We start from the raw sequence: 72089 nt of genomic DNA, 5'->3' as shown, positions 1-72089 counted from the left end.
CACAGGATCAAGGCTCCTTCAAAGGCTCCGTGAAACCATGACATTTCAAATTATGGTTACAAACAAGTATACATTCAATGGGATACTTATTTATAGACCACCAAATGCAAAAAAAACACTCATTGAATTACTAAGCCCCTTCCTTGAATCATGTGTAATGAACCAGGATTATACAATACTGGGAGACTTCAATTTACACTTGGAGAAAACCACAGACCCCCGAATCAACACCTTCATAGAGACAATGGGTAATTTTGATCTAGATCAAAAAGTCCATTCAGAAACACATGCAGCAGGACATACACTTGATGGTATATTTACATCCTGCCAAAAACTAACAAAGGTAGAAGTCCATCCGATCGCATGGACAGATCATAAACTAATATCATTCCAACTAGAGACTATAGAGGACCTGGGAAAACCGACTGAAACTTCCAAGGGAGTCACCTATCCGGATTGGTCAAAAATAGACACTCAAATGTTAGTAGAGGTAATGAACTCCTCATCTCCAATGCTAGAAAGGGACAGCAATATAGCATGCAAGCAATTCAATGACTGGCTAAAAACAGCCACTCAAAGTTCCGTACCACAAAAAAGAGCTACCTTTAAAAGGAAGTCACCTTCACAACCCTGGTACTCGGAAGCCTTAAGAGCACAAAAACAGACCTGCAGAAGAGCTGAGAGAAAGTGGAGATCGCAATATGACCCCAAACTAAAGATAGACTATAATAACGAACTGGCCACATATAAAAATCTGATAATCGCAGAAAAAAGCAAATTCTTTGTAAACAAAATAAATGACTCCAAGAACTCGAGCAAAGACCTATTCACAGTAGTCAAAAAACTTGCCAAAATTGAAAACAATAATCCAGTAGATATATCATCTGACTTCTGTAACAATTTAGGCCACTTCTTCGTAAATAAAGTATCATCAGTGTATGCACTATTTAAAAACAACCAGAATGACCATACAAATCAAAACCCCATAAACAATACAAAACTAGACAACCAATCCAGCGGCACTCCATACTTTAACTGGTCATTACCCACAGTGGAACAACTTACTAAGGAAGTAATGACAACCAACTCAGGCAGTCCTTTAGACCCATGTCCACCGAAAATATTTCAAATATGTCCTGAACAAATAGGACAAACACTTCAAAAATTGTTTGAAGTAATTTTAAACACCAGCATATTCCCAAACGACTGGAAAACCATTTCAATCAGGCCACTACTGAAAAAACCCCATCTAGACAACGAGGTCCCCAGCAATTACAGGCCCATAGCCAGGATTCCTTTTGCCGCAAAAGTGCTGGAGAAACTACTAAATAAACAGTTCTCACGGTACCTACTGGACAACAATTGGCTTGATCACTCTCAATTTGGATTCCGGGAAGGACACGGAACGGAATCAGCCCTCCTCACGGCCACCGAGGAACTTAGAAGTATACTGGACAGAGGAGAAAAGGCCGCCTTGGTGCTATTGGATCTCTTGGCGGCCTTTGATACGGTCAGCCACGAGATACTAATAAAACGTATTAGGGAAACCGGATCCAGTGACCACGTGTGTAACCTCATCGCATCCTACCTCCTTGAGAGAAATTTCACAGTTGAAATAGGAGAAGCAAAGTCAGACTCCTTTAAAGTACCATGCGGCGTCCCACAGGGCTCGTCATTAAGCCCAACACTTTTTAACTTATATGTGGCCCCCCTTGCCGAATTAATAAGAGAAAATGGATTTACACCAATATCCTACGCTGACGATACCCAAATCGTCATTTCTATAGGCAAAGACAGTAAAGTAACAGCCAAGAATTTTCAACTATGCATGCTAAAAGTTAGTCAATGGATGCAACAAAATTGCCTCAAACTCAACGGAGAAAAGAGTGAGGTAATGATTCTAGGAGGTAACGCCGATATCTGGTCCCCAGACTGGTGGTCCCCTGAATTGGGAACAAGACCAGAACCCTCAGAGAAAGCCAAAAACTTGGGAGTCATGATAGATACCAAACTAACATACGAAGCCCAAGTAAACAAACTGGCATCGTCTTTCTGGCTGATACTGAAAATGATTAGAAAAATACTCCCATACCTACCTCAAGACACACGCAGAACTGTAGTGACAGCCCTAGCACTATCTCGACTGGACTACGGTAACGCACTGTATGCCGGAGCCAGAGTAAAAATCATGGAAAAAATGCAGCGACTCCAGAATGCAGCGGCACGACTGATACTTGAAATCCCAAAGTTTCAGCCTATCAGTCATAAACTAGAGACACTCCACTGGCTACCTGTAGCCAAAAGAGTCAAGTTTAAATCACTGTGCTTGACCTACAAGGCACTGCAGGGCAAAGGCCCTCACTTCCTGAAAACTCACCTAAAGCACTACGAACCATCAAGGCCTCTCAGATCAGGTGAAAAAAAACTGATAACGATACCCAAGTTCAAACGATCAAACTGGGGAGGAAGAAGCTTCCTCGTGCATGCAGCACGGACATGGAACTCACTACCACTTGACATAAAAAACAGCCCAACCCTGGAGATTTTCAGAAAGAGAATCAAGACCTGGTTATTCACCGCATAAATTTTAATAACTCCAGACTTGCCCCGGAATCTGGACAATTCATAGCGCCAAGACACCTTCGGGCATTCGTGCGCTTTAGAAATGGACAAATCAAATCAAATCAAATCAAAGCGTCCACACAGGAACAAGGCTCCTTCAAAGTGTCAGCACAGGATCAAGCCTCCTTTAAAGTCTCCACACAGGATCAAGGCTCCTTCAAAGCGTCCACACAGGATCAAGGCTCCTTCAAAGCACCCACACAGGATCAAGGCTCCTTCAAAGGGTCCACACAGGATCAAGGCTCCTTCAAAGGGTCACACAGGATCAAGGCTCCTTCAAAGCGTCCGCACAGGATCAAGGCTCCTTCAAAGCCACCGCACAGGATCAAGGCTCCTTCAAAGCACCCACACAGGATCAAGGCTCCTTCAAAGCACCCACACAGGATCAAGCCTCCTTTAAAGCATCCGCACAGGAACAAGGCTCCTTCAAAGCGTCCGCACAGGATCAAGGCTCCTTCAAAGCCACCACACAGGATCAAGGCTCCTTCAAAGCACCCACACAGGATCAAGGCTCCTTCAAAGCACCCACACAGGATCAAGCCTCCTTCAAAGCGTCCACACAGGATCAAGGCTCCTTCAAAGCCACCGCACAGGATCAAGGCTCCTTCAAAGCACCCACACAGGATCAAGGCTCCTTCAAAGCACCCACACAGGATCAAGCCTCCTTTAAAGCATCCACACAGGATCAAGGCTCCTTCAAAGTGTCAGCACAGGATCAAGCCTCCTTTAAAGTGTCCACACAGGATCAAGGCTCCTTCAAAGCGTCCACACAGGATCAAGGCTCCTTCAAAGCACCCACACAGGATCAAGTCTCCTTCAAAGCGTCCACACAGGATCAAGCTCCTTTAAAGGGTCACACAGGATCAAGGCTCCTTCAAAGCGTCCACACAGGATCAAGGCTCCTTCAAAGCGTCCACACAGGATCAAGGCTCCTTCAAAGCGTCCGCACAGGATCACGGCTCCTTCAAAGCGTCCACACAGGATCAAGCTCCTTCAAAGGGTCACACAGGATCAAGGCTCCTTCAAAGCATCCGCACAGGATCAAGGCTCCGTCAAAGCATCCACACAGGATCAAGGCTCCTTATAAGCATCCACACAGGATCAAGGCTCCTTCAAAGCGTCCGCACAGGATCAAGGCTCCTTCAAAGCGTCCACACAGGATCAAGGCTCCTTCAAAGCATCCGCACAAGATCAAGGCTCCTTCAAAGCGTCCACACAGGATCAAGGCTCCTTCAAAGCGTCCGCACAGGATCAAGGCTCCTTCAAAGCGTCCACACAGGATCAAGCCTCCTTTAAAGTGTCCACACAGGATCAAGGCTCCTTCAAAGCGTCCGCACAGGATCAAGGCTCCTTCAAGCGTCCACACAGGATCAAGCCTCCTTTAAAGTGTCCACACAGGATCAAGGCTCCTTCAAAGGGTCACACAGGATCAAGGCTCCTTCAAAGACAGCAGTTTTTAAAATCCACACATCAGTTGCCCCTGTCTACCAACGAGGTGGGAGCTCCCATTTAAAAAGCTAACAACCATGGCCGTGCCAAGACATGTATTAAGAGGTTAGAATAGTCATTAGTTGCAGGGACTCACTAAATGCAGGTGGGTGATGAAACTCAGTTTCTAGTATCAGCCTCCCATGGTGGCAGTAGAAGGGCCTGAGAGTGCCAGCACTAAGCCGGTCCTTTGGGATGAGCAGCAGCGGGCAGGCTCCACACAGGCGTTCTTTAATGCAGCAGCCATATTGCAAGGACCCCCTTTCGCTTTATTAATTGCACAAGCCATGTCAAAAATAAATGCTTATTTAAGGTATGCAATAGATAAGCATTTCAATGCTCTAGCATTGCCCCAGGTCTTATTTGTCAAGGAAATAATTGTTTTCTTTTTTTACATTTACAGTTTTTTCACATTAAAAACAATCTTCAGAAATAAGATCTTATTATTATTATAGTGAATTTATATGCATAGCTAGATCATACTACCTGTAAGATGCTGGTAGAATGATCTAAGATTTTTGTTACTTTTGGAGAGCCCAGGCATGGGTCCCGGGCTCACTGTGCCAATAGATCCAAACCGGTCCTGGGTTGCTTGTGTTCCAGTTCAGAGAGGGCCTGGCCTGGCATTTCGGGGCTGGACTATTCCCATGAGGAGCAGGGTCAAGACTGATTTGCCTATGGCTGGGTCCAAAGTGAGGTTGCATGGTGGGTAAAAAAATATGTATTGTGCTGCGGCCAGAGTGTTTGCCTGCATTTCATCCACCACCTTGTTTTTCCAGTACAGTACATCAGCATGCCACCAACCAGGTAGTCACCCATAGTCTGCCTGTCTGAATACTCCCAGGATGAAAGGAGGAGCACTTTCGCTGCTCGACCTTTCATGTTTTTAAATATCTCTGTAAGAGGATAGTCAGATGATGGATGAGGTGAGCTCTCACAGCATGCACGTCTGACTTCCTGTAAAATATTCCCAATCTGCTCCACCCTCGGTGGCTAGGCTCAGCATCTCTACAATGTGTCTTCTTGTAACCCTACTCCCTCCACCCACCCTACCGCTCAGGCAGGACAGTTTACTGCAGCACTGTTCGGTTATTAATACTGAAAACATTGCATTTCAAGTTTGACCCGTGCCGGAGCGCAGCTGATGATAAAGCTGTCATCCCCTGTCTATTTAATTAGCAGGATTAGATATATTTGATAATCTAATGTGTTCTATTAGTGCCTTTATTTAATTATGTACTGCGAGGAGTCCATGAAAGTGCCAGTGAGAGAGGAGTGATGGGAACATGTCATCCGTGCCTACCCCAGGCCTGGCATCGCTCACAGCGGGTGGTACCTTTCTAGCCCAGACACATTTGGCCCAATTTTGAGTGCAGCTAGCCATGTGCAGGTAATGGATGTATGTTTTAGCTGGGCTTCAATGGGTTATGGCTGGGCTCTCAGTCTGGCTGCAGTTGTCTAGATCATTTTATTGCCCTACACGTGGGTTCAGTAGCCCCCATTACCACTGGGTTCAGCTGCCCTTCGCTGCTACCCAATAAGACACAAGGTATCTGTGGGTCCATGCGTCCCCGTTCTAGCCGGACATTCTGAGCAGTTTCGCCATGGTACCACCTTCGATGCAAAGTCAAGGCATATTCGTGTATGGTTGATCCCTGTCTATTACGGCACAGGTAGGCTAAAATGATGGAATGGAATGCACCTAGAGTAGTTAAATGCAGCTATGATTCACCCCACCGTTTCCATTGATCAGTTTACGCTGTTCCCACTGTAGATATCCTCCATGGAGCAATGGGCGCCTTTAATGATTACAGCAAGTTTCTTTTCAATAGCCACAATGGCCTTCATTTGGCCCATTCATTTTGCATGAGCTAACCTGGCAACCCTGTCCCTGGAGGAGATGGCAACGCAACCCTGTATGTTCCATGATCCTACCAGTTGCTTTGTAAGCATTTCAGTGGATTCCCTCTTCCGTGGGATTACCCCGATGAACAAGGTCCTCTCCCGGGAGATTCACAGTGCGAGAGGCAGGTATTCTTACCCTCTGCATGTCTCAGTGGTGTGCCATTGTAGCTCCTGGCAATCACCATCTGCCCACACCTCAGTTGTGGAAGCCAACCCTTTAATTCTGATTTCTTCTTTCCAATGACCTAATAAAGCAATATATATATTTATAGCTGAAACTACAAGAATATATGGGATAGAATGGAAAAAAACACAGAGGAACTCCTCAACACACTCGATGAAGGACAACAAGGTGTCCTGACTCCTGACCCTTCTTGATGCCTCTGCACTTATGACACCCTAGATCAGGGGTCTCCAAACCGGTCCTGGAGGGCCGGATCCAAGCCAGATTTTTAAAATACCTACATGTATCTCAATGGGGATATCCAAAAAATCTGGCATGGATCCGGCCCTCCAGGACCGGTTTGGAGACCCCTGCCCTAGATGGTACCATTATCTTAACAAGACTAACATATTGGTTTGGTTTAACATAAAATGCCCTTGACTGTGTCACCTCTTTCCTCAGACATCACATCCATGAAATACACATTAGATCTTCAAAATCATTCTCTAGCAGGGATCATTTCTCTATTCACTCCCTTTCACTACAAACTTAGATACCCAGGGTGTCCCTAAACCCAAGGGGGTCTGGCCATGTCAGCCAAGGTATGGAATCTCTCTACTGGCTCCCATTGGAGTCTATAAGCACATTCAAAACTCCACCCACCTGACCTGTGATGTAGAGAGTTAGGCCCTCTGTACAATCATGACCTGCCCTCTACCCATACAGAAAGCCTGCTCTGCTTCGATGCACCTTATTCCCATAGCCCAGGCTCTTGATTGGACCATGGAGGACAGCCGCTTAGAATACAAGTCCTTAAATTCTGCACCTCCTCAGAACTCACATGGCCTATCTCTGAATCAGGAACCTCCACGTAACCAAACTATCCAGAATTTCTTTCCCATGATTACTTTCTTCTTGACCTGTGAGTAAAGAACACTACTTTAGATTCTCTCCTTATCCTTCTTGACTGTAAATGACACTGCATGCTTTTATGCTTTTGATCTGTCCCCTTCTCTACATAACAATTCGAAGTTACTGCAAGATGACATTCAAGGCTTTACAAAACACTTAAAATGATTAAGTAGTATAACATGCATGACTGCAGTCGGTGTTGTTGTGAACCAGTTAAGGAGAGCAGTGATGTCAATATCAGGCAGCGGGGCGATGACCTGGCTCGTGAACGCATGGCTCTATCAGAGATCTTTATGCCAATGATGTTGTGGATGTGGAAGAATCTTCATGGCTGTTTGAGAGAGCTCTAGAGACTGGACTGCTTTAATGGGCATTATAGTGCACGACTGAGAAATGGGATAATTACCCGGATTGGGAGAGGATGTCAGTCCCCCACTGGCCAAAGTCGGCACCGGGCAATCCCCTGGTGCGCCGCACGGGTGTAGGGGCCAGTTTTGGGGCCCTTGGGGCCGTTTTTGTAACAGGGCCGTTTTTGCAGCATAGCTGCAAAATCGTCCCTGTAACAAAATCGGGTGGGGCGGGGGGGGGGGGGGGGGGAATGGGGGGGGAGGCGGCCGAGCACTTTGCCAGGGCCGGTTTTGGTTCTCAGTCCGGCCCTGGAGGATGTGGTCCCTCGGCTAGGGTGCTGACTTTGGTGCTGGAAACCAGCGTTCGAGCCTCGGGTCGTGTCCGATGTGATTCTGGGCAAATCATGTACTCTCCCGTACCTGCATGTGTAATGTAAATACGGTGCTCATGTAAAAGTGCTCCAATACCTTTGGGTCGAGTTCGTGCTATATAAATATGCAAAAAAATAAAATAACAATACCTATACTTCCCCTTACAGTACTGATAGCTGGTGCCTGACCCTAAAAGGAAGGTACAAAACGAAACCACTACACAAATATTGTAGTCACCCAACTGACGGGGGATTTAGGCACTTCTCTATTTTGTTATTGCTGGTGTTGCAGCCATAGACCCCCGGGTGTCGCATAGGCTGTCTACGTCTTGAATCACATGCACTGAGCAATTTTAGGAGCACGCCTCTGCACATGACTTTGTTTGATGGGTCTAATTCCAGGGCCCTGATTTTGGCCATCTGCCTTTGTATATTGGCCATTTAGTGATTGCTACTTATAGCCTCTTGTCTTCCTTAGCTGTGTGTAATGCATTCTTTGTTTTCCATCTCTCTGCTTCCCTAGGGCTGCCTTTATTCTGTATTTACGTCACCATTTAGCTTTCACAACAAAAGAGCTTCTGAATGCATTGCTGCCCGCTGGCCTCCTTTATCCCATCACACTTGGTATCCTCTCAAGCCATGCCTGTTGCATGTTAAAGGGCCAGCGTACCTTATACTCAGGGAAGCACAGATCGTTATCTTGTGGTGACTCTATTCTGATTCTGTATTGACTCTCACAAAGTATTTTGTGAAGTAATCTGTGAATCACTAGGGGGCATAGTATCAAGGAATGGCGTTACAATTATCGCCGCTTTAGCGGCAGAAAACTGCAGCTAAAGTGGCGATAATGGGCTTGATAATACACCCTTGAGAATTCCCTTAGAAGCCCATGTTCACAGCAGAACATGGGCTTCTATGGGAATTCTCAAGGACGTATTATCAAGCCCATTATCGCCGCTTTAGCGGCACTTTTCTGCCACTAAAGCGGCGATAATTTTAACTCAGTTCCTTGATAATATGCCCCTGAGTTTTGTTTTTAATTAAACAAAGTGCCCATCCTGTTTCTATTCCACAAGAACATGCATGCATTGGCTTAGTGGAAGGTCGGAAGATCACCCAATGTGGAAGCACAGTTCACTGAGGCAAACCACTGTGGAAGAAACAGACACCAGCAGCACGAAGTGGCCCGGTAAATGGTGTATGCAGCACTATGCAAACAAAACCTTGTAGCACTTGTCCCTGGGAGATGGAGTCTGTATATTCTGGATGCAGAAGGAACTATTTAGCCCATGTTATTTCAGCTAGTGGGGTCTATCGCAAAGTGAATTTGATCAAAACTATTTCTGATCTACTTTCCCCCATCAAGTTCAGTTATTTTTTGTCATGTCCAAATTTTACACCTGAGTTGTTACTGACTTTACTAGTAAGAGTTCAGCCATCAGTACTTAATTTAGAAAAGTTGGGAATTTTGTTTGAAGGGAGGAATTTCAACAAGAGTATGAGGTTATCAAGAAGAGTTTAATAGTATCTCAGAAGTTGTACAGCTTTCTCCCTAATATGTCCTGTTACTTAGCTCTGTGTTAAGGAACTCGGTGCCACCTTTTAAAAGAAACAAGATAAGTAGGGGTATTAATCTGGCATTTGCCTCCCAGTCAGTGTACTTACTAAAGGATTACATTGTGCGCTTTTGTTTTCCCTCTGAATATAAACCAATTCAATAAATATTTGCAAAATAGGTCTGTCTTCAGTCTCTGTTGCCTATGTAAATGGGTACTGGCCCTACAGGATTACCAACCTAGCATCAAGTACATTACTGTTGTTTACAACAAAACTGCTCATTGCTTGCCTAGGTTAAACCTGAAAGCGGAGGAGACTGGTGAGGACTCTGATGAGTGGTGTACTGATGACTCTGTTAGGGTTTGAAGTGTCACGGAAGGTCAATTTTACTGAAGAGGAGTGTGTGGAACAGATAAAAAAAGATGCTATTCTTACTGAGGTGTATAAGTTTATTAGTGAGAAGGTTCTTCGAGCTGTGGAGCTATTAAACAATTCAAGGCACTGAAACACAAATAGTAAATACAGAATGTTCTGTTGCTCAAGGGAACAAGACTGGTTCCTTCACTGAATTTGAGATTAAGGCTGACTTGGCACATAGTGGTCTTCAAGGTATGTGTTAGACAAAGTAAAGGTTAAGGAGTTGATACTGGTGACATGGATTACATCTACTGTTGGGGAGGTTTGATAAGGAGTGTGTTGATTGCAGTATATGTGACAAAGTAAGGAAGGTGAGGACACCGCACATGGTTTGCCAAAAAGTCTCAAAGGAGCCTCCGAGGTGATTGTTTTTGGAGCTTTTGTCTAAAGGTGTCATCCCTGTGTATATTTTCAGCTCCCAGAGAAGACTTTAGACATAAAATCAGTCCTAAGGCCATCCATACTGACAACAGGGTGCTGTTGACCTCTGTGGGAATGGGGTCTTTCATTAACAGGAGAGGGATTTTGCACAATAGATGTGCGCTGTACCATACCCAAACAAATGGGTGTGTGGAGAGATTCAACAGCACCCACAATGAATACAATAATTTATCCAGGAGTGTTGCAAAACATTGGACTATCGAGTTGAATAATAGAGTGGAAGTATACAGATGTACTCAATATGTTCCAAAAGATGTTACTTTTTTGTTTTGCAGGAGGAAACTGTGCACATTGGTGAATACTTCTTGGATCAGGAAATGCTTTAATGGGGACCTTGGATGTTTTCATAGGGAGTTTTGAGAAAGAAGCTGTTCCATAAAGAAAGATAAAGGAATGGCATGACAAACCTAATGCTGTGAAAGATGTCAGAGTGGAAGTGGCTGATGAGGTGGTAGTGAAGTCTCCCAAGGGGACTGCAAGGGAAATCCAAATAAAGCAAAAACCTCTCATGGTGATCACATTTCTCAAAGGCCCTCTGTATGGTGCACAAGACGCTCTATGGAGGTGGGTCGGCTGAGGTCCAGAGGCTGTTCTCCTGGTACTCTCCTTCCAGAACCCTTAGATCCTCTAACTCCGGCCTTGTTAACATTACGAAAATACGCAGAGTTAAATGGGGTGACCGGAGCCTATCACACTGCACGGCAAAACTCTGGAACCAAATACTGATCAACCTGCGACTTCAGCCTAATCGGATGCTTTTCAGGAAATCGTTGAAGACTTGGCTGTTCCCGGTAAACAATAACCCTTGAGTCTACAGCACAGTTCGCCCTGCTCACACACCCAGCGCCAAGACGCCTCGGCATTCAAGTGCTTTAGAAGCTACTATCCTATCCTATAACGGTAGTAGATGACTGCATAGGGAGTTTCACACAAATCTTTGTCTTCAAGAGATGGCTTTTCTTTACTCTGACCTGTGCTGTTTCTTATTCTGGCCATAATTCTTTCATTAGAAGACTGTTCTACATATTTGGTGTCAAGTAAATTCTCATTTGTTGATTCACATTTGTTTGGTGTGCTTATTCATGACTGCTTGTAATTTTGTAATTGATGTCATTATTGTTCATCCTCTCTTTATTCTTTTGCTCAATTATATTTTAACCTTGTGTTGAAAGTGTCTTTGCCTGTTCTTTGAGAAGGAAGGTGGTTTGGTATCTAGGGGTAGCAGTCCAGTCTTCTTCTTATCTCTCACCTAGAATTTTATTTTGTAATGCGTTTCTGTGTTCTGCTTGAATGTTCTCTAAGGAACAGATACACTGGCACTGACTTTTTTTATGTGGACTAAGAGGTGGAGTCGCTAGTTTTGAATAAGCCTCCTGTATGGAATAAGCCTAATATCAATTTATGCAGAACCGGATCTACGTGTTATCATTAGACATTACTAAAGAAGGTTATAAGCATGGCTAGTGTTGCAGCACCTGAAGGGTGAAAAGAATGACCTGCTCCCAAGCAGGATATCAAGGTTGTTCAGAAGCACTACAGACAATATTGTAGCTACTGTTTGATTAGGTGAGTGGGATCCGACTCTGGAAAAGATTGATGCTTAAGGCCATTGGGCTAGGCATTCTTACCATATTCAGGTCTTCCAGTACTATCCCTGGGAAAAGTGAATCATGGGAGACATGGCGCCAGAACAAATAAGACAAGAACTCCAAATAGTCTAAAGCGACTATGTGCTGGCTTAGACTTGGTTGCTCTTCCCACAAACCTGAGGGATTTTAAATGTTTCCTACCCAAATCTGGGGTGGGTCAATTATCACTGATCTCCTCATGGGCTAAATGACACAGGAACTGCAAAGCATGCTGCCTATCTCAGACCCGTAGAATAATTCTAACGTCTTGACATTCAAATGAAGTACATGAAAATAGTAAGAACTAGTCACAGTAGAGGTTGTATGTCAGAATATCTTGTAACGACACATCCACTGACATAAATATATTGTTCTAAATATTGTTTAGAAAAATATCTCCAGATTGGAAGTCAATTTTCTATCTCTAACCCCAGAGGGATGACACATTTGTAGATGTTAATTAGGATACACTGTCTCAGACAATATTTCCCCTGGTGGTTAAATAATTGGAAAGCCACCTAACCAGTTGTAAAGATACAACTATCTGGATGTTGCAAATAGTGACCTGGGGCTCAGTTGGGTTTTACTAGTGGCAAAGGCCCAGTCTGCTAATAATGGACTAATAATGCTTGTCAGATAATTGGGAAATCATCATCTAACCCACTTTTTAAATTATTGTAGTATTCTATAATAAAACAAGTGTGAAAGACGTTAAATGGGATACAGTGCAATGTGATCTGCAGGGTGTTTAGTCTAAGAAAGTGAAATCCACAGGCAATACTTAGACTTGAAGTAGGTAAAGTGGCAACAGGAATTCTTGCTCATAAAAGCTCTCTGCACTACTGTTCAAGAACAAAACATATCAACTCAGGACTATTGCAGCCTATTCCTGGATAATGTAGTCAGACTATTTTGCGACATAAATATTGTGTTCGAAATGTAGCTTACAAAAATGTTGTCACATTGGAGTAAAATATTAACCCATTTTTACTATATTTGTTTTAAATGATCTTTGGCATGCAATATTTAACCCGAAGATCCAGCGGGAAAAGATGAGAGTAGGTACGGGGGAAACGTTAGACCAGGGATCTACTACCTATAAAAACTGGGGGCTATGTATGATCTTGGTAGATCGTGGGAGAACAACAGGGTATCGAGAATGGGTACAAAAGCATCTGTTTCAAATGTTTCAAAAAGGTACAGGTTTGAAGCTGCTCTTGCTAACCAAAGAGACTTAAAAGCACCCCTGGGCTCAGTGGGTAACTAAAAGCTACAATGAATTGTAAAGAATTTAAGGCAGTTAGAACCACTTAACAGAGTTGGCACTAACTCATGTGCTCTGTACATGCCCACCCTGGTTGGTGGATTTAAACAGCAGCATCAATTCATCATCTTAAAACAAATACTATGGGGGGAGGTGGGGGAATTATGGGAGTATGTTGAGGAATACGCCTGTAGTACTTTCTAAGCAATGTAGTATAACTTTATGAAACAGCCCCAAAACATCTAAAATGAGAATAAGATGGGAATGTACAGGGACAATCATATACATAAGTATAAATAGAAAGGTGTGTGCCCTTTTAGAGCTTTTCCTGAGAGACATTTTTAAGGCATGGGCAAAGTGGGCATTTGCCCAGGGCCCTCACATTCAATGGGGCTCACTGGGAGAATCATCTTTATCTTTATCTAGCTCACAGTTGTCTATGTCCATATCTCAGCCTCTCTTCTCTCAGCCTACCTCTACCCCCGAGTCCCTCTCGCTTTTCCCAGTGGCATTTTAGGAATTTTTGTGGGCCAAGGAAAGACATATTTCATTTTTTTTTGTGTGATCCCAGTTTCTGAAAGTTTACTTGCCATCATTCAGGCTTCAGTTAGCAGAAAATGGACAGTGAAAGTATGAACTGGGTGCCCCAAAATATGCCTTGCTTGCGGGCACCCAAAAATGTAGCACTTACCTCTCTCCTAAATCCTCATGAATTGATCAGCATATGAACTGGTAATATGGATACATTAAAAACACTGTAAAATGGATTTGGAACATATTATTCACTCCAATTTTATTGATTTTTTAACATTGCTTTTTTTGTACAGATCCTTGTATTCCTACAAAAATCTACATTTTTATGTGTTTTAAGGTATTGCTGTGAAAGGCTCTTATCTAAAATCGATACAAAATAAGAAATAAAATGAGAAATACAAATGACTGCATGCTGCCTTGTTGAGGTTGAGCGAAGCAAGATATTTAGAAGCATATCCATTTATGGGACTTTGCAGCTGACCCACAAGACTCAGCAGTGGGCATTACGTTGTGGATATCAGAACGAGCAGCATATCCCACAACCCACCATATGTGGGCAACAACGACAGCAGAAGCGGCAACCCAACATCGCTGGTGAGCGTTTCTTACGTAGCAGAGCCGCAGTCTGTAAGAGAATGGGACAAAAAGGTTAGGGTCTGGAATGCCACCAGCCGAACAGATGAACATTTCCATTCTTATATATTTTTAATTAAACTTGCATTCGATAAATTCACTCAACATTATAAATATGTTATTTGAAAATCCATGATTAGGGAGAACTAATGAAGTAGGGGCCCGTGTGCCGGTGTTGTGTGTGATGAATGTTGACTAGGGAGGACTAATGAAGAGTGAGCCGGGTGGCCAGTGTTGTGTGGTGTCTCGAGTGTGATGAAACTTGACTGGAGAGGACTAGTGAAGAGTGGGATTGTGGGCCAGTGGGTACTTGGATAGAATATCGGAAACAAAAATATTGTTGGACAAAATATTGGGTCAAGGATGTCGAGGAAAAAAATATTGTGAAGGCAAGTTTCTATAGCTAAGCAAAGTTGTACTATATTTAAATCCAAATACATGTACCATGGTGATATATATATATATCTTCACGGTACATAGATGTGGAGTTAAGAATAGTAAATCTACACACACCTATTTGCACCTACCTTCTCAATATTTTGGTGCTTGATATTTTTCACATGATATCCTGTCCACATGATATTTTTGGTTCTGGTGTTCTGTTAGTGATCCCGGCCAGCGTTGTGCGGCACATGGACTAATGGCATGGGGTTTGAGTCAATGGAGTGCAGGGAGCCGTATCTAGAGTGTAATGATGAAGTGTAGGGCTGTGACCAATAGAGTCCGGTGTCTAGGGTGTGACGTGAAACTTAAAGGGTGGAATAATGAAGTGTTGGTCTGTGGATTAGTAGAGTATGGTGTGTAGGGTGTGATGAGAAATAACTAAGTTGTAATAATGAACTGTGAGGATTTGGGGCTGTGGGTCAGTAGAGTAGGGTGTATAGGGTGTGATGACCAGGGTGAACCTACAACAGGAGTTAGTGGCTCACTTCTTGCTGCCCCTCATGTCTAAAGTTTCAACAGTTGAACTCCTGGGGAAGGAGATATCAGCACCAGAAACGCTATTTCTGCCCAGAATATAGATTTAATAATTGTTTTATTTGTTTTCATAGAGCAACAATTCCATACCAGCCTGATTTAAGGCTTATTAAAAAACACAATCACAAACACAATGGCAATAAAAACAAAATCTGCAATCACACGAAGAAGAAACCTTAAATCAATCTGAAAACTTGATGACTTTAACATGAAACATCCAAGCAAGGTCACAATGTCCACAACAGAACCCTCCCTGGCCACTGATTCTGAGATCCAAGCAAATCATCATTTAGGAGGTAAACGTCCAGCAGATTCTTGATGCAGATGCTGGCCCTTGGGGAGTGTCCGTGGTTAGCGACTCCTCCATCGCCACCAAGAGCCTTTTTCACATCGCCATTGATCATGCCAATCATGGTCTGGGTACCAGACCTCTCCTTTGACAAGGTTCCTTCCCTGACAGCATCCTGGTCCCAACCTCTGAATATGCCAAGTAGATTCATTAAATGCCACTAAAGCTATATGTAAAACAAATGTGTTTTTCACGTAGAACAGCCATTTTATAGGTAACTGCAGAAGAGGTTCCAGTTGCCATCTGTCTAATTTCTTTAATGCAGTGTGAGAGGATATCCATCTATGATTTGAGTTTTCCTAGTTTTTTATATTTCAACTACTCTGTGTTTCACTACTGCTGTGGTCTAAGGTCTATCAAAACATGGACCAGCTGCAGTGGCTTTGAAAAAGTGGCATTGTTATTTGTTTTTTACAGTAGCCCCTCAGTAGCCCCTCAGTTATGGGTCTGCCCTGGCTCTTTCAGTCCAGCCTGCTTCTTCCCTGCCAGTTGTGAGTGTTGGAGACAGACAAAGTATGCGACTAGCTTCTCCTTCATCTTCACTGGCAGTCTTTGGGTACAGACCTAAGTCTCTTTCAGAATAGAAATGTTACTTCATAATCGATTTGGAACTCAGATTTAGAAAATGCATTCCACAGCAAATGCACGTCCAACGTTTGATTGAATGTGATAAACCAAATCTGTAACCAGATTTGAGCTATCCATTTCATCTTTTGACTTGTGAATCTTAGGATATTGGGTGCTTAATCCAGCTGTAGTGGCTTATTGGATCTATACATAGGCTAAAGTCCTTTCCCAGCTACCTCACACTTATGCATGGAGAGCTTATTTTATATCACACCTAGGCCAAAACAGTCAGAAAGAGATAAGCAAATCTCTCATTTGGGCACATTTGTGCTGACTAGTTCACAGCACACCTGGAAGAAGGAAAAAACCAGATGGTCAGATGACAGGCCTTCTCCTACAATGCACTAAAGTTATGAGCTCCACCCAACACATTCCTTCTCCAGCTTCAGTAAGGAGCTGAATCCGTCCCTTGCATGTCCAGGAGCACCTTGATCAGACACAATTACTCTTTGATTGCGTACACCAGTCACATGGATACCAACATAGACAAACCTCCAATTAATAAATAATTCCTATTTGCTCTCATTTTGCACCCCTTCTGTAATGGTACAACACTCCATTGCTTATAGCTGGGTTTGCATACATATGTAAATATGCATACAGCTCGTTCTGGCTTTCCTCACCAGGCATCCCACCTACACTTATATTTCCCAGGGAAGTTCTATTCATTTCCATTCAGATTTGAAAATTAAATCATGCGTGGTGCTTTTCATCAGGAGAAATGGCGCCTATAGAGTTTGCATCAGGTAAATATGAAACGAATTCAGAGGTGCAACAAGGTGAGGGAAAAACACCCCATACCAACCAGTATCGGTCGTTAGGGCCAAAACCAAATATTGATTCTTATCCTCTGTACAGGGTACATTTAAAAGTCAAGTGACATCAAGTAAAAACAATAAAGAATCCAAAGTTCTTGTGTTTCTCTTGTCTTTTCTTCTAATCCAAAGCACGCCCGGCCAGCACGTGTTTCGTCGAGCAGAGAAGACCCCAGACTTCTTCAGGGCTGTAAGGCTGATCCAATCTCAGTTATGAATCCTCTCTGCAGGTTCTAATTCCGACCCGGCTGTTCAATGTGTTCTCAATGAATTCCACAGCAATAATCCTGGCGTCCTTTGATATGTCCCACCTTCAATGCGGTATGGTGTATCCTCCCGAGTGCGGAGGCTGAATCAATGCATGTACCCATGGTCAACATGGAATAATACTGCCTGAGCGAGTGCGCTCGCAGATTTTATCTCGTCCCGGATTAATAAGTGAGATTGGATCACCCTTACAGCCCTGAAGAAGTTGTGGGGTCTTCTCGGCTCGACGAAACACGTGTTGGCCGGGCGTGCTTTCGATTAAAAGAAAAGACAAGAGAAACACAAGAACTTTGGACTCTCTATTGATGCAACCCGTTTTTCCTTGATGCCACTTGACTTGTAAGTGTAGTGTGGGCAGGGGATAAGAATCAGATTTTTAAATTACATGGATGGCGTTTACAAGTAGCAGACCATCTCTCAGTCTCTGCTCCTGCCCAGACTAGAAGGTGATTGTGCATTACCAACTACTTTATGCCCCTCCTAATTCTTTTCTGCACACAGCTGCTGGCTTTACCACTGGTTCCATACATCTGAGGACATCAGCCCCAGTTGGTGTAATCATCTCTGGTCCCCTCATCCCACGTGTCTTACATTGGAGATGCGAGGCACAGCTGCTGGCCGTCCAGCTTTCCAGCCAAGAAGCTCAACTGTTCCTGGTCATCCTGGACCGCCAGAAGCAAGGACATTCTGCCCCATAGAAGCCAAGTGTCAGGCCCAGCTCCCAAGGTCCCTGTGGTGGAAAAGATGACGCTAGCATTCTGCGCATGTTTGCTTCTTGCAGGGCTGTGAGGAACTATTGTTCTCAAATATTTAAGTTAATGGGTCTCTTTTGAATGGAGTGAACACTAAGCCAAGTTCACAGATTATATTTGATTGCCATGTTGAGATTGATGACATGTGTCAATTTTTGCGAGTGTCATATTTGGATGAATTTCTATAGAATGGATGAGCCCCTAACCCCCCTATTGCCATGACTGGTTGAAGCGCTATCAATCTCACTGTTATGTGAACAATGCCTAGTTCCAATGTAAAGGGAGGCGCGCTAAGAAAGGAGGGCAAGAAATTTGGGGTCCACTTGGTACTAGGATAGATGGACACAATGAGCCATATAATATTCCCCACACTCTGCCCAGGGACCATCAATAACATCTGCTATCGAAATAGTATAATGGCAATTATTTCATTAGAAGGCGTATTAATATGATGAAATATATTTGATATGTTACTGCTTTTCAGTGGCATTTCCTGTAAATTATTTATACATCACATGAAAAAGTGGTGTTCTGACATCTGATAAAAATATATGTGTGGATGTGAACTGTATTTATGTAGAATCCATAGTAGTCATTAGAATCTTGTAACCGAAATGTGCATCTCCTTTCTATCGACTTTTATACCTGTAATTAATGTATTTTTTGCCCCAACTACAAATTAAATAAAAAACATAAGTTAAATGTTTTGAAAAACTGCCTACTCCAGGGACACGCCTTCTGCAGCAGAAATGTCTTTGGGTTCAAAATAGATTATTCCAGAGTTGAATCTCTGAGAAACCCTGTAATCTTCTTACACCGTCTCATACATTCTATTGAGGATTTGTTCTTTTGTCCTCGTTTCTTGTTTTTAGTATTATATTCTCTTTTACTGTAGTTTTTTTATGCAGAGCAGCCTCCACATGTTTCAAAGGCCCCTTTCTTCTTCTTGGTGCTGCTTGGCCAGTATCTTTCCATTACACCCTACAGTGGAAAGTAGGGCATTCATCTGGTGCCTTCCGGACTTCCAGGTTCCTGAGTGCTGCACCCTTGTTAGAATCATTATGCGTGAACCTGAGGGGGTTTGTCTTAATTATTCTGGCTTGAGTTTTTTGCACTGTCTTGGCCTTGTTATGGCCCCTTACCTCTAGCCTCTGGTTGTGGGTCATCGCCAGGCAGGCTCTCTGAGGGACACTGGCGTTGGGGCCATTTTACCATCCCTGTCAGTTTGTGGAGATGGGGGTATGAGCTTGGTTGTTGTCTTATTGATGGTGTGTGTGGTGTGGGAGTCAATGCTTTTGGTCCCCTTGTACTACTCTCTGCTTTTGAAATGGATCCATGACTTTCTCTTCATGGCAGGGAGTGGTTAGTTCAGGGTCTCTAGGTCATTGGTACCAGCCAGATAGTCAGATGTGGCACGGTAAGTGTAGGTTGGTGTGCTGTCCTGGTTCTCCTCTCTTGTGCTCTAACCTTACTATGTAATCTAATTGCATTATGTGTTTTGGGAGAAAATGCCTGGAGGTGGACCTTGCTGTGGCATAAAGTTCAATAACACGTTGAGACGGTGCTGTAACATAAGGTTCCATAACGCATAGAGGCGGTTCTGTAACATAGGGTTCCATAACGTGTAGAGATGGCGCTGTAACATAAGGTTCAATAACGCTTAGAGATGGCGCTGTAACATAAGGTTAAATAACACATAGAGACGGTGCTGTAACATAAGGTTCAATAACGCGTAGAGATGGCGCTGTAAGATAAGGTTCCATAACGCGTAGAGATTGCCCTGTAAGATAAGGTTCCATAACGCGTAGAGACGGTGCTGTAACATAAGGTTCAATACCCTTGGAGATGGTGCTGTAACAAAAGGTTCAATAACACATAGAGATGGTACTGTAACATAAGGTTCAATAACGCGTAGAGATGGTACTGTAACATAAGGTTCAATAACGCGTAGAGATGGTGCTGTAACATAAGGTTCAATAACGCGTAGAGATGGTGCTGTAACATAAGGTTCAATAACGCGTAGAGATGGCGCTGTAACATAAGGTTCAATAACGCGTAGAGACGGTGCTGTAACATAAGGATCGGTGTTGTGTGAAAACGTACAGGTGCTGAAGTAAATTGTGCGCTGCTGCATGGTGTATATCGTATTGGCAGGTGTGGTTTTGTGTAGTCTGGTGTGATCCAGTGTAAGCTGTACCAGAGATAGTTCTTGTTAAGTCAGTCACAGAACTGTATTGTGGTAGTTGATAGTGTGCTGTAATGTGGTATGCCATGCTGCTGCCAACTGCAGCGTTGTGCTGTTATCAGATGCCAAGAGGGCATTGTTGTTGTGGTGTTTGATAGATGTCCTTAGAAGTTAGGGTGTTATGGCCCCAGGAAGGGGTGCTTTCTGTTTGTGATGTACTGAGATGTGTTACCGCATGCTGCGGTGTGCTGTAGCATGATATGTGTGAAGTTGTTGTTAGGATGTCGGATGGTGTGTTGCAGTGGGAGTGTGTTAATGGATAGCACAGTACTCTGTTGATGAAATGTTATGACTATGTACATTCATGATTGGGTGCTTAGTAACACACTGAGCAGTTGCAGTAAACAATCCAGCCCTGATTTCTGTTGTGGTGAGTATGTTGTGATCTGGTGGGAAGTGGCGTTTGGTGGAGTCTTTGGTGAATGGTTTGATGGGTTTTGACGTAGCGTTGGCAGCTGTGAGATGATGTTGAGAGGCATGGTGTGATGCTGTGTGCCAGTAGGTGTCTTGACAATGAAAGAAGGCGGGTTGTGTATGGTGTGGTGTGTTGTCACGTGCAGCGACGTGGAAGCTGCGATACGTGAAGGAATGGAACAGAGCCGTGCCGCCGAGAATCTGCGCCTTTGAAAAGGAAGAAAATGCAATTGACATCTCTGTAATTTCATTACACATTTAATCGATGTAAAAATAAATCGATTACACAGATTGAAACGGCAGTTTAATTTTGAGCTTCTGAAAAAATAATTGCTTAGGGAATACACTTATTTAATTCACAACTATAATCCGAGTCAAGAAAAGAAAAAGTTGTGATCAATATCAATTTGCATCGATTACCCACCATTGTGTGGATGGGTGCATTTAACTTTTTTTTTTTTTAGTTACCTGATTTAATAGAATGTTTTATTTCTTTCTGACATGAACTAATCTGTGTGAGCGCACACTTTGATCCGCAAATGTTTCATCGCAGCATCTTTGCCACCTTCATTGCTACTGAATACATTCTTGCCACCAGCGATGGATTAAGACAAAAAATTGTCCCAGACATAAAAAATGGTAAACGTAGTGACCGCTGCATGACTATCCAGCTCCATTACAGGCTTCGTGGAAATTCCACTCTAAATTAGTGGTAATTATTATTCATATATATCCCATTATACGTATTATAAAGAATTATCTATGGAATCTAACAAGGGTACTGATTGTCCCATGAGAAATGGCCTTTATCATCAATGAAGGTGCAGGTGGGAGGGCCTAGGGAGCATGGTTGGCGTGGTGAGCCATCCGGCCACTACCCTACAATCTTTGCATGCACCTCCCTGGGCCGGGCTCGGACCAGGGAGTTTATAATAAAGGGTGACGTCAGTGCACGTGGCTGACGGCACGGATCTAACGGTGCTGGTGCACATAGGGCCGTCTATATACCCATACCCAGTATCGTGGGTACCACAGTTGGTAGTCGCACCTCTCCTGGAATCCCCAGTACAGCTGGAAACCCTCTTGTCATCTAAACTGGGAATTAGACAAACTGTTATGACAGAAGATTTACATGTAGCAAAAAACAATCTTGCTGAAAATGGTTCTTCTGACAACACCTTTTTATCAAACGGGCTTCCATGAAAGTTTCACCCTGAAAGGCATTCACCAGGTTAAAAAATCCGACCTGCTGAATGTTTTTCACAGCCCAAAAAAACTTATCAGCAGATTCTCTTTCATGTTTACTTTTTTCGCCGACCATTCTAAATCTTTCAATTGTTTCTTTTATTCTAATGGAAGCCCTGTCCCCTCCCTACAACACCTTCACTCCTATCTCCCTCACCTCACCTTAGGTTTTTTTCTTTAGCTTCTTTACCTTACTATCAATCAATCAATCAATCAATCAAAGCATTTGAATAGCGCGCTACTCACCCGGAGGGTCTCAAGGCGCTTGGGGGATGGGGGTCCTCTACTGTTCGAACAGCCAGGTCTTGAGTTGCCTACTGAAGGAGAGGTGGTCTTGCGTCAGGCGGAGGTGGATGGGGAGGGGGTTCCACGTCTTGGCAGCCAGGTAGGAAAAGGATCTTCCTCCCGTTGTGGCTCTTCGGATGCGGGGAACGGCGGCGAGGATGTGGTTGGTCGATCGTAGCTGGCGGGTGGGAGTGTAGAAGGTCAGGCGGTCGTTGAGGTATCCGGGGCCTTGGTTGTGGAGAGCTTTGTGTGCATGGGTGAATAGTCGGAACGTGATTCTCTTGCTGACGGGAAGCCAGTGCAGGTCTCTCAGGTGTCCGGCGATGTGGCTGTGTCGGGGGATGTCCAGGATGAGTCGTGCTGAGGCGTTCTGGATGCGCTGGAGTCTTTTCTGAAGTTTGGCTGTGGTTCCAGCGTAGAGGGAGTTGCCGTAGTCCAGTCGGCTGGTGACGAGGGCCTGGGTGACCATCTTCCTGGTTTCGGTGGGGATCCACCGGAAGATCTTGCATAGCATGCGTAGGATGTTGAAGCATGACGAGGAGACGGAGTTGACTTGTCTGGTCATCGAGAGGGAGGAGTCCAGGATGAAGCCCAGGTTGCGTGAGTGGTCCGTTGGTTTGGGTGCGCTGCCCAGGGCAGGGGGCCACCAGGAGTATGGACCCCACCATCTTTTCTTCCTTTTTCCTTTTTATATTCCCTATCATTTCCCCTCCCCCATTTCTCCCCACCCACTGATATCTTGCCTTTTCTCCCACCCCATCTTGGTTTGTAAACACCATTTCTTTTTTTCATATGATCTTCTTTTTCTTCTTCTCCTATCTGTCCCATCTTCATTTTTCCACTGGGTCTCATTAGGCGTAGAGGAAGGACTATCATAACCTTTTTTTCCCATTTCTGATTACTACCCTTTTAAAAAAACATTTTAATAAAGTGTGCTAAAATTTCCTATAATTTTACTAATCATAAGACTTTTTTTAGTTTTTCAAGCATATCGGAAAAATCATTCAAACCCGGTTCCGGTATATTACTTCCCACAAAAATCATCAGATTATTTTAGACTTTGTCATTTTTTAATTTTCACAATTCTTCAAAATGGAGTTCATCGCCCTGATTTCATCAGAATAGGGGTCGCCATTTTAGAAAATCGACAAACTGGTAGACATGCTGGATGAGTGTGGTGAAAGGTGTGCAGGATAGGTGTGCACTTTTAAAATGAGTGTAAAATGCTATTTAGATCCCCTCAATGAGGGCCACTTTTAGTACGAGTACGAAATGCTGGTTGGACCCTCCACATGAGGGTCTGTTTTTTTTCTTTTTGGGGAGTTTTATATAACGCAATCTTACCTAAAGGTTACATGAGCACCAGTTGCGTTACAGACGGACACATTCATTTTGTTAGGCACGGAGAGATTAAGGGACAGATGTATCAAATGGTTTTACCCATTCTGTGTCTATGGAAAAATGTGTTCATACATATGGCCCTAAGTGATTTGCCCGGTATCACAAGATGTTGAGCATCCCTGCCGAGACTCGAATAATGGTTTCCCATCTTCGAGCTTGACTGCTCTAGCTGTTAGGCCACATCCTCCCCCCTGAGGAGTGTGAAATGGTTGTCAGATCTTGTACATGTATTTATATAGCGCAAATCGCCCACATCGCAGGCATCTATGCGCTTGCTTAGGGAACCCGTCCTGGTATTCCCATGTGAGATAACCCCGGCAGGGTATCCACAAGGTGAAAGCCAGGCATCCCGCTGCAAGGGGCCGTTGTGGAGATTAAGCAAGCTATTGCCCAGAGTCGCAGAGTGTGAACCCGTGAGTCGAGTAGGCACCGGAGTGAGAATTATCGAGTCCGTGGAATTATTGAGCCCAACCCCCGTCGAGGCGGGGAATTGAACCCTGGTCCAGGGCCGATCTCAGCTTCCGGGTCTGCCGCCTCTAACCCCTGAGCCACACTTCTCCGTTCTTGCAACAGAGGGTCAATTTTAGTACACATGTGAAATGCTGGTCGGAGTGGAAAGTGTCGTAATGACACTCCAAACATGCTCTGACCAGTACTTTGCCCTTATTTTTTGTAAATGGACACATCTACCTCGTCTTTTGAGTCTATCACCCGCAGGCTGCTTCCTGTCTCCTAGGCTGAATGGATATGAGGAAGATCAGAAGGGATAAAGGCGACTACTGGTATGCAGGGACCCTGATTTGAACTCCTGAAGTACAGATGTTCTGCTTTAATAGTGCAGCAAATGCAGTTGCACCAGGACTTAGATGACCTAGAAGAGCAACTGCACCTGTTGCACCATTGATGGAGACACACCTGACTTCCTCTCACAATCTCCCCCTCACTCGCCTACTAACCCGCTCACTCACTCTATCTCTATCATTCTTATTGACACTCTCAAATCAATGAAACTAACATTGTCACTAAGTCGCATTCTCTCAAAATCACTCACAAACACACATGCGCTCACACATACACAGAGAAACTGATGTTTTGTTACTTACCCTTCTTCCTTTGCTGACACCTCAGAGGCTCCAAGCAGCAGCAGAGTAAGAATCTGGTGCAGGGCATGAGAACCAGCAAGCCATGATTCCTGGCGAGGAGCAAGACAGAGCAGCAGGGCCAAGTTTCGGAGCAAGATCCACCTCAAGCCCTCTCCCTTCTTGATAGGAACGGATGCACAGCCCTATCAGAAGCTGGGACAGGGATTGGGATTTTATTTTAATTTTATTTTTAAGCGATTTATTAAGCGCAACAAATACCCTTGGGTGTCTCGGTGCCGAGGACAGAAGAGGATAGGACCACTACAGACTAGTGGATTATTGGTTGAATAACCAGGTTTTGAGTTGGTTTCGGAAGGCCAGGAGATGGGGCGTTTTTGATGTGAAGGGGAAGTATGTCCCATAGTTTGGCGGAGGCAACTGTCAATCTTCTGTCGCCCCAAGAGGATTTTTTAGTTCTGGGGAAATTTATCAGATTTGCTGCTGATGATCGTAGGGGTCTATTTGGCTTGTAGGAGCATAGTGTGTTCTTTAGGTATTCAGGTCCAGTGTTGTTTAGTGCTTTGTAGGTGATACATAGGGCCTTGAACTTTGTTCGGCTTCTGATGGGCAGCCAGTGGAGCTGACGTATTATCTCAGATGTTGGTTTGAATTTGGGAGTGTTGGTCAAGATCCTTGCTGCTGCGTTTTGGACCAGTTCTTGCTGCTCTGTGTGGCTTCTCATTGGCCTCAGGCACGCACTGATGTGTGCCCAACATCCCCATTGTAGCCGATATCCTATGCTGCCTGAGACATGCACAATATGTCTGCTAAATACAAAAGATTGTGCTTGTGTTTGTGGGTTGTAGTTGAACCATGCCCCTCAAATGAGCAATCCAGGCATGGTTGCTCAGACCCCTCAGTGTCTTCATCCTCCTGTCATCAGGAGCCTGCTGAGGAGGCCAAGAGGGCTGGCCTGCACACTGCAGAGTTCCTGTAAACCCAAATTTATGTTTTTATCAACACTGCTAAATTAAATTACTACAAGCATAATAATTTAATTTATCAATGGCTTCTTGGTTTCAGGGGGCGAGGCTATACCCTGGAGCCGCTGTAAAGGATCCACCACTGGCCACTAGATGTAAGTAAAAAAAAAGCTGACAGCATCTGGATATAAATTCTGAAATTAGGAAATCTAGCAGATGAGATATGGAGAGCACTTTTTTCTCCCACCATTACACAGAAGTGCCTGCTTCTCCATGTGCTATTAGAACGCACAGCGCTGTGATGTGATTTTGACGTGTCTACATACTGTAATGTTCCTGCCTGCTTTACCTGGGCCCGTTACTAATGCACCGCCACTAATATGATATGATTACTATGATAATGACCATCTTGATTAACATATCATTTACATAATAATCACTTAGATTGCATTAGACTGGCTTCCGCTTAGTAACTGGAACTGTTAAGGCGTAATTGGCTGAGAGCGGTAGGGGAGGGCGCGGGCGTAACTCGCGCTAACATATGGAGGGGTAGGTGGGGGCGACAAATGTCAACAGGACCTACCGCAATTAGCCCCTTTATGAACAAATTGGTATTTCCTAGCAGTAAAGATCCAAACACGATCTGTTAAATATTATTTAAATAGTTAAGTAAACTTAAATTATAGTTATTCAAGGTAAAGTATAATGGGTCTGATTACAAGTAGCCTCTGTCAAACCTAACGCAGAGGAGTTTAAATGTATTGGGTGCGATAATTAATGCCTATTCGCACTTTTTCGAGAATGCAATGCAAATTACCGCTTTTTCCTTACCAGAGACTGATTATCTCAGTAAATACTGGGAATTTTTCCCTGCTAAATTCAGGCAGGTTTGACCTATCGAAAGGGAAGCAGAGGGTGCAAGCTTACCCTCACCCAGTAAATAACGGATGCGATAAACGTCGTTTATGCAGAGACACCTATTTCAAGGAAAACTCCCCTATTCAAGCACTAAATCCTCTTTGTTGATTTCCAGCAAGCTTGAACTGCTGGAATGTAATGAAAGGTGAAAACTTTACCAAACTGGGCAATTACTAAGTCCAATAGACATTGCACCTCTTATGATTGATGCAGGTATACCGGGTGTCTTTCTGCACAAGGGAAAGTCATCCGCCGATACACTGACATGTTCCACCTGATCATAGCAGGTGGAAAATGTCTCTTGAAAAGATATAAGTATTGGAATGTACATGGAAAAAGATCGAATAACTCCTCTACTGCATGTTATTCCTCATTTCTGGGATATTCATTCATAATTAGGGCTCCCAGTTTTATGGTATTTATTTTTTTAACATTTCCATCTGCATGTAACTATGTTTGTTTTTTGGCCATCTCTTTGGTATTTATCCATATTTATTTTGTATTTTGAGAGTAGATAGAGTAACAAAATCTTATATTTTCACAGTTATTTAACTGATAAACATGCACTCCCACTTTGATGCCTGTTGTATTTTAGCAAATTAAACACTCAAATGTAGAAAAACACAACTCCTACATGTAAATATCAGCATTATAATACAAATATATGTTAACATATGCCTGTATTTAGGGAAATCTCAACCTGTTTTTTTTAACTTCCCATGCTGTCTGTCTGTCCATGATACTGCCCTGGAATTCACAAAAGACAGCATGGAGAGCATTCATAAGAAGCACAATTTTCAGTATTTTTCCACTTTTAAAAATAAATAAAGAAAGGTAACATATTGTTTTCTATCTATATTTATCTGTAAAGATCAGTAAAATCGGAAAACCTGAAGCCTTAGTTGTAGATACTGGCCTTATTAATTAATTCTGGCCCAAGTAATTCTACCTATGAATCCCAACCGACTCATGATGAAAGACTTAGCGTCTCTTATAGAAGTTCAAGGGAACTGTAAATCTTCGCATTTCAGGAGGAAATTCTAAATGCAGAGAACAAGCTAAAACCTGAATTTTCTCCTCAATGCTATCCTTATGGTCGAAGACATTCAGCCAGAGGATTCACCCACATATTTAAGTTACCTCCAGAAATTTGATGATTGTCCTTTCCCTTCAAACTCTAAATGAGGCCTTTAGTCTTGAAACTCAAGATTGTCACAAATAACTTGTGATTTTCCATCACTAAGACACAATCAATCATGCAGGGCCTAATCGACATGTGGGGAACGCAAAAAAAAACATTCACAAACTGCAAATCACCAATTTGCACCCGGTACTAATGACCAAGTACTAACAGGTCAAATTGCAAAATAAGAAATTGGATAGCGTGGCAGAACGACCTGTCTAATGAATATCATTAGGAAGGTCATTCATTGTGACATTCTCTGATCTTCTTGGGAATGGTAGCCTACACAGGACAGCAGACCACCATCTCTGTGAATGTTTTACAAAATGGAACACTTTTTGTTAAAGCAGCCCGAGATTCTTAATAGAAACAGGACTTCTTTAAGAAATCAGTTTAGAAAAACATCAGTGAGAGTGGCAGTGGTTTCGTGGACCACTGCCCACCTTCCCAGAAGCTGGGACCACTAAGTATAAAAGGGGAATTAGGCCAAAGGGGACTTCTGTCCACTTGAAAAAGCAGTTACCACCCTAGCTTAGTAATACTACAGTCAACACTGAGGGGAGTACAGATTTTGGACTGCATGTACCGTGATACAAAGGAGCAGACTTTTCTGGGATGTGATGTAGTGTCTGGCCACACCCTTTTCACTGCCCAATCTGATTTTCATGACCTCCTCTACCAATTATTTCACGGTCCTAATGTTCCTTTTTGTAAAAATTGCATTCTGGCCCATTGAATATACTTCATCTGGCCCGAGTCAGAGATTACGCCCCAGGTGCAGAGATTCCGTCCCGACTGCAGACGTAAAGATGGGACTCCTACATGACCTCTGTGAATACCAAAAGTCATAAAGTTAGACTTTTATCTCAGATTGCCTTTGTGAATCTGGCCCTTAGAATATAATTGTGATCTTGAGTACTCTGAGGCGACCTGAGACCAGCCGACAGCTCCTAAAGCACACTATTGGCAGTCACTGACAATCTTTTCTGATGTATGAATCTAGGTGGATCAGCGGACCTGAGCCGGTTAGACCTCTGTGCGGCTTCTAACACCATCTGTCCATTTACTTTTCTCAGGCACCTTCTGGATCTCAGTATGTGCTTATCGGCCACCAAGTGGCTTGCCACCTTCCTAAACAACTGGACTTAATATATCTCTATTATCCCTTTCTTCTCCACCCCTACCAATCTTAATCAAGGGTTTCCACAACATTCAGCTCTCAGTCTGACCCACTTTAATGTCTATGTTTCTCCCCTGGCAGAATGATTATGCTCAATCGGCTGTGAGGTCTTTTTCTACTCCAACGGTACTCAGATCATTATATTATTTCTAAAGATCTCAGGAGATCCGCGGTCATTTCTGTAGATGCATATCATCTGTGGTTATTTGGATGACCTCAATGTCTAACAGTGAAGAAACTGAAATCCTACTTCTCATCAACAACCCTATTTCTTGATCTTGGAACGGTGCCCCCTGAACGGTGCTAACATCCCAAATCTGCCAGATTCCTGGGCATCTGGTTTGATTGTCCACTCACATTTCTAAAATCTCAGCCACCTGTTTTGGTCTACTCAAATTCCTTAGGAAGTTCTTACCAATACTGCCTTTTCCCTCTCGCAAAACTGTTGTCCAATTGCTAATCACTTCCCGATTATGGAAACTCAGTAATATATAGGGGATCCCAATGGGTAAATGTTTATCACCCGTCATTCAGTTTATTCAAAAAGGTAACTTAAAGATGTAATAATATTTACCTCCACAGCATATACATCCAATCATAAGTAGTGTTAGGTAGAACGATTTTCTAAAAAGAGAACTTAGACACATCTGCTGTTGCTTTTAATTACCTGCGGAGTGGAATTTGGCTAAAATCTGCTCTGCCTGTGAACTAAAGAAACAGGCTGATATCTAGCTAAATGGCTAACGCTCCCAGACCACAGTGAATGGTGGAATTACTACATACAGTTCAAAGTTTGTGGCGACTGTAGGTGGATGCAGAACTGGTGAAAATGCCTCTTCAGCCTGATTTGCTTCGCGTACTCCAGGCAAACATTATTCATCTAGTTGTCCTCATAAGCAAGCCTTGTCTCCAGAGGTGCTCTGAACATTTATTTTTGATATTTGGTACGGCGAGATGCAAAATACTGTGGATAAGTCTCATTAATATAAATATTATCAACAAATAATGGTGAGATACATGCACAACAGATTTTTATGGTCAGTTGTAAACAATAACCAGTGATGCTTTGATGTTTCAATCCCTGAGCAAACGAATTAAGCAGGACTATTCTTAGGAGGACACTTATCTCACAATATTGGCCACAGTCCAAGCAGATAGTAGGTAACTCCCTGCTATGACCTTGAGTGAGCTGATCATCTCCTACCCTTGAATGTGTATGGGCCAGTCTGGCTATGACCTGATCCACAATTAGTGCTGATCAGTCGGAAGCAAGACTGAGGCTTGGCACTCTGCCACAATGTGGGCTTCCTTCTCCCTGGAAAGTGTAGATGGAATCTGGGCCTTTTAAAGAGTGTTGTTTCTGTTCTGGTTGCCAGCCTTGATTGTGACTCCTTGTCTTTACTCTTTTATGAGGCGTGTTTACATATGGTAGGAGGCAGTATCCCTGCCATTTATAAAAGGTGTAATGCTACTGCTTCCATCACCAACTCTCACCCTTGACTGTTTGGCATCCTTTTACTAATTTGTCAGCAGCTCTGAATCGCACTTTGCCATATGGATTACAGAGCCTTCTCCGATAACAGTGATGTTTGGTGTACATGCACAGATAACCCCTCTTTTCATCTGACTAGACAGGTTATGTGTTCTTTCTTATATATTTTAGCTTTAAATATAATCATTATTTGGACATCTGTCTCTCAGATCTCGTCCAATAATAGCAACTGTTCCCCGAAACAAGTCAAGTGTATCTTTCAGACAGACATGAAACCAACATGCTTCCCACATAGGATCATGACAAATACAACAGGCAAATCAGGCAACCCCTCAACAGGGTAGCATACTAGCAGTCTTTAAAATGCACTTCAGTGGAGTAGTGTGGCTCACTGGTTAGAGGTGGCCGACCCAGAAGCAGAGGACGGCCCGGGACCACGGTTCACGCGGCAGGGTGTTTGGGCCAATGTCAGCGGGCTCGATAAATCTCGCCTCGGTGTCACTCTAACCATGGGTTCCACTCAGCAACTCTGGGCAATAGCTTGCTTAATCTCCACAAACGGCCCCATCAACGCCGGGGATGCCTGGCTTCACCTTGGGAGTGCCCAACAGGGACCATCTCACAGGGAAAAGCCAGGACGGGTTCCCCAGTGTTATACAGCGCCACGACCAAGCTCAAATACATTTACATTTACATAGATGTTACAACGCTAAAATAGAATACAATACAAGAACGGTTGTCTCAGCAGTGCATCCAGATGCCATTACGTTATCTTTTGATGGATTTAAAGGATTTACAGGGTATGTAGGAAGCAAAGTGCAAGGCAGTGCAGAGCGCATGCAGCTGCCAAAATTCCAGGGCTGCAGAAAATGAATGACAACCTGAGTCCAATGATCAAATAAGGAAGCTCCTTCGGGATGTTGCATTGGTGTGGAAATCATGGGTGGCTTTCGAAGACAACTCAACGTGAACACTAGAATGGATCCACAAATAATATCTCAATTCTGGACTCCAGGTCAGAGCTCGAGTTAGCATTATGTGTGGACTGGTATCATCGCATACTCACTAGACAAGCTCAGGAACAATCTTTATTCAGTATGGAAGACCAACATGAGCCTTGTTTAAACCGAACTGCAAGAGGCCACAATTAGAATGGGGCCCTAGCATAATTGTTGGTCTTGGCTGCCCTCCCTGTTCTGAAACCAGCTCCCTAGTCTGCATCCTAATGAGGAAATGCTATAGTGGCAGAGGAGACAGTCAGGCTCTGGCTGGCATCGTTATCTGGTGGAATAAATGCCTTTTTAGAAAGTGGAATACTGGGAACTTTGTGCCACGATTAGTCACATTAATCTCTGATCACCAGAATTTGCACACTTTAGACTTGCGTCCTTCTTATTTAGCTACTAAATCCCAAACAATTGTGCAATTATACTTGATCTCTGGTGTAAGGGACTGATCTCTTCTGCACTGTAGAAGCCATTCAAGCCTTCTCTCTGGTTTGTAATGAGGTAATGATCATATACTTCACAATTCCTGGCTCACGTCCACTTCACATGGAGATTTTTCAAGTACTTTCAGTCCCACATTGCCGGAGTCTGGCAGCCTGATTTACTAAGGGCAAGGGGTACAAAAGGGATACCTTACCCTTTGTGGATCAGTCCCACATTGCTGGAGACCTCTGGCATTGTTCTAGTCCCACATTGCTTGAGATGTCTTGCTTGACTCCAGTCCTACATTTCCTGTACATTGGTCACATTTCTCCAGCCCCACGCCACCATCAGGCTTCTCTCACCCTCTGCTTCACATTGCCTGGAGTTTCCTCTCATGACTTTGTTGTTCATCGATTGAAGGCTCTTTGCTTGGCTGCAGGCTTGTGAGACTCCTCATACGGTCTCTGTCCACAGTTCTGAATACTCTCTGACCCAGGGTGGATGTGAGTGAACATTAATGCTTGATGTGGGTGATTACTAATATTTGATGTGAGTGATTGGGTGATGGAAAGCGGAGCCATTGGTTATCTTCAACACCCTTTGCACATAAAAGGTCTATTTATGCCGGAAGTTGACACAAGCACAGTGCTGAATGGCTTTGCCCTTCATAACAGGAAACACAAATCTCTTCCTCTCTATGTTGACCGGCTCCCTGTGGTGCATCTCAATTGCAACCGCCCATTTTGTCTTACAAGTTCTTCCACCTTTTCTCCCTGTTTTCCATCTCTTGCCCCATAATGCCCCTTCCTTCTCCATGTCACCCCTCTTATTCTCCCTGCACCTGCTTTTAACCATGGTGAAACCTCACATCCTTTGTTCTCCAAGGTGTCTCTCTGTTTACGTATCAATACAAAGGGGGGTGGGAGCAGGAGCCAGTTGTGGTCCAGTGCCCGTGCTCCTAACGTGGAACATCTAATCAAAAAGGGGACACTGTTCCTGTAGAGGGGTACAACATGTCACCCACTCACTACGAGGAGGAAGAGGGAAGAGAAAAGGGGGAGAAAAGGGAGGTGTAGATTCTCCTAGGTATTTGGAGCCACTTGTGTGAGGGAAGTCTTGCCTCTTGTTGCCCTCACACCCCCGAAGGATGTCATGATTCATCATCGGGCATTTGCTCCTCGTCAGGCAGGCGCTGCAATATCCTACGGGTCCCCTGAAGGGTTACTTTGGCAGAGATCTTTTTGAGAGAAAAAGCCGCTAGATGCATGCGGGTGTGTGGGGTGGGTCCTATTGGAGGGTGATGTAGTGCATGCAACGTAGGTTAAAACTGCCTAAGTGTTACCAATATATATATATTTTTTAATGTGGCGGTACCCTTGACAGAGTAAAAACCCCTAGGTAGTTTGTTACCCCAATAGGCTCAATGTGCCTAGGTAACTAAAATGTTAAAAAGGTCGACATGTTTCGCACCTCTGTGGTCTCAAGGATCCATGGTGCTTCTTCAGGACCGAAACAGAACAAAGTTAAGTGAAGTGAACATAAAAAGTGAAAGGGTAAATACCTTCTGAGGGTGTTTGGGCAGGCCAGAGAACTGTGTACCCTACAGTATGATTACAAACGAAATAGTTTTGACCACTCCTGGACACCACCTATGAATAAAAGGAGAGTTGGTCCATAGGCTAGGAGTGTTGGACGCCTGCACCTTACTGGGAATTTTACTCTGGTGCCGGCTCATTAGCACCTACCCCGTCCGTAGATCTGCCTGCAGGTGAATGAATAGGGGTTTTATTTATAGGTTTGTCCAGGAGCGGTCAAAGCTATTGAATCCCTCATGTTTCCATTAAGATGCCTGTTTTCGAATCAACATGCATTGTTTGGCTTGCTGCCAACAATTTACTTAACATTGTTGTAATATTTCAATTTCACGTAATAATAATTACTTGGGACCAAATAAATGCTAAAAATGTGATGAGGTGGACATGTAGCCAACATGATGCTAGTAGGCTACTTTTGATACAAGTTGTTTTGATGAATTTTTTATTTTTACTTATTACTAACAGTCAACAGTTTGCTGACATGAGATACCCCCTAATGGTACTTAGAAGAAAATTCCTTTGCTGTAATTTTTCATTTGTGCATACACCTTTTCCAAATATGAGAGTCTGTCACTTTTCCTAGTTATTGCTTGCACATGTATGTTCATGGATGAGAACAATGTTTTGATCGATACATCTAGGGGCGTGTGATCATCTAATCACATGGCCCTGTGTGTAGGAGTATATTTCTTATCACTGTAACCTAATACATGGGACATGCTTTCAGCACCTTTGTATGCCATGCAGCCATTCAGCCACTAAAACTAGGGTGGATGCAGCGGGAATAGAGGTAAGGCGCCTACATAGCGTCATATGTGTTCAGTAATGGGGTGAGTTTTCTTCTAGTGCCAGAAAAACCCTGGGATATGTTTTGTATCTCCTCTTACAGGCTGATGATTCTGCAATTCAAGGTAGGATGCTTTACTTTGATTTTTTAAATGTTCTTAAAGAGAAAACTGAAAGTCTGTGTGAATGTCTGCTGATATCTGCTGATGTATGCTGAAACATTTTTTTTAACAATCATGGGTTTCCACGAGGGACCAGAAAAGCATATGCAGACTCTTTACTGCTCTCGTTTACTGGGATGAATTGTGGTTATCGGTTCAGCAGAAGCATTAGCAGGAGGAAGCAGTGCGGTTTGTTGAGTGGGGAAGGCACTGGGCTCGGTGCTTTTAATTCCCACAGAAAGAGTACAACCCCCCTGGGCTATGGGATGTTTATTAGAGCACATTTGAGCTTTGTGAAAGGGATGAAGAACTAAGAGTTGGACACGACCAGTGCACAATTTTAAATTCAGCTTTGCACAGGACCTATTTTAGCAATCCAGAGAGATGGTGAAAGCCTGTACTAGGTTGTAGGCAGCGCGCGCGTGCAAGTAACCGGGAGGTTATATAAACTACCTTGGTTTAATGTAGAGGAGCTGGTTAGATTTCCTCGGGAGAGCACAGTTTTAGCCACACTGAGTTTAGTATGATACCTGTGCACTTGGAGGGTGTGGTCACCCATCACACAATTAATGTACAAACATCTCTTCATTTGAACTTTTCCCAGGTGTGCCCTAGGATGGACAGTCACAACAGAGCCAGTGTTTTCTCTAAAGCTTGCAGCACGGGGATACCAGAGATAGGAGTGTTGAGTATATAGATTGGAGGAGAAGGTAGTGTTAAGACCCACTATGATGTGGCCTGGTCTTTCTTTGGCGAGACACCCATTAAGTGGGCTGTATACTCTTTTCTGAACCTCCCACGTCATCTGGCCATTGACACAGAACAGGATGAACACAAACTACTTACGGATGAGGTGTTATACATCAGTTCCAGTTTCACACTCTTGGCATCTGGGCCAGCTTCGTATTCCTGCAAGATAGAAATAAGTTGTTTATTTTGGGGTGCACATATGAATTCCTTCAAGAATTCCCGTCAGTAAGTGAGCAGTTACCCCTGTGCTGTGCATGCATTGCTGTCTCAGTTCAACGTTGGCTGTGGTCTCTGGGGGTCGTCTCAGCTGTTGCTTTGTCACGCTACAGGAAAACAACAACTCTAGCACCACAAAGGCCTACCAGTAGAGTGAAATGAGACACCAGCCACAGCAGGGCCTTGCAGCCTGCCCTGGGCCCACACACACAAGTCTAGGTACAGCCCAGTCTGCATTTGTGCTGTGTGAAATGTACAGTACAAGTCACTCTCATGCACAGAGCATGTACACAGCATGGACCGAGCAAGTCCATAGCATGGACAGCCTCCTTTCAGGCTGTACCTCAGCGTGGACCTCAGCAAATCAATATCCCTCAGATACAAAATACATACAGCAAGCACAGTGATCGCTTCCCTCACAAACTCTGCACCTGTCCTTCTTCAGCACAAAATGCCCTGGAGTAGGTATGTTGAGAGACGAATAATACAAAGTATGCTTGGATCTGGTATGTTGGTATTTCAGTGAATTGTTCTACTGTGCCTTGTAACCTTAACACTGATAGAGAAGAAGAATTTAACAAACCAGGCACTAGAAATCCAAACTCTCAGAAATCAAATGGAAGAAAACACCTTCACTAAAATTCAAATTGAATAGAAGCCTGTCCTGAAGAAGGCCACAGTAAAAAATAAATTACCTATCTGAAACATTGGTGTTTATATTAACACATTTGACTAGACAATTAAAGGCAGCTGCTATTGGAGCATTCCAATGTAGGCCCTGACAGAACATTCTTATCAGCCTCTCAACTTTTATATTGTGTATATCAACATTTGTAATGTTGCTTTTTCCCCTAAGTTATTTATTCTGTGTCTGTGCATTTAGAGGCATTAGTTGCAATGTGCGTTATGTTTAAATTCAGAACACATTCATTTTTAAGCAAACTAACTAATATCAGAGCATGAACGGAGTACCTCCTACAGAATGGAAGAAAACATGGGAAGCCATTCTCTGGTGCACCTGATTGCTTGTGCAACTAAATGGAATTTAAATAATGTTTATTAATATGAAGGAAATAGACTTTCAGCACCGTGCTGACACTTACAGGAACAGCAGTGGCCTCCATCTTCCCAGGCAGCTCTCCATCCACCTCTCCAGCCACGGTTCCCACTTTCTCTGGCTCCGCCTAAAAATAAATAGTAAACGAAAATCAGCATGAGAGTTCAAAGGATAACTCTGCTCCAAAGTGTCAGCTTCTGCATACCTAGTATTTCATGAAGCTCTTTTTTGTGTTTCAATTTTTTATTGACATTTATAAATAGAAAAATACATATATTATGATAACTGTATGTATTATCATACAATAAATATATAAGAACATTGTTATATATAAGCATACAATAAAACTTCTTGAATAATTAATCATATTATATAAGTGCAGGTACAAATATTTGGATTTATATTGAGGCTTCATGTAGCTCTTAGCAGATCGCCCGTTTTCAAGCCCTTCTGCTTTGGCAGATAAGGGAACAAGGATAATTAGAGATTTGCCGAGGATCACACAATGTGATCAAGATTAGAACCCATATCCCGCCATCTGAAATGTAGCTACTAAACCAGATTACCCAATATTTTATCCAATCCTGACAAAGGGCTACGTTTAACAACAGTTTTCGCCAATGTAAATTCACCACAATTGGGTGCAAAGAGCTGATCTGCTAATTACGCCTCCTGAAGGTGGTGGAAAGAAGGAGAAAAGCTTCCTTTTCTCCAAACTTTTCTAACTTTTTACGTGTGCTGTGCTGTACAGTACACATGCAAAGTGGGAAAGGTTTCAAAGTAAGTTTAAACATAGTATTTTGTCCTGGAAGGGAAGTAACCGAGTACAAAACCTATGCTAGACTCAGGCGGGCAGCGTGCACGGCGCTGGACAGCCAAGAGGGGCATAAGCTCTTCAGAGCAGAGACACAGTGCCACATCTTTGCAGACACAGCACTGTACTGCTCCCCCCTTTCATGCAACAAACCACAGCAGCTTGTTTACTGCACTGCCCTGTATTAAACAATAGTAAATGGGCCGCGTAGTGTTTAATATAAATGGGTAATATCACATTCATGTATTTATTATTTGTAATAGCACGTGTCTTTACCTCCTTCAATTCCAGGGTCCAAGGATACAAGACAGATGTACAGTTCTAAAGTTAAAAGCCAGCATCATACAACACCACTCACAATTAGAGATACACACTGTAGAACTCGGTCCAGAGAGGATTACATTTCTGCTCACATTGCACCCTCGGTAAGGAAAGGCATTAGATACAGACAGTATGGCAAGAAGGCAGCAGATGGTGACAGCTTCAGGAACTGTTGCTGAATGCATTAACCGCACACTGAATAGAAATGTCTACATATGAATAAAAACACACTATAAAATGCCTGCCACGATATCCTTAGGAATTGCTCTACCAGTGTACATGTTGCAGTTTTTTATCTTACTTTAGTTGCCAGATTGCCACCTTAAAAGACTTAGCCACACAGCTGCCAGGAAGCAGATCAGGAGGCATGGCTTACTGCTGATGGATATGTGAGTGTGGGGGAGCAACACCTAACATCTGCCCTCTCCCACTTTGTTTCAAGTACTGAACACAACCTGGTGAAAGGGTTCACACTTGTGGAAAACCCACAATGTGATGCCACCCAGTATAAAACCACCTTTTCAAGGAGTCCTTGACCTCTCAGGAGGTCTGGGGGCTGCAGTGACATCTTTGATTATCAGGTGTAGCCCTCCTCAACTTTAGCAGCATCTTTCTTTGGCAATTGTGCTACAATTTTGATGCCCCAGGACCGGTGCTTTTGGATTTGTGATTCGTTGTCGTTGAATCGGTATTTCCTCAAAACCTTCTCATGAACAGTTTAAATACAGAGGAGCAGATTTACAAGCCCCTTGCGCCGCCTGCTAAGTGATATTTACAAGAACAGGTAAAGTCACCCTGCGTGACTTCACCTGAGCTTGGAAATATCGCACCTGTTTACGGAACACTTTGAGTGATAGGGCCTGACATGGGTGTTGATGTGGGTGTTCCCACCCAACACCCGTGTCCAATGATGCATTTCCAGATTTACGATTTCTCGTAAATCTGGAAATGCGTCAGAATTTATTTCTCCTCATTTTTTCCTCTATCAATGTGTGCTGCATTCTACAGCACGCATTTGAAGAAGAAATCACCTCAATTGATTGTTTTTGTGCAGGAAGGTGCCCCTCGCTGCACAAAACACTCTCCCCACAACAGAGGCATCCGTGCACCATGGTGCAAGGGTGCCTGCACCAGCGCGTGGCATCAGTTTGTGCACCACCACAGGGGGAAGCACAGAGATGCAACATATTGTTGTAAATATGTTGCATCCCTGTGCTTCGAAACTAAGGCAGGCAGCTCAGCACAATGACTTGCAGCACCTCGCTGCATTAGTTTCTTGTAGATCTGCCCCAGAGAAGTATTCTGGAAATCGAGTTGTACTGGGAAGCAAATTTTAAACTGTTATGTAAATATTTAGCTTTAGTAGTGAATTAGGACTGTTTCCATTTTTGAACTTTGTTTTTCCCATGAAGAAATGGGAAGAGTCCTGCATCAAGATTACAATTACATGTTATGTAAATATGAATGTGTATTTAGGTAGTAATAGATGTGTTGCCAAAAATAGAAACTAAAGAATATTAATAAATGTTAATTAATTTCCAGTTGTGCATCTGAAATGTTAGAAAGTCAGTGAGTATCAAAGCTGTATATACAAAAAGTGGAGGTAGTAGTTTTGCCATAAATAAATAGTTCCTTAAATCTTGTTACTTTTCAGTTTCAGGAATGTCAGCTTAATATTAGGAACATGGAGAGTTGGTTACACAAAGCCATATTTGAGGTTTATCCTTGTACTGCTATCTATACGGTATATCCTTTTACTCTTAAAGCTATCTTTAGGGTATAACCTTTCACTCTTAAAGCTTTCTTTCACTCTTAAAGCTATCTTTAAGGTATATCCTTTAACTGTTAAAGCTAATTGGTGGTCCTAGGAAATTTAAGGATACATTTTCCTAACCTACATAGAGATTTTCTAGAAAGGTTGATGAATGAGCTTGACTACAGCATTGATGAAAAGTTGCCTCTCTGCCCCAACATCGAGGTTTATTCATCACGGATAAAACTGGAGACCATGCGCCGCTCCACAATTTCCATGAGAAAATATGGCCTGGAGAATCATAAATTCAACAGTTCTACAACACATAATATCCTCTTCAAAACTTCGGACCAGTTCTAAAGTCCTCCTAAATCCAGCCAAGCTCACTTTGAACCTACTGTAGGACTTACTTTGTTTGATCTTATAACTCCTGTCTTTGCACATTTCGAGGCAAGTGCTTGATAGTAGGTTTAGGTAAATTGTGTTAATTTCGTGCTAGTGCATATACACATGCAAAAACCACAGTTGATGGACAGAATGCAGAACAATGTCATACATTCACCCCAGTACAGAGATCTGTTCCTAAATCCATCGTTTTTTTGCACTCCACACCACCCCAGTTCAGACATGGCCATATGCAAATCAGTCTGACCCTGTGCCTCATGGGAACAGTCCAGCCCGAACTGCCAAGCCATGCCTTCCTGCACGTGCATATACACATAGCAGACATTTTTAGGGGTAGGTGTTTCTGACTCTTTTTGCAGCCTGTGTTAACATGCGTCCCCCTGTGATAGTAAAAACGAGGTTACTGAAGAACTGTCATATATAATGCTCCCATCTTCACCCTGCACCCTGTAGGAGCAGCAGGCGCACACCGCTTCTTAAAAAAGGACCAACAAGGGACCAATACCTTCCTGCACATGAGCACTGGGCTCAGCATCTCACAGATGCATTCACATCCCTGCCTCAAGGACCCACATGGGACCACTGCCTTCCTGCACATGCGCCCTGGGCTCAGCATCTCACAGATGCATTCACATCCCTGCCTCAAGGACCCACATGGGACCACTGCCTTCCTGCACATGCGCCCTGGGCTCAGCATCTCACAGATGCATTCACATCCTGCCTCTTCAGGGTGTTAAGAAAAACATGGCCACGATCACAGTGTGTTGTGGATTGTGTGTAGGGGTGGTTATAGAGTGTCTGAATTATACCACTGGCCTGAGTCAGGCGTTTCCATGGTTACTATGAAAATGCCAAGCCAGGCTGCCTTGGGTGGACCAGAGAAGTGAGCATCCTCTGTGGAATGAACGGCCGCAGGCAGCAGCTTCATTGCTCAGGCTCCATCCAGAGAGAAAAACATCCACCCGTAATTGAATGCTTGCCTCTTTCACTGTTGTGAAAGTGGAGCGGATTGATGGGCTTTGCATGCCAGAAGTGTGTGAGCAGGCCATAGGAGGGCCTTTGGCACACTCTACTTACACCTCCCCACATCAGTTGTGGCATTGGAGAGTTCTGCGTTTGACACACACCTTTTTGTCTTGCATAAAAACTATCAATAAAGGGCATACATATAACAAATATACAACAAGTTGTGTACATCGCATTTTTCACATTCCCTCTGCTGGTTACAGGGCTGCTTGATCATTTGATACTTTGATAGTTACACTGCAAGATCCAGTCTAACCTACTTGTATTTATTTGTTCTATTTGTTTAGTGATTCTATCTTTGCAGTCCTTTTCTCTTGGAGTGCTTTGCTTTTGATCACAGGCTTACATTGAGAGAGAATTCTAGCCTTTCCTAGATCCCCTGGGGATATCACCAGCCGAGGCTTGTGTCATGCTCAGGGACTTCCGGCTGGGTCGCCACTGTAGGAATCAAATATCAGTTATGATCCTCATCTTGAATGAGTGAATTACTAACAAAAGGACACACACACACCAAGGCATACATAGATCTTTGTTTAGATAAAAGACCAGCGCTTTTATATCCCAGAAAACATAGAAAGATCATTTAAAAAAGTTTCTGAAATAAGCCCAATTTATAGCAGGAAAATGCATTATTTGTCTGCACGTTTTGGAGAAGTAAAAACATCAAAACGTCATAAGTGTTGTAAATTTGCAAAAATCTTTGCTTTTGGCCGAAAATTCCCACAGAATAGCCGCAAGAATTTTTATTTTCTTTAAAAAGATAAATCTACCACTGGAAGTGTTCTCTCTCTGTTGTTTCTGTTTTTGTTTCATGTTAAATGAATCGACTAGCAAGGATGCTGTGGACCCTGGTCCAAAGCAAGAATAATGGCCCCTTTGACTGACGTTGGGGTAGATAAACACAACAATTACATTGGTTCAGTGGATTCGTCAGGGCTCTGGGCCCTGTGCCCTTGCACCTGCTGCACCAATGGTACCTACACCCCTGCGTAAAATCTACTTTTGTGGATATTTTCCTGCAAGAATTTTCAGATGATAGTTTTTGCAACATTGCACACACCTTACAAGATTAATATTAATATTAGGTGTATTTGTATCCAGATTTGTCAATCGACCAAAACTTTGCCTGTTAACATTTGTGAGAATTTCATAGATTCAGTGGCAATATATTTTTTTTTAGAAAACTTGTATTCATAAACAATTTCAAGAAGTTTGTGAAGTCTTAAAAAACTTCATGAATTTTCCAGTAGGAAATCTATGTAGCTTTGTGCACCCCCATTTTCAATCCATATAATGTAACGTTCTGAAAGGGCCCAATCATATCAGAGTTCAAGCCACCCCCCCCCCCCCCCCCCCCGTTGTTCCCGCTCAGACCACACCCCGCTTCTCTGCAGCACAATCTTGAGGGGCGCGGTCGTGGTGGGGGTTGCTTCATTGCCTTGCTGTTTCCTTTGAAGATGCTGTTTAAGTAATCAAGATGGATTGCCAAGACAGATGACAGCACGGAGCAGGCCTGGGAATATCCCTATATCTTTCTAGATTTTACATTATACCAGAGCACAATTTACATAATTGACATAAGTAAAATACTTTCTACTGCCTGACAGATTGAATATAACAATTATCTTACACAGGTTAACAACTCCCCTAATGCTCAGGAGATGTCTTCAGTGTGATTTTACCATGCTACAGAAGTTTAACCCCTTGCATCCTGATGTTGGTAAAATACCTTTTGAAAAACACAAATACAAATGAAAAAAGGTTGTGTCGTAAAGATTTGTGCAGATGTACGAACTATAATATGCTGTTCTTTCTCATGATTGGGAGAGAAGAGGGGCATTATGACTCCCTCGAGGCATGGCCCGTGCACATACTCAATAATGCTGATAAGTACAATATTGCGTGATGTGCATCTGCATACATACTGAGAGCCTCATCTATAGGAACATGACGCAGCTCAGTAAGCCATTTAGCTGCACAGTGCTGCGTCATGTTCAAAGCACACGTATGCGTCTTATTAACAAGAATACGATGCACCCCTGTGCTTTCCTATTCACTGGCGCACAATTGCCGCCATGCGCCAGCGCAGGCACCATTGCGTCCTTGCACGGGAGCCTGCGGTTATGATTATTTTCTGTGAAGTAAGGGATACCTTCCGCCACAAAAATAATCATTAATGGCATTTTCCTCTTTCTTTGCTTGAATGCAGCACACATAGAAAGAGAAAAACACGAGGACAAATAAAAGTATTTCTCCTTGTCGCCCAATGTCCACGCCTCCACAGGGGGGCCCTAGGATTATACGAATTCCCAGTTTTACAAAATGTTATAAATCTGGGAATGGGTCAAGTTCCATGGATGTTGTGTGGGAACATCCACAGCAACATCCATGGAACCCCCCTTGCATGTAGAGTAATGTGTGAAAGGGGCACATCTTTGCAAGCCAGGAAAAGTCAGGCAGGGTGACTTTACATGCCTTGTACATATGGGCAAGCCCATTGCGCCGTTGGTGCATCCAAAAAAGTGATGCGCCAGCGGTGCAATGGGCAGGTAAATAATCCCCTTAGATTTTAAACTTCATAAGGCCCTCATTAGAAGAATGCCCTTAATTCCAATGGGGCCAAAATTACAGGTTTTAGGTGCTGAAATCAGCTAAAAAATTCTCAGTGAAATTCTGACCTTAAATGAGGAATTACTGGAGGAATCGGACTCAGCGTTACCCGTTCCTCCAGGCCCCGGGTTGCTCTTTATTTTCTTAATGGACCTCCAAGATTCAACTTCTAATGTGCCAGATGTTCCCACCACCAAAGTTACCACTACATCCGGATTCAGTAACTCCAGGGTTAGGAAAATACATTCCACCAGCAGGACCTGAGTCATGGCTTGCCAGATCTCTCCATGCAGTCAACACATTCTGGAAAGGATCACAGCTTTTTTTCAAAATCCTGAATTGGTGCCTTTGCTCCTGTTTTTGCCCTCATTATGAATGGGCTACTGGAAATAGGTAGCATTCCAAGGCTTGAATTCAATGCAGTGCAATGTGCATGGATTAAAAACCTTTTCCAAGAGGTAGGCGCGACTGCTTTAGATAACATGGGCCTCATTGGCTTGGACAATCGTTTCTAAAGAGCCTCAAACCTTTTGTGAGTCATTCTCACAACTTTATATCCATGTTTCATCTTGCAATCATCAGTGAGCTGATGTAAGTCTACAGCCCAGCACAGGATTTTCTTTACAAGCATCATCTCCAGTCACTAAGTCAGCTATCTCTAAAAGTCGCACCCATCTTGGGTTGCCAATGGTGCAAGTCTGAAAAGTGATTGTTCAATATCTGCACATGTCATGGGTAGCACTGGAAGGTCAGCCATCTTAGGTGTGTGTCTATGAGCAGAGGCGTTTTAAGGCTTGGGCAAAGTGGGCAAGTGCCCAGGGCTCCGAGCTTCCAAGGGTCCCCTGGGAAAGAGAACTGTATCTTTTTTTAATTTTATTTTATGGAGTTTTATATAGTGCGAACTTCACCGAATCGGGTATCAGAGCGCTTTACATAGCACCAGCTGCGTTACATGAGGACACATTCATTTTTGGTTAGGCACAGGAGATTAAGTGATATGCCCAGAATCACAGGATGTTCAGCGTCATTGCCGAGACTCAAACCCAGTTCCCCAGATTCGAGGTCGACCGCCCTAGCCGTTAGGCCGTTAGGTCAACTCCTATCTCTAACCCACATCTGACTTTTTCTCCATCTCAACCTCTAATGTATTTTTCAAGATTGTTTGGCATGGTAGGGCTTGCATTAGCAGAAAATGGGTAATAAAATACAAAGCTGTACTGGACAGTGCCCCCTAAATTATGTCTTTTCTGGGTCCCCTGAAATCCTTAAGCGGACACTGGCAGAGAGAAAGAGGAAAAACAGCAGGAAATTAAATGTGGTGGTAGGAGAAAGAGAGAAGGCTGGGACGAGGAGGGTTAAGACATGTCAAAAAATCACTTAGAGGGATTTAGGAAGGAAAAATGAAGGAGGGAGGATGCCTGGAAATGTTAAGTGAGAACAGAGGTTGTAAGTAAGTATGTGTGGGTCTGTGCCTGATTGTTGGCCGGTGAAAGTTTAGAGAGGAAAGAGGAGCACCTGAGCAAAGGGTATGAGAAGAAGGTGATAATATAAGGTGTGGATCATGACGGTTTGAGAGGAGAGTGATAGAGGATGGTGAGAGGTGAGTGAAAAAGAGAGTAGTGTTTGAGACATAAGAAAATGAGAGGTAGAGAAAGAGAGAATGGCCTCAGATGATGCAGAGAGAACAGGAGGGAAAGAAGATGAAAGAGGTGAAGAAATTGGGAAAGTGGAAAGTCTGTGTTCATGAATGGAATAAGAGGAAAAATGAATGTTAGAAGCAAGTTCATGAAGGAGACTATACAATGTGAACAAGAAGATACTGTGTGAGACACAGATGAGGGAGGAGGTAACTACTGGGGCAGGTAGTATTGGGAAGAAGCCGAGAGTTTCTCATACACGCAACAAATGTGACATCTTTTCTAAAGTCCCTTCTGTTGGGTTGACAAAACTTCTCAAATGCGCCCTAGGGAGGGATTTAGGAGTAGGAGAGAAAATATAAAAGAGTGGACATGGGAGAGATGGAGTAGACTAAGAAAATTAAGAAAACAAGAGAAGAGTGCATACAACAGTACAGTGGTCAAGAGGAAGGTAGGAGGAAAGGGTGAGAAGTCAGCTGGAGTTGAAGCAAGAGGTAGAGTTTGAGAAGAGAGGGAATTGAGATGGCCCGACTGGAAACTGGCTTTTCCCTCGGATCTTTTCCAATTCCCTAGGATGGAAGGTCTCTGTAAACGGTCACATTTGAGATACATTGATTTTTCAGAACTATACTTGGTTCCCAGGACTGTTGATGACATTACATGTAAGATTTGAGGGTCGTTTGCAAACCTGTCCAGTAAATTTGATGCTGGTAACCGAGGCAAAGTCATTCTATAGTAGATTCAGACTAACACCATGCACTGCAACCATAAGACACACATATAGCTCTCCCAATGCCCCTAAATTTACCATCCACCAAGCACTAAGCCATTCACAGATCTAAAATGCGACGTGCCCTGCTGCCCACTGTCTGAGACATCCAGAGTTCACTCTGAACACTTCTACGTTGACCTGCAGATGCACCGATATTTCAGTCCTGAGACAACTTGCACTAGCTCTCAACTCTCAAGGTTCCTGGTTCCATGCAGGAGTATCTCTTCCAGGGCATTCTTGGCCTTCTGGGGTTTGCAGTAGTCCTGTTTGCCAGTGACAAACTATTGACTACAAGTCCCAGAATTCAAGGAAAAGCTTGGGGACAAGGAGCTACTCAAGCCTGGGCTTATTAAGTAAAACGTGTAAACATCCTGGGCACAAATAGCAGGGGACTCTTTCTGCTTCATTAGTATTACAGACAAAACCAAGAGCCAATAGCACCACAGCTCTTTACTGCTGACAACAGCAGGAAATCCAGCCTTTATGTGTTGTATCTGATCTTTTTCGGATCAGATATATGTGCATGTTCAAGTGGTTCTATTCTACCAAAGACTACAAGTCCCAGAATGCACAGATTTGCTTATGGAAACTAGGCATGAGAAAGAGTGATCTGGCATCATCATGGGCACCCACGTGTTTCCCTTCGTTGAAGAATTTCAAAGTTATCAATTGAACCTATTTGATGAAGGGAACTTGAAGCCAGCACCAGTTTAGGTGTACCACTCTACAGCGCTAAGCACGCTGGGGCATGCAGTCCTATATTTACAAAAGAAAAGTGAAAGTGCCAGCATGCTTAGGGTTGTTGGCTTCTAAACCAAGACTCTCTGTAAGTTACCCGTGTCACATTGCAGGGAGTTGACTGATATGGGGTTGTCACCCAAAAATATAAGCCAGATAAGATAAAGATGCACTTTTGTGAGGACCACTAGACTGTTACATTGGACACTTACCTCTTGGCCAGCTTCAGCAAAGCAGAGTCCAATGGCCAGAAGGGCCAGCAGGTACATCTTGAGGGCCATCAGAGAAGGAGAGAAGGCTCGGTTGGAGAAGGTAAGACCACAGGACACTCCTTTCTCTCCAGGACACGTCTGCCAAGGCCCAGACCTGCTTCTCTTTTAAAGGAGACAGTGGGGATTGCCCAGGCTGTACTTACCAAATAGCCCCTCCCTCACTGCCTCCCGCACATCCCCTTTTTGCTACATTTAAGAAAATCCCAGCAGACTCCACCCCTTCACCTCCCCCCACGCCTTAGACTAAGGAGTAAGTAGACCACCTGCTGGTACTGTGTTACACCCCTTGTCCAGTTGCACCAGTGCTGGTAAACTACTTCAGCAGAAGTAAAGACGCTGAATCAGCAAATAAAAAGGGCTATCCAAAAAGAATGTTCCCTTTTTCACTTTTTTCTTTAATAATGCGAAAAAGTTTGAGAACTAAGGCTGTGTTTTCTGACTGCCCAAACAAATGCATTCTTTAAAAAAAAGTTAATATAGAAAACTAGATGCAGAACATAAAGCTATGTCTGTCTGGTTTCATTCAATCAACCAGAAGCAAGCAACCGTATGGTTTACTTCACATTGCATTAATTAGGGTGTGATGGTGTCAGTGAGCCAAACGTTTTACACAAATTCACACTGATACTGCTAGCATAAAATAAAAAATAACTTCCCTATCTGCTGGCGTGACGCACCCTTAGAAGAGCCTGATCACTTGATGTATTTTGTTTCTGTCTACCACCTAGAGGTGAAAGGTAGACCCTTTATACTGTTGGGTAATGCTGTGCCTATTAATGGATAGGCCTGTAAATAAGCCGGACTCCCTAGTGAGAGCTCCATGACTCTAACCTTTTCTGTAACTGTTGTTACATTTACCCAGTTTAACATTACTCAACTTACTGACCTCTTAAGGATGGATGTCTCTGGTGGCCAGTCATCTTTAACTAGTCTCTAGTGTATTATAGGGTAGAACTGTGTATACACACAAAATCAGCGCCCTAGGAGCTGCATGGTTCACCCTCTACAATGACTGTGGTACCAAATCTATCTTATCTCAATGTTGGTGTATCTCACCATTCTGACTCCTGGGACCAGCTCCACATTATCTCAGGCCAGATATAGATGTACCCAAAACACTCTCTGCCCTGAGAGGGGCCTGGTACAAACTCAACAATGATTGAGGACATTCAGCTTCCTCATGGTAGCTACCTCTACCTGGTATCATGAGCTAGCAAAGGGTGTCATATAGAAGGGACAAATCACAAATAAGAGCTGTTTGAGGTTCGATACCCAGGAAGAACAGCAAAGCTGTAAAGAAACCATTTCCACAGCTAACTATTAATTTTCTTTAGTTTTTTCTGACCAGAATTAAATACCCAACCTTGCAGAAGCCTTTCCTTCATGCTTGGTGCGCTGCCTCCACTCTACTATAGGAATGAGATCCTTGCTTCTCATCTTTCAATACTCATCTCCCATCACTCATTGCATCATTAAACACGTATCAAATTTGGGGTGGGCCGAGCTTTTCGTAGAGCGGTGGAACTACTATACCATGAACCTACAGCCTCGGTTTTGGTTAATGGTGCACTGTCGGAACCTTTCGCTATTACAAGAGGAACCCGGCAGGGCTGTCCGCTTTCGCCTTTACTTTTTGATATCTATATGGAGCCATTCGCCCAACTGATCCGTGAAGATGTCATATATTACTCCATTTAGTTACAGAGATTGGGAAAAAAAAGTATCTCTATACGCTGACGATCTTATGATTCTAACATCTGATATCAAAGCAGCTTTTCCGTCAGTTATTAATCTGGCACAAGAATTCGGCAATATTTCTGGTTACGAAGTTAATGCCACAAAGACCGAAATTATGACATGGAATATTAATAATACGCCACTTCCAGTACAGCCTTGCGATAGTATGAGATATTTGGGTATAAAAATCTTAAAAGACATCAATCAAATCGCCCATACAAATTTTGCTCAGGTAGCCAAAGACTGCAGGAATTCAATGAATTCTTGGAGACATCTTCCATTGACTCTCTTAGGTCGATCAAATTTGGTCAAGATGTCCATTTTACCCAAGTTGACCTTTGTTTTCAATAGTTTACCACTCTACTTTGAAAAGAAAATGATAACAAAGATGCTGAGTGATATCACCTCATTTATATGGAGGAACAAGCTAGCAAGAATTTCTTGGAATAAATTAAGGCGTTGTAGGGAGAAGGGAGGCTTGGCTGGCCCTGATATTCAAATTTACGCCTGGGCGTTTCAGATGACACATGCTCGAATTCTATTTAAAACTCCAGCTGAGCAGGGTATCGGCCGGTTGTTTTCAACACTACTAGAATTTGAAGGCTTAAATCAGGTGGGATTCTTGTACAAGTTTGGGGATCCAAACTTTTTTAAGAAGATAAAGTTGAAGATACTACAGGGCCTAGCGAGAACTTGGTATAATCTTAGAACAACTACCAAAATAGGGTATTTTTCAAACAGTTCTCCTATAGGGGACCTTCCGGACCCACCTGAGTGGACTAAAGATGCCTTGATAAGCCCGCTAAAAGAAGCTGGTATCATAACTTGGGGAGATCTCTTTTTTGAAGGGGAAATGTTTACCTGGGAACATCTAGTGTGAAAAGTAGGCCCCAATCTATCAAGACCTAAACTTCTCCAGATCTCTAGTTGGGCGAATGCACAAAATTCTGACATCACTCGTCGTCCAAAAGGATTACTGGGAGGCAGCAGTCAACTAGAATCTTCTCTACTGGACAATACCCTAAAAACTAAAGAGGTTTCCCATTTCTACAATTTAATCCTAGAGGAAATAGACGGAGTATTCCACCTTCCTGATCAACTTTGGGGTTCTCTTCTGCCGACATTAAATATGAACGAACTATGGGAGATATCTTTTACTGTGTTATGGGATATTGTCAAACCAGCATGGCTGCGTAGAAACCACTTTTTTACCCTTCACAGGGCATACTATTCCCCTCAAAGGCTGTCAAAATTTTCGCCTAGTATACCAGTAGCTTGCCCACGGTGTGGTCTAGTTGCTGCTTCTGACGCACATATGTTTTATGATTGCCCTCATCTATCGTCTTACTGGCAATCAATAAGCAACAAATTAACATCTTCTATAGGCATCACTGTGAATATAGACCTAGGACTGGCAATTTTGGGAATACAGGATAAAAAACGCACTGCAAATAACAATCTTGTGTTTTATTCAATGTTGGTAGCCCGACGTGAGATTTGTAAGCGTTGGAAAGAGGCCTCCCCCCCGAGACTACAAGATTGGAGCTCATCTATGCTCTTTATATCAAAACTGGATCTTGCAAGAGGAGGAAAACCAGAAAAAAGAGACTTCTGGCTAAAACTCGATTGGACTCAATAATTTGAAACTGGGTTTTTTTTTTCCCCCCAGTTCCGATGATTACGAAGCCATGTCGTACTCCTTTTTGCTTATTCATATCTGTCCTTCATAATTAAGGTCAATCTGTGGTATAAGCAGTGGTGTAATTTGGCTAATGGCAAGCTCCGTCCTAAGAGTACATAAAGGTCTGTGATTAAGGATGAAAATAACTTGTCTGTAGGGTCTTGCCACTCCTTCATAATCATTGACCCCTACCAGTCCTGCACTGAGACAGCACGTTTTTTTTTCTCCAGGTCACACCCCTTTTTGAGCCCAAGGTACTTATGGGCCAGCCATGGTTGAGAGGAGGAACAAAAAAAACAAAAAACAAAAATTAAACACGTATCAATTCTTATGACCACTTCTAACACCTCAGCCCTCAGTCTTCAGCTCGTAGTCCTCTCTCCCTATCCCCCACTCCTCATCAATCACTTAGGATTCTCATTCCTCATTGCTCAATTCCCATTCCTCGCTCCTCATTCCTCGCTCCTCATTCCTCGCTCTTCATTCCTCGCTCCTCATTCCTCGCTCCTCATTCCTCGCTCCTCATTAATTGCTCCTCATTCCTCGCTCCTCATTCCTCGCTCCTCATTCCTTTCTCCTCATTCCTTGCTCCTCATTCCTCGCGCCTCATTCCTCGCTCCTCATTCCTCGCTCCTCATTCCTCCTCCTCATTCCTCGCTCCTCATTCCTCGCTCCTCATTCCTCGTTCCTCATTCCTCTCTCCTCATTCCTCACTCCTCATTCCTCGCTCCTCATTCCTCACTCCTCATTCCTCTCTCCTCGCTCCTCATTCCTCGCTCCTCATTCCTCGCTCCTCATTCCTCGCTCCTCATTCCTCGCTCCTCATTCCTCACTCCTCATTCCTCAATCCTCGTTCCTCGCTCCTCATTTCTCACTCCTCATTCCTTGCTCCTCATTCCTCGCTCCTCATTCCTCGCTCCTTATTCCTCGCTCCTCATTCCTCTCTCCTCATTCCTCACTCCTCATTCCTCTCTCCTCATCATCGCTCCTCATTCCTCTCTCCTCATTCCTCGCTCCTCATTCCTTGCTCCTCATTCCTCGCTCCTCATTCCTCGCTCCTCATTCCTCGCTCCTCATTCCTCAATCCTCATTCCTCGCTCCTCATTCCTCGCTCCTCATTCCTCGCTCCTCATTCCTCATTCCTCTCTCCTTATTCCTCACTCCTCATTCCTCGCTCCTCATTCCTCTCTCCTCATTCCTCGCTCCTCATTCCTCGCTCCTCATTCCTCGCTCCTCATTCCTCTCTCCTCATTCCTCGCTCCTCATTCCCCGCTCCTCATTCCTCACTCCTCATTCCTCGCTCCTCATTCCTTGCTCCTTATTCCTTGCTCCTCATTCCTCGCTCTTCATTCCTCGCTCCTCATTCATCGCTCCTCATTCCTCGCTCCTCATTCCTCTCTCCTCATTCCTCGCTCCTCATTCCTCGCTCCTCATTCCTCGCTCCTCATTCCTCGCTCTTCATTCCTCGCTCCTCATTCCTCACTCCTCATTTCTCCCTCCTCATTCCTCGCTCCTCATTCCTCGCTCTTCATTCCTCTCTCCTCATTCCTCTCTCCTCATTCCTCACTCCTCATTCCTCTCTCCTCATTCCTCTCTCCTCATTCCCCGCTCCTCATTCATCGCTCCTCATTCCTCGCTCCTCATTCCTCTCTCCTCATTCCTCTCTCCTCATTCCTCGCTCCTCATTCCTCGCTCCTCATTCCTCGCTCCTCATTCCTCGCTCCTCATTCCTCGCTCTTCATTCCTCTCTCCTCATTCCTCTCTCCTCATTCCTCACTCCTCATTCCTCTCTCCTCATTCCTCTCTCCTCATTCCCCGCTCCTCATTCCTCGCTCTTCATTCCTCACTCCTCATTCCTCCCTCCTCATTCCTCGCTCCTCATTCCTCGCTCTTCATTCCTCTCTCCTCATTCCTCTCTCCTCGTTCCTCACTCCTCATTCCTCTCTCCTCATTCCTCTCTCCTCATTCCCATCCCCTCATTCCTTGCTCTTCATTCCTCGCTCCTCATTCCCCGCTCCTCATTCCTCGCTCCTCATTCCTTGCTCCTCATTCCTTGCTCCTCATTCCTCGCTCCTCATTCCTCGCTCCTCATTCCTCGCTCCTCATTCCTTGCTCCTCATTCTTCGCTCCTCATTCCTCGCTCCTCATTCATCGCTCCTCATTCCTCGCTCCTCATCCCTCGCTCCTCATTCCTCGCTCCTCATTCCTCGCTCCTCATTCCTCGCTCCTCATCCCTCGCTCCTCATCCCTCGCTCCTCATTCCTCGCTCCTCATTCCTTGCTCCTCATTCCTCGCTCCTCATTCCTCGCTCCTCATTCCTTTCTCCTCATTCCTTGCTCCTCATTCCTCGCTCCTCATTCCTCGCTCCTCATTCCTCGCTCCTCATTCCTCCTCCTCATTCCTCACTCCTCATTCCTCGCTCCTCATTCCTCGTTTCTCATTCCTCTCTCCTCATTCCTCACTCCTCATTCCTCGCTCCTCATTCCTCACTCCTCATTCCTCTCTCCTCGCTCCTCATTCCTCGCTCCTCATTCCTCGCTCCTCATTCCTCGCTCCTCATTCCTCACTCCTCATTCCTCAATCCTCGTTCCTTGCTCCTCATTTCTCACTCCTCATTCCTCACTCCTCATTCCTCTCTCCTCATTCCTCACTCCTCATTCCTCGCTCCTCATTCATCGCTCCTCATTCCTCTCTCCTCATTCCTCGCTCCTCATTCCTTGCTCCTCATTCCTCGCTCCTCATTCCTCGCTCCTCATTCCTCGCTCCTCATTCCTCAATCCTCATTCCTCGCTCCTCATTCCTCGCTCCTCATTCCTTGCTCCTCATTCCTCATTCCTCTCTCCTTATTCCTCACTCCTCATTCCTCGCTCCTCATTCCTCTCTCCTCATTCCTCGCTCCTCATTCCTCGCTCCTCATTCCTTGCTCCTCATTCCTCGCTCCTCATTCCTCGCTCCTCATTCCTCTTTCCTCATTCCTCGCTCCTCATTCCCCGCTCCTCATTCCTCGCTCCTCATTCCTCGCTCCTCATTCCTCGCTCCTTATTCCTCGCTCCTCATTCCTCGCTCCTCATTCCTCGCTCCTCATTCATCGCTCCTCATTCCTCTCTCCTCATTCCTCGCTCCTCATTCCTCGCTCCTCATTCCTCGCTCCTCATTCCTCGCTCCTCATTCCTCGCTCCTCATTCCTCCCTCCTCATTCCTCGCTCCTCATTCCTCGCTCTTCATTCCTCTCTCCTCATTCCTCTCTCCTCATTCCTCACTTCTCATTCCTCTCTCCTCATTCCTCTCTCCTCATTCCCCGCTCCTCATTCCTCGCTCCTCATTCCTCGCTCCTCATTCCCCGCTCCTCATTCCTCGCTCCTCATTCCTTGCTCCTCATTCTTCGCTCCTCATTCCTCGCTCCTCATTCCTCGCTCCTCATTCCTCACTCCTCGCTCCTCATTCCTCTCTCCACATTCCTTGCTCCTCATTCCTCATTCCTCACTCCTCATTCCTCGCTCCTCATTCCTTTCTCCTCATTCCTCACTCCTCATTCCTTTCTCCTCATTCCTCACTCCTCATTCCTCGCTCCTCATTCCTCGCTCCTCATTCCTCTCTCCTCATTCCTCACTTCTTTCTCCTCATTCCTCACTCCTCATTCCTCGCTCCTCATTCCTCACTCCTCTTGCTTCACCAATGAGTTCTCTTCCTAGCCTGAATGAACCAATCATCATGTTTCCACTGCACACTAGCATGTCCATTTTAGGACTTTTCATCCCTAATCCCTCACATGTTAGTTCTCATTCCTCACCCCTTGCTTCTCATTGGTCACACAACCCACTCCTGTGCACCATCTCTGGTGATAAGAGTGAGTGTCAAAATCAATAACTTTGCTGAGAATAGACACTCATTCAATGTCAGAACTGATGTGTGTGCACAGGAAAGTGGCAAAGCTGCTTTACATTATTTGTGAGGTTTAAATAACATGCTGTCATGAAGAAGATTTAATATAGTTTAAAAGTAATGATTAATTAGATATATCGACTGACGTATATATTTGATGGAGGCTGTCTAGTGCTGCAAGGGGGCCCACAGCATTCCTGCACCCCAGATGACTTCAAGGGACTTCGTGTCCCAACTCTCTCTGGGCTAGGAGACACCGCTGTAGAGTCCTGTTTGGAGGGGGTGTGGCCTCCGTCAGCGCACTATAAAGCGCACACTGCTGTCCTCCGGTGTGGGGGCTGCCTTTGCCGCAAGGGGGCCCACAGTATTGCTCACCCCGGAAGACTTCAGGGCCCTTCTTGTTCCAGCTCCCTTTCTGCTAGGAGACACAGCTGTGGAGTCCTGTTTGGCGGCGGGGGGGGGGGGGGGGGGGGGGGGGGGGTTGCGGGGGGGGGGCTCCATCAGCACACTATAAAGCGCACAGTGCTGTCTCGTTGATGTCTGTTGCTTCAGGGGAAACACAAAGAGCTGATAGACGGAGCGCTGAAGCTTTTTAGACACTCACCCCAGTCACAGATCTGGGTGAATCCATTATCGTTCTTAAACTCACTTGCACACCCAGTTCAGACACAGCCATATGCAAATCAGTCTTCACCCTGTTGCTCATGGGAACAGTCCAGCCTTAACTGCCACCCCAGGTCATTCCTGGAACAGATACAAGCATCCTGGGACCGGTTCGGGATAACACCGCTCATCAGCCAGGCTAGCTTCAATCCAGTGGCAAAGTGAGCAAAGGATCCATGTCTGGGCATACCATGCCAACTTAGGGTGAACAAAGCAAACACAAAGGTATGATGGACGGAGTGCTGAAACTCTTCAGACACTCACCCCCAGTCACATATCTGGGCTGAATCCATAATTTTTCTTTAGCTCACTGTGCCACCCCAGTTCAGACACATCCATATGCAAATTAGTCTTGATTCTGTTCCTCATGGGAATAGTCCAACATGAACTGCCAAGCAAGGTATTCCCTGGACTAGAAGCAAGCATGCTAGGACCGGTTTTGGGGTAACACCCCACATCAGCCCGGCTAGCATGAATCCAGTGGCAAAGTGAGCAAGGGACCCACGTCTGGGCATACCCTGCCAACTTAGGGCGAACAAATCAAACACAGAGAGATGATGGACGGAGCACTGAAACTTTTCAGACACTTTTGTTTTGAGTATTGTTTTTTAATTTTGTATCTGTATTATATTTGGCATTATACATTTTAACTTATACATGCGCATGAATTGTATTTGGACATTATGAATGATTAGGTACATAAAGAAATGTGATGTGCCATTTGTCACTTAAATTATAGATATACAAAGGTGAATGAGAGTAAATTGTGTTTTTACCATTCATGAAATAGCATGTTTTTATAAATGAAATGAAAATTGTATTGTGTTTTAACACTGTGTAGAACGAAATAATAATTTTGTAAGAACATCTTTCAATAAAGGAGATATTTTTATATTACTGGCAAGGTAATTGTTAGAAATGGGGGTCTCTAGTTGGCAATGCCTGGTGCCACTGTCCAAATAGGGACCCTTCTTCCTAAGTCAGGGCAAGAGGGCCACCCCCTTTGATAACCCCTGCTCAACTCTGTAGTAAAGTAGCACAAGCAGTTAAGCTTATCTCAGAGGCAGTGTGTGAAGTGTTTATGACCACATACAATAAGGCAGTAATGACACCAAAAAAGGACACCCCTCAGGTAGGTATAGAAAAAAGAATATCTTTATCTAACAGTTTAACTCAATACCTCTCAAAGCGTTTCAACAACGACAATTCACGTCAACCCGTAGGGACTCACAAAGAAAGACAATAGCATATTCACCAAAGCGTGACACTGACTGAGATCAGGGCCGATGCCTACGTGACCCGTTGCGCACCAGATACCTGTCGCTGAAAGGGGACACAACATGCAGCTACTCGAAGAAGTGGACACGATGACAGGCAGACTCCCAGCGACCACAAATCTTGGGAGCTGATGTCCGCAGTGTGCACCCACAATGATTTAGGCACTCGGAGACAGGCAAGTGCTCAGAAGCAGCAGCACACGACTGCCCTGGCTGGTGGTGGCGATTACTCTCGTCTTGGAGCTCCGTGGGGGGCGCACAGCAGCAGCTCTCTCTTAGCTCTGTCGGCTCACAAAACAATAGCGACAAGGGTGAACAGGGTGCGGGCACACATCGGCAGCAGCTCTCCCTCAGCTGCGGCTGCCCACAGGACAAATCCCAAGGATGCAAGGTTGCCCAAGGTGCGGGCAATCAGTGGCCACAGCTCTCTCTTAGCTGCGTCGGCCCACGGGACAACTCACGATGATGCAAAGTAGCAAAGGGTGTGGGCGCTCAGCAGCAACAGCCCTCTCTTGGCTGCAGCAGCCCACGGGGCAAATCACGATGGTACACAGTAGCAAAGGGTGCGGGCACTCAGCGGCGACAGCTCTCTCTTGGCTGCCGCGGCCCACAGGACAAATCACAATGAGGCAAAGGAGCAATGGGTGTGGGCACTCAGCGACTACAGCTCTCTCTTGGCTGCAGTGGCCCACGGGGAAAATCACAATGATGCAAGTAGCAAGGGTGCGGGAACCCAGTGGCAGCAGCGCTCTCTCAGCAGCAGCGGCCCACAAGGATCCAGCGGAAGAGTTGAAGGTGCAGATTTAAGCGGGCTCTCAGGGGCTGCAGCTCTCTCTCAGCTGCAGCAGCCCACACAGGTTTAGCAAAAGGTTCAAAGGTTCAGAGTTAGGCGGGCTCTCAGCGGTGGCAGCTTACTCTTAGCTGCAGCAGGCAACACAGTTTAGCAAAAGGGTGCAAAGGTTCAGAGTTAGGGGGGCTCTCAGCGGTGGCAGCTCTCTCTTAGCTGCAGCAGCCCACACAGGTTTAATAAAAGGGTGCAAAGGTTCAGAGTTAGGCGGGCTCTCAGCGGCGGCAGCTCTCTCTTAGATGCAGCGGCCCACACAGGTTTAGCAAAATATTCAAGGGTTCCCAGTCCTCAGTCCTCACAGTAGAACTAGAGGCTCCGGATTACTCGAAGGAGACCTCACCTGTAAGTAGAATTCCTCGCACAGGAATTCCGACGACTGACGGGGTGAAGTCTAATGTCCCTGAGACTTCGGCAGGAGGCACTCTCGATTTTAGGCCCTCGGGTGGTTTCTTTGGCAAGCTTGGGGAAAGTTTCAAAGTCTTTTGTCTTGACATCCAGAAGGAACACACCTCACCAAAGTTCCAGCGCAGCATTTTATACCTAAAAAGTCTTTGTTCTCTAAGGTCGCAAATCACTGACTCCAGTTAGAACCACTTCGGTGGGGTCGACAAGCACTTGGTTTATGAGGTGAGATCCTGCCTTTTTAGAATGAGGGGCCTGCTATCAGACACCCAGTGGGAGGTGGAGCCATCATTCACATTGCCAGGCACAGCCCTGCTCTGATCAAAGAGTCACCCCTCCCCATGTTCTGACTATTCCTAGCGAGCCAGGTCTGACCCAGATGGCCCTGCTGCTCCAAAACCAGACGGCCAATACACATACTTGCAACAGCCTGCAGTAAAGTTTTTGGCCAGAAACTACCGCGTTGTCAGGAAAGGCATTTCAAAACATATGATATATAAACGGTCCTTACTAAAAGGTGGCCCTCATTGTCCTAGCATAAACATATCAAACTCGAAATTCCTATTGGGTTCCTAGGGCCGGATAGGGTGATAGAAAGTGATCCTTAACGAACAGGCTACACAAACGCATTAGGGTCATTCTTATTCACACAATCATTTATATAAATGGAGCAAACAGTCATTTTTATACAGCATACGTGCTGTGGCCCTAATTAGCAGTGGCACAGCACCCAGAACATCTACATCTAGCCAACATACAAGATAGGAAGAGTAGAGTGGAAGGGAGACCCACAAAAATGATGCCAGGTGTAACACGCATCCCCTCCGGCTGAAATGTGGGGAGAGCTAACCATCCCCTTGGGGGTTCTCATCACTAAGGCGGAAAAATCTGGACAGACCGTCAGCATTGGCGTGTTCTGTACCAGCGCGGTGCTCCACCGTGAAATCCATAACCTGGAGGGAAATGTACCACCTCAAAAACTTGGGATTCTCACCCCTCATCTACATCTACCATCTAAGAGGCCGGTGTCTGTCTGAACCCGGAAGTGAGTCCCAAACAGGTATGGTCTCAACTTTTTCAGCACCGAGACCACAGCAAATGCCTCACGCTCAATTGTACTCCACTTCTGTTCCTGGGCAAGTAACCTCCTGCTTAGGAAGGCTACCGGTTGGCTAGTCCCTCCTGATTGATCTGTGACAGAACAGCCCCTATACCATGCTCTGAGGCGTCCATCTGGACAACAAATTCCTTTGAAAAGCTGGGCGCCTGCAGCACAGGTGCGGTGCACATGGCAGTCTTCAGGGCATCAAAAGCTTTCTGACAGGTGTCAGTCCATTTAACCTTCTTCGGCTGCTTCTTAGAAGTCAGCTCGGTCAAGGGTGCAGCAATGTTGCCATACTAAGAAGGCCCTCACCTGTGTCTGAGACTTGGGGGGTTCCCACGCCAGGATAGTTTCAATTTTGGGCTGAAGGGGTGCTACCTGGCCGCTACCCACCTGGTGACCCTAATATACTGCAGAACCCTGCCCAATCTGGCACTTACTGGCTTTGATTGTGAGGCCTGCCTACCGCAGGGCCATCAATACTTCCCAGAGGTGGCGCAGGTGGTCCTCCCAAGAGGAGCTAAACATTGCAATGTCATAAAGGTAGGCGGTGCTTAAGTCTTCCAGCCCAACCAACACCTGGTTGACCAACCTCTGAAAGGTGGCAATGGCATTCTTCATTCCAAAGGGCATCAACCGGAACTGGTAATGCCCATCCAGGTAGAGAAGGCTGACCTCTCCTTTGCTCCCTCAGTCAAGGCGATCTGCTAATACCCAGACGTCAAATCAAATGTGCTGAGGTATTTGTCAGCCCCCAACCGATCTACGAACTCATCAGCTCTGGGGATGGGGTGCGCATCAGTCTTTATGACTGAATTGAGGCCCTGATAGTCTACGCAGAGCCGAAGTTCTGGAGTGGCACCAGGCACGGCAGCTTTCGGGACTAGGAACACTGGGCTGGACCATGGGCTGCTTGAGGACTCAATCACCCCAAGGGCAAACATTTTGGTAACCTCATCCTTAATGTAGGCCCTTACCCGGTCAGTCACTCGGTAGGCCTTATGCTTAGTGGGAGGACTGTCCCCGGTGTCCACGTCCTGGACACACCAATCAGGGACCCTAGGCACCAGGGAGAACAGATCACTGAATTGTCCCAATAGTTGTCAAATTCATCCTGCTTCTCAGGAGTCAGTGTGGGGGAGAGGACCACACCTTCCACTGACCCATCTTGCTCCCCTGCACACAGGAGGTCAGGAAGGGGTTCGCTCTCCTCCTCCATCCCAGCTTCTGTGGCCAGAAGCATGCCCACCTCAGACCTCTCAAAGTGGGGCTTAAGGCAGTTAACATGTAGGACCCACAAGGGGTTCCTGGGAGACTGCAAGTCCACCATGTAGGTAACAGGACTTTTGCACTCCACCACCTCAAAGGGGCCGGTCCACCTATCCTGGAGCGCACAGGGCTCCACTGGGGCCATGACCCAGACCTTTTGTCCAGGCTGAAACTCGATCAGAGTGGCATTCTGATCATGCCAGTGTTTCATCTTTTCCTGGCTGACTTCTAGGTTTGCCTCCGTAAGTTTCCTGAGTCTGGTTTTTGAAGGCCAGCATGTAACTAAACACATCCTGGGGAGGTTTACGGGAAGATTGCTTCTAGCCTTCCTTGACCAGACTCAGAGGTCCTCCTACCGGGTGCCCATGGAGCAGCTCAAAGGGACTGAACCCTAAGGACTTCTGTGGCACCTCACGGTAGGCAAACAACAGGCATGACAAGAGGACATCTCTCTTATGCCTCATAGGCTCACCTAGGCCCATAATCATGCCCTAAGGGTCTGGTTGAATCTCTCAACCAGCCCATTACCCTGGGGTGGTAAGGAGTGGTGAAATGATATGTTACTCCACACTCCTCCCACAGAAACTTCATGTACTTGGAGATGAAAGTAGGTCCCCTATCGGATACCACCTCTCTGGGGAATCCCACGTGGGAGAAAATCCCCATCAGTGCCTGTCCCACCAAGGGGGCCGTCACTGTCCTGAGCAGGATGGCCTCAGGGTACCGGGTGGTATGGTCCACCAAGACCAGGATGAACCTGATGCCCATGGCTGTCTTGGGATACAGAAGCCCCACAATATAAATGCCCACTTTCTCGAATGGGGTACTCACGACAGGAAAGGGCTGTAGTGGAGCCTTAATCTTCCCCCAGTCTTCCCACTTGCCTGGCGAGGCTCACACGTCTTGCAGTGAGCATCTGAGCTCCTGTGCATCTGAGGCCAATAGAAGTGGGTGACCAGCCTCTCAAAGGTCTTGGTCTGCCCCAGATGTCCGGCCAATGGAACATCATGAGCCAACCCCAGTAGGTAGGTCCTGAAGCACTGGGGTAACACTAGCACATGGGCTGACCCAGGCTCAGCAACCGTTGGCCCACTATTAAGAAGGTCATTCTCCCAATAAATCCAATGTGACCCTGTCTGATCACCTGTTGCCTGGGCGGCGGCCTGTCACCTCACTCCCTCACGAGAAGGGAAGGATCTTTGTTGCTCGCAAAATTCCTCCCTTGAGGACCCCACTTCCTGCTGCCAATGGGTTAGCTCTGGTAGGTCCCCCAGTTCAGCCACTTGTTCTGCTGTAGATTCCAGGGCATCCCCCTCAGCGTCTGCTCCCTCCGGAACCGTGGGAACCGCGTGGGCCGGTTTCCCGCGCCCTCTACCCCTTCTCTTTAAGGCAAGTGCCTGGGCCATAATTTCAGGCTCCATGCCCTCCTGAACACCCTTCTGAGCTGTCATGGACAGAGTGGTTGCACACGCCCACTCAGAGAGGCCCAACATTTCCAAATGAGACTTTCTCTCTACCCTAGCCCACGGGGAGTTCTCCAGATCATTGCCCAACGGACAGTCGACAAGCATGGCGGGCCGCACAGCCACTTGAAGAGTTCCTGAGACCCACCCCCACTCGAAGGGAACCTGAGCCACCTCACACTGGCTCTCTGAGTTGTCTACTGACACTACGGGACAGAACGCACGGGGAACTATCTGCTCTTTGGACACCAATGGGCTGACAGCAGTCACACTAGCTCCTGTGTCCCTGAGAGCCTCCACCCTATGGCCATTGATGGTCACACACTGCTGGTACTTCTTGGTGTTATTAGGAAGTGTGGGGTTAGGGACCATCTCAAAGTCTCCTAGCGAGACAAGGGTCAACTCTACAGGATCCCACCCACCTTGGACTTCCATTTCCTCCCCCCCAGGGCTACACTGGGAATCAGGCTCCCCATGCTCTGAATACCAATCTCCCTCTCCAGCCAGGTCTAACCCAGCTGGCCCTGCTGCTCCAAAACCAGACGGCCAATACACATACTCACAACAGCCCGCAGTAAAGCTTTAGGTCAGAAACTACAGTGTTGTCAGGAAAGGCATTTCAAAACATGTGATATATAAATGGTCCTTACTAAAAGGTGACCCTCGATGTCCTGAGTATAAACATATCAAAATCGAAGTTCCTATCGGGTTCCTAGGGCCGGTTAGGGTGATAGAAAGTAATTCTTAACGAACAGGCTACACAGATGTAGGCATTAGGGTTATCCTTATTCACACAGTCATTTATATACAGGGAGCAAACAGTCATTTATATACAGGGAGCATTCACGCCGTGGCCCTGATCAGCAGTGGCACGGCGCTCAGAACATCTACATCCAGCCAACATACAAGACAGGAAGAGTAGAGGGGAAGGGAGACCCATGCCAATAATGCGAGGTCTAACAGTAATTTCTTTATAATTTTCATTGTTTACATATTGAGTTACATTTGAATGAATGAGTGTGTATGGATAAGGATAGTCTAATCAGATAAGAATACCAAAGGGAACAGCTAATTGTTACCTATCTAGATCTAAACACAGAGAGGAGAAAACTAAGGGCCATATTATCAAGAAAGGGCGATACATTTTCGCCGCTTTTATCGGCAGGAAACTGCCGCTAAAGCGGCGATAATGTGCTTGATAATACGCCCTTGTGAATTCCCAAAGAAGCCCAGGTTTTGGTGTGAACATGGGCTTCTATGGGAATTCATAAGGGCATATTATCAAGCCCATTATCGCTGCTTGAGCGGCAGTATCCTGCTGATAAAAGCGGCGATAGTGCATCGCCCTTTCTTGATAATATGGCCGTAAGAATGACTGAAAGAATGTGGAGACAGAACCCTACACCAACACACCTTGCTCTCCTTATATCTGAATGCCCCGCCTACAAGAAACACATATTTAGAGAAAAAGCTGCTTTGTTTCGCAATCAACTGGACCGGGCAAAGAACACTAAGGGATCTCTTTAACATATTTAAACAACAAATTACCCTCACCTTCCAACAGAAAATTATTGCTAATAATGTACGCTGTGAAGAAATAGCAAATGTCTTCTCTGAGAAAAAATTAGCAATCTCTTATCCATGTCACAAGTTTGACAACTCAGCTTTCCTATTCTGACGACATACCCATCTCCATGGTAACTCTCTCTTCCTATCTTGGACCTGAGAAACACACAAATTACCAACTTCAAGGGGAAGCTTCAATAACCAAACAATAATGCCAATTGTTCAGAGTTCAAATCGTTGGTGAAAGCTGAAGTGCACAAGATAATTGCAAACTTGAAACTCACATTCCATACCACTTATACACTCACATCCTCTTTTATACAGAGCCTGAATCACATCATCTAACCGTTCTGACCCAAAATGATCAATGCTTCCCTCTCGTCAAGCTGTGTGCCTGACTCCCTCCCAAAACAAAGCAGCGCATCCTAATGACCATAACAACTTTAGAAGTGTCACTAACCTTCCTTTCCTATTGAAAGCAATTGAAAAATGCGTTTTGATCCAAGTCAACAAACACATCGAGAAATTCAACCTGCACAACACCTTCCAATCAGGATTCGGAAAAGGGTGTAGCATGGAAACTGCTATGCTCAATATATAAGATGACAATATCAAAATATTAGATGAAGGGGACACTCACCATCTAATATTAGTAGACCTGTAAGCAGCATTTGACACTGTTAACCACCAAGCCTTACTTGAGAGTCTCAAAAAGGTCACTGGTATAAATGACACAGTCCTGAGATGGTTTAGGTCCTAATTACAACATCGCTCGCAACAAATAAAAATCAGCAGCAGTCTCTAACAACCTACACCAGTTCCACAAGGAGTTCAGCAAGGCACCATCCTCGCCCCAGCCCTTTTCAACCTCTTCATGGAACCCTTACTTTTATCCTGTACCAGGCAGGAGTGAAATACCACCTTTATACTGCCGGCACACAACTTTGCTGCAAAATATTATCCCATAGTTACATCAGTCATCTGAATACCGCACTACACAAGATGCTGAACTGGCTAAGCACACATTTCTTACAACTTAACCCCAATAAAACAGAACTGTTACTCTTTTCCCCAAATGACAAGTTATTACCAATCCAAAACTGTCTCAAGAGCATAGACACTCTGAACTGCTCTCTCCCACTTTCACACTCTCCAACTATATGTCATCTCTAGGAATCACCCTAGACAAAAACGTGCAAATGAAAAAACACATCGACAATTCTGTCAAAGGTGCGCTCTGTACCCTAAAACATCTGAAGAAAATGAAACTGTTTATCCCACTTAAAGACCAAAACACTGTAGAACAATCACTTGTCCTCTCACTTGTCACCTCATCACTCGGCAAGTCGACTCCAACTACCGCGGAAGATGACGTCTCCAACACCACAGCCCGAACCCTGCACAATTGGATCTCCAACAGCGCCAACACCATTGCCCCCTCAAGAAGAACAACAATACACACGCCAAGAAAGCCAGAAGGTTTACCAGGAAATCCTAGAGTCCAGACTCACATGCTGCTGCCTCTAAAAGGCCTGGAGGAACTCCAAATCCACAGAAGCCCACAACAACTTCAGACCAGCCACCAACGCCCACCACCAACTCATCAGAAATATGAGAAAAACAGCGATCGAAGACAGAATCTCCACACATGCACACAACAGCAAAGAACTCTTCAGCATCATCAAGTTTGCCCAACCCGCCAGCGAGTCTTCTGACATTCCTCCCTCCTAAGACCTCTGCAATAACCTCAGAGCCTTCTTCCACCACAAAATCAAGAACATTTACGACAACTTCGACGAGGACAACCAACAAACTGAACCCTCACCACCCACCCCCAACACCCTGAAACCAACTATTGGCAGCTGGACACCCCTCACCACCAAAAACACACTGAAGACGATGAAGTCAATCCACTCCTGGGCCCCCATTTATTTATTTTTTATTTATTTAGGAAGTTTTCTATAGTGCTGTCAAGTCCCGGAGGTAGCAGAGCGCTTTACAGTAATAGAATGACAAAAATCTGTATAAACATATGCATAACATAAACATGAACATAACATATGTAAGGTATAAGCATTCAAAGATTGACATTGTAAGCGGAACATGGGTGAGTTGCCGAGCTTCTTTGGATATGGAATTCACTGTAGTCACATAGTTCAGGGGTTGCTTGCTGACCCCGGTTATCCGCAGCCAAGGGAGCGGATCAGGAACAGGGATTTGAGTTGCCTTTTGAATTCCACAAAAGAAGGAATAGTTCTGATGTGCGGGGGGGATGGAGTTCCAGATTTTGGGGGCGTTTCCAGTGAAGGAGCAGTCCGCTGTTCTTTTCTTTCTGGTTTTGGGTAGGATGAGCAGGAAGGAGTTAGAGCTTCTCAGATTCCTGGCTTGGCCTGCTTTTTTGAGTTTATTTCCCAGGTATTCGGGTTTGCCGGTATGAAGGGCTTTGTGTGTTAGGCAGGCCGTTCTGAAGTTACTACGCATTTCTACTGGGAGCCATCTGAGTTCCTTGAGTGCTGGGGAGATGTGATTCGATTTTTTGATGCAGGTAATCATTCTAGCTGCAGCATGTAGTGTTGTTTTGATCGGTACCAAGTTCGATTTCGGGATGCTTGTTAGGATTGCGTTCCCATAGTCTAGCCTTGACAGTACCAGAGATTGAGTGGCCAGTTTGAGATCCTTGTTAGGAATGTAGGGTTTGATCTTGTTCAACAGTCTGAGGTTAAAGAAAGCACCTTTGGCTGCATTCTTGATGTGTTTTACCATGTTTAGTTTGGGGTCTATGATGATTCCAAGAGATTTAACAGAGTCGGCTAGAGTAAGATTTCCTTTAAGCGCATCGATAGCTTTTAGCCATTCGGTGATTTGCGGGTTGTCTTCCTTGTTCGAGATGAGGAGTGTCTCAGTTTTGTCTGGATTCAGTTTCAAGTGATTGTTTGTCAGCCATTGTTGAACATCTTTCAGGACAGCATTTAGTCTATGTATGTCAGTGAGAGAGGAAGTTTCCAGATATATTTGTGTATCGTCCGCGTAGAGGTGAAAGCGGATGTTGGCTTTTCTGAGTAGCTTGGAGAGTGGTTCCATATAGATGTTAAAGAGCTGGGGCGAGAGCACCGAACCTTGGGGGGCGCCCTTATTAAACTGTTGGATTTCGGAGGTGAAATTCTTGATTTTTATTATTTGTGTTCGGTTGTGTATGAATGAGAACCATTTGAGAACTACTTCGCCGTGGCCTGCTCTTTCTTGAAGAGCCTTGGTGAGGAGTTTGTGATCCACCGTATCGAATGCTGCAGAAAGGTCAAGGAGAATGAGGAGGCAGCATTTGTCTGAATCTAGAGATCCGTGGATATCGTCTATGATATTCAGCATCGCTGTTTCTGTGCTGCATCCTTGTCTGAAGCCAGACTGGAGGGGGTCTAGGAGATTGATGTTGTCCAGATGGTGAGTCAGTTGCAGGAGTACACATCGTTCCAATGTTTTGGCTAGTAGAGGGAGGTTAGATATTGGTCTGAAGTTGTTCAGGTCTGTTGAGTCAAGACCTGGTTTTTTCAGCAGGGGGGTAACTTGCCCAATTTTTAGGCAGTCAGGTACCACTCCGTTTTTTAGGGAGCTGTTTATGATTTTGCCCCATATAGGTGCAAGAGAGTGTTTAATTTTCATGATTAGTGAGGGAGGAATGGGGTCAGAGATATGAGCTAATGGTTTGGAGGACGAGATCAGCGAGATTATCTCTGCATCTGGGACGGGGCGGAAGCTAAGCCAGGGGGTGCTCAGAGAGCCGGGAGAGAGAGCCTGAGGAGCAGCTGAACTGGTCTTCTTGGGGTGTGAATTGTTGGGGTCAAGTGAAAGTTCAATTTTTGTGATCTTTTCGTTGAAGAAGTGGGCGAAATTGTCGCAAAGATCTTTGGACGCTAGCACAGAAGAAGACAGTGGTTTGGACGTTTGTTGCCTGATGATGCTGTACAGTTCCTTCGGTCTATTTTTGGCTTTGTCCAGAGCCTCGCGGAAGAAGCTGGATTTTTTGTTTTTGATGTGGTTGTTGTATTTCCTTCGGGCTGCTTCCAGTTGATCACAAAGGATGGCCGTTGAGTTGTTTCTCCACTTTCTTTCCTTGGCTCTTAGAGTTCTCCTTTCTGCGTTGAGGTCAGCATTGAACCACGTTCTGGAAGGGATAGCTCTGCTTCTTTTGAGCTTTAGTGGCGCAAGTTTGTCGAGTATGGACACTAGCTCGGAGTTGTAGCAGTCGGTGAGCTCATTGGTGGAAAGGTGCGCTTTATTGTCCGGAAGCAGAGAGCTTAACTGATCATCCAGGATATCCAGGGGTATTTGAGAGAGGTTTCTTGTCCATTTGGGGGGGTTTGGGGGGGTTTATGCGAGGTAATGGGGTGATTGATATGAAAGAGGATCATGTGGTGGTCTGACCAGTCGACGGGAAGGATGTGGTTGATTGTGATTGAATTCTTTTGTGAGATGATAGCATCCAATGTGGCTCCTTTGTAATGAGTCTCCTCTGTGCAATTTTGTTGCAGGTTGTTATCATGAAGGAGGCTGGATAATGATTGGATTAGGGGATTGTGTGTCTCATTCCAGCGAAGGTTCAGATCCCCAAGAATTAGGTTATTGGAGTCGCCGAGTGCGCCTTGTGCAATCAGGTCGGAAAGTTGCTCTCCAAAAGGGTTATTTTTACCTGGGGGGTGGTAGAGCAGGTGACACCGTAGAGAGTCTTTTTCATTGGTCTTGATGATGGTGGATAGGCATTCGAATGTATCGTAGTCAAAAGAGGTGGTTTCCGAGATGTCCAGGCTGTCCTTGTGGATGATAGCCACCCCTCCTCCCCTATGCTCTATCCTGTCTTTGGTAATGAGGGAGAAGCCAGGTGGTACCAGCATGTCGAGGCATGGAGGGGATATCTTATTTAGCCAGGTCTCTGTGAGGAACGCAATATCAATATCGTGAGTGAGGATGGCTTCAGCTAGTTCTGTTGCGTGCAGTGAGGCCGATCTACAGTTGATTAGCAATCAATTGGAGTATTGCTCCTGATCGCTGGCCGATTTATCTTTGATCTCCCTTGGTATGGCGGTGAGGACCGGGTATCTCTGGGTTTCATGGTGGGGTGGACTTTCCGGTGACCTGTGATTACTTGGATTTTGGATTTCGGAGAATCTAGGGCGGGGGTGTTGTAAGTGGCGGCTAGAAGGGTTGCTTCGCTGTCTGACATAGGTGCTGCTGATATTAAAGGCCTTGAAGTCAAGTGTTTGGTGTCTGATAGGGGGTTAGGAGGAGTGTGGGAAGGAGTATGAGTCTTGGACCTAGGGAAGGGGTCTCCGGTTTTTGTAGTCTGCTGTAGGCAGTATTCCGAGATCTTGGGGGGGGATAGTGAAGCTGGGTAGTAGAGGTTTCTGTGGGCCTAGGAGAGCTGTTATCGTTGCCGGAGTGATCCGTCAGCGGGGGGCATTTGGAGGGTCTGCGGGTTATACCTAGTTTGGAAAGGATCTCCAGTAGGCCCTGGGTGATTGTGACAATCTGGTTTTCGAGAGCCGCGAGGCTTGTGACACAGAGTTGAGGGAGGGGATGGGGGTATCTGGGGTAGCGCCAGGTGTGTTGTGGTTCGGGTTGGGGTGTTGAGGGGTCCAGGGAGAGGACGAGGGAAGGGGAGGGGAAGGTGCAGGGGAGGACTTTGAATGACTGTGAGCTGGGATGGGACTCGAGAGGAGGGGGGTTCCTGAAGGCGGAGGAAGGGGAGGGGAAGGGATAGGGGGCAGCTTTGAATGACTGTGAGCTGGGATGAGGCTCATGGGATCAGGTTGAGGGATCAGGGTGCGGTTGGTGGGATCAGGTTGAGGGATCCGGGGAGAAGGCGGGGGAAGGGGAGGGGAAGGGACAGGGGAGGGCTTTGAGTGACTGTGAGCGGGGATGAGACTCGAGGGGAGGGGGATTACTGAAGACGGAGGACGGGGAGGAGAAGGGACAGGGGGAGGCTTTGAGTGAATGTGAGTTGGGATGAAGTTCGTGGGGCGTGAGGTTCCTGGAGGCGGGGAAGTATTGCCAGTGGGGGGATGAGGGAGGCGGTACCTGGGGGAGGTGTGGCTGTTGGAAGAGAGATTTAAGGAGGGGTTGGAGTTTCCTGTTGTGGCTGATTGGTAGTAAGTGCCCGTTGTGAGACAACGGGGCGAGGGGGGGCGTAGCAGGCAGGAAAGATATCACGGAGGAGAGGATCATAGTCTTCTCTGTTAGTGGTGAGGGAGGGCGGAGAGGGGGTTGCGGCGTGGTGAGGTAGAGTTGGGGAGGTTGATCTTAATGTGGGGAAAAGGGCGTCGAAGGCTTCAAGGTTCTCGTTATTGGCCTGGATAAGGACCGTGCCGTTGGTGTAGATGGTCATCGTAGTGTAGCCTCTACCGACCGATCCAAGAGGGAGTATATGCTTTGCTACACCATATACCGCTCCCTGACGACCACGTCCTTCCCGGACTACTGGAAACATGCCGAGGTCCACCCCCTCCTGAAGAAGCCCTCAGCGGACCCCACCAACCTAAAAAACTACAGACCCATCTCCCTGCTCCCGTTCCCAGCGGAAGTTATCAAGAAAGCCATCAACAGACAACTCGCCAACTTTATCAAAGAGTACAACATCCTCGACTCCTCCTAATCCGGCTTCAGAAAAAAACACAGCACAGAAACCTCCCTCCTTGCCACAACATAGACATCCGCTCCCTACTGGACAAAGGATAAACAGTAGCCCTCATCTTCCTCCACCTCTCAGCAGCCTTAGACACAGTCTCCCACCACACCCTAACACGCAGACTCCACGACGCAGGGTTCTAGGACAAGGCCCTCAACTGGATTCACTCTTTCCTCTCTGGCAGAACGCAGCGGGTCAGACTCCCTCCCTTCCTGTCAGACCCTACACCAACCACCTGCGGAGTCCCCCAGGGGTCCTCCCTCAGCCCCACGCTCTTCAACGTCTACTTGGCTCCACTCTCCCCCATTGTCAGAACTCAACATTGTTTCATACGCAGGCGACACCAAACTCATTCTCTCCCTATCCAACGAACCCAACATAGCCAAACACCACTTTCAAGAAGGCATGGAATCTGTCGCCAAATGAATGAAAAGCAGCTACCTCCAATCCATCACCGACAAAACAGAAATGCTCATCATGGGCCCACACTTCGAAACCAGGAATGACACGTGGTGACCCCCCACCCTCGGAAGCCCACCCACCCCCACGGACCACACACGCATCCTTGGAATCATCCTGGACTCCAAACTCAAAAATGGGCCACCAGATCAACTCAGTCACATCCTCCTTCTTCCACACCCTCCGCCTCCTATGCAAGACCTTCAAATGGATCCCCATCAAGCACAGAAAGACAATCACTCATGCCCTAGTCACCAGCAGACTCGACTACGGCAACGCACTCTATGCCGGAATAAACAAAAACCTCACCAGCAAGCTACAAAACATCTAGAACACATGCAACAAAACTCGTCCTCAACCTGCCAAGACACTGCCACATCTCCCAGCACCTGTGTACTCTCCACTGGCTCCCCATCGAGACTAGTAACACCTTCAAAATCCTCACCCATGCACACAAAGCCCTCCACAACACCGGACCAGCATACCTGAACAGCCGACTCAAATTCTATGCACCTCAAAGGACCCTACGATCAGCCCGGCTCTCCTACGCTGTGGTCCCCCACGCCAGAAAGACCAGACCAGGAGACCGCTCCTTCTCCTTCCTTGCAGCCAGAGCCTGGAACCCCTACCAATCCACCTCAGATAGACAACATCACTCTCCATCTTCATGAGGATCCTCAAAACTTGGCTCTCGGACAGACCCCCACCTTGATGAGCTGGAACCTGCACCTCCCCTCACCCCCAGCACCTTGAGACCCTTACGGGTGAGTAGTCGCGCTCAACAAACACATGATTGATGGATCAAAAAATAATTAGGGCAATGCCATTATCACTGAGACCCCCAAAAACCACCTAGCACCTCAGTACAACTCAATGCAGCCACTAGACTCTTCATTGGTGCCAAACAATTTGACCACCTCTCACCTGTTCTTAAGCATCTCAATAGGCTCCCAATAGAAGGAAGCTGCATCTTCAAGACAGCCTGTATCATCCACAAAGCCCTTCACACTGCAAACTCTAAATATTTTGAAAAAAACTATTGAGAGCGGTCAAAAAGAAGCTCCTACTCACTTGTTCTCACCCCTCCCAAGTTGTCAAAAGAATTCAACTCAGAAACGCTCTTTCTCAGGTAACTCTCCATCGATTTGGAACTCTTGTCCTAAGGATCGTTGCTGTACCCCTTCATATACCTGCTTTAAACAGAATCTCCTATCTCTTCTTCTGAACAAATACCTCAACCCCCCTCCTCTGAGTTTGCTACACCAACAGGACCAGTCAATACGGTCACCCAATTTACCGACTATACCTCAGATGGACAATGTTAGATTATCGGTTACTCTTTGAGATTTGTATTTTGTTACACTGTTTTTATCCCCTCGTTATACTATGTCAACTGTGAATCCTTTTATCGCTATGTGTTGTAAAGTGCTCTGAATGTAGGAAGCTAAGGGGCACCCTTGCTATGGCTATAAAAACAAACAATTTTGCCTAGATAGCGACCGCTAGAAAGGCTTATAAGCTGACATTGACTAAGACCAAGAACGAGTATAATGACAAGAGATGGCATAATTTAATGGAGGCATGTGCATCCAAGGATGACTCACGTTTCTGGTAGCTAGTGGCTAGAGGTGAGCATATGTCAGGGTTTGAACTCCATAGACTTGTCCCATCATCTGACTGGTTTAAACATGTCTCACCCCTATATCATGATGAGACCATAAATATGGTTGAAAAACCCCTGAACGCCACTTTGCTGAATTTTAACTCACCACCTTTTTCTGTGAAGGACATCTCCAACTCATTGGCCACTTTTTCCAGAGGTAGGGCTGCTGGACCTGACAGCCTTCCAGTGGATGTCTATCATTCAGACGCATGGGTAAAATACATATTTGTCATTGCAACTGACATAGCCATGGGTGCTCCTATCCAGGTATCATGGCATAGAGCGAAGGTGGTATCGGTGTATAAAAAGGAGGATAACAGCCTACCAGACAACCATCGGCCTATCCGTCTAATTGACTGCTTACAGAAAGTTTTTTGTCGAATGGTATTAGTAAAGATCCAACAGTGGATTAAAATGAATGACATCATAAGCCTGTTGCAAGCAGGACTCAAAACCAAAGCATCAATCATAGATTTGCCATAATATATAGGAAGACGGTCCAGATTGGCAAGGGCAACTTATATGTCTCCTTTGTCTATCTTAAACCTGCTTTTGATCTAG

The 72089-nt window shown here is 45.2% G+C and overlaps 1 protein-coding gene across 1 annotated transcript; it reads right to left on the bottom strand.

Moving 5' to 3' along the window:
• Window positions 1-13891: 13891 nt before the first annotated feature.
• LOC147701154 (uncharacterized) lies at window positions 13892-46921 on the bottom strand. Its single transcript, XM_086929915.1, has 4 exons — window positions 46782-46921; window positions 36540-36620; window positions 35317-35379; window positions 13892-14274 (listed from the first exon to the last, which is right to left on the bottom strand). The coding sequence occupies exons 1-4, from the start codon at window positions 46848-46850 to the stop codon at window positions 14167-14169; spliced, it is 321 nt and encodes a 106-aa protein (XP_086786041.1). The 5' UTR covers window positions 46851-46921; the 3' UTR covers window positions 13892-14166.
• Between the last annotated feature and the right edge of the window lie 25168 nt (window positions 46922-72089).

The sequence above is a fragment of the Lissotriton vulgaris genome, chromosome 7 (assembly GCF_964263255.1).
Source record: "Lissotriton vulgaris chromosome 7, aLisVul1.2, whole genome shotgun sequence".
Lineage (NCBI taxonomy): Eukaryota > Metazoa > Chordata > Amphibia > Caudata > Salamandridae > Lissotriton > Lissotriton vulgaris.
Note: the sequence above shows the minus strand (reverse complement) of the source record. Positions and strands in the feature narration are given on the sequence as shown.

Coding starts and splice junctions, on each gene's coding strand:
- LOC147701154 (XM_086929915.1), bottom strand. CDS start 46,850: ATGGCCCTCAAGATGTACCTGCTGGCCCTTCTGGCCATTGGACTCTGC. Junction 35,380..36,539: donor TGGAGGCCACTGCTGTTCCT/GTAAGTGTCAGC, acceptor TCTATCTTGCAG/GAATACGAAGCTGGCCCAGA. Junction 14,275..35,316: donor TGATGTATAACACCTCATCC/GTAAGTAGTTTG, acceptor ATTCTCTTACAG/ACTGCGGCTCTGCTACGTAA.